Source organism: Homalodisca vitripennis, chromosome X (assembly GCF_021130785.1).
Source record: "Homalodisca vitripennis isolate AUS2020 chromosome X, UT_GWSS_2.1, whole genome shotgun sequence".
In the NCBI taxonomy this organism is placed as follows: Eukaryota; Metazoa; Arthropoda; class Insecta; order Hemiptera; family Cicadellidae; genus Homalodisca; species Homalodisca vitripennis.
The window spans coordinates 13,751,661-13,823,749 of record NC_060215.1 but is presented as its reverse complement, the minus strand read 5'-3'; the positions used below and the strand labels follow the sequence as shown (position 1 = coordinate 13,823,749).

The 72,089-nt window shown below is 35.3% G+C and overlaps 1 protein-coding gene across 1 annotated transcript; it reads left to right on the top strand.

Annotated features, from left to right (window-relative positions):
* Positions 1 to 18,449: 18,449 nt before the first annotated feature.
* Positions 18,450 to 60,914, top strand: LOC124368703 (1,4-alpha-glucan-branching enzyme). Its single transcript, XM_046826005.1, has 14 exons — positions 18,450 to 18,809; positions 20,805 to 20,974; positions 24,355 to 24,470; positions 28,421 to 28,549; positions 29,695 to 29,839; positions 30,267 to 30,357; positions 32,164 to 32,373; positions 38,541 to 38,612; positions 39,887 to 40,058; positions 42,304 to 42,513; positions 43,351 to 43,522; positions 45,950 to 46,134; positions 58,814 to 59,062; positions 60,092 to 60,914. The coding sequence occupies exons 1-14, from the start codon at positions 18,697 to 18,699 to the stop codon at positions 60,134 to 60,136; spliced, it is 2,079 nt and encodes a 692-aa protein (XP_046681961.1). The 5' UTR covers positions 18,450 to 18,696; the 3' UTR covers positions 60,137 to 60,914.
* Positions 60,915 to 72,089: the final 11,175 nt, after the last annotated feature.

Genomic DNA, 72,089 nt, shown 5'->3' with positions numbered 1-72,089 from the left:
TGGGCCTGAACTTAAGTGAATTTCTTTTTAAAGAAAAATATCATTATCCTAAATTTTGCTCAAATATTGTTGGCATGCTAAACTCCAACTCCAACCTGCCAACAACTCTTCATATAAGTGATCGTCATTAGTATGTCACAATAAGCAGAATAAAGTTAAAAATATGTTTTTGTTTATGGCCGGGATATAAACAAGCGTAAAAATAAACAAGGTAGGAGTATGTCACACCATGTGTCCGCGTAACTGACCACTGCGGTTGCATGCAACATTTCTAGTCTGTAACTTGTTTAACCTTTCTAGATGTTCTGTGGACAGACAATCTACAAAAAAGAAATTGTCATAAAAATTACGTTCAGCCATTCACCATTGTAGAAACAATCTCGTCTATGTACAAATAAAGTTTCATGCAAAATGTAAAGTATACAGGTGAAATCGTAATCGAGATATATCGACGAGAACAAAACACTTTAACCTAAACAAAATTTCTGTTCGTTAAGTTAAATGGTCATAGCAATGTTCAAATAATAAAAAATACCAGTGAACTAGAAAGGGTGCTACAACACAAGAGTGCACTGAAATAAAATCTTGTCACCAACTTTTAACATTGATTTTTCACTCTATTATTTTTTCATTTTACTTTATGAATGAAACTGTTACATGCTTTAATCATATATTTGAGGGTCATTTGAATAACTCATTAAATTGTAAACAGTTTTGGGTTAGTAAAGTTAAAATCAAAAAGCTCATCAGTGTATTTTGTTACATTAACCTAAGTTGCAAACTCTTAGCCATCTTTGAACAGCTGTCATTTTTGACTCGGTTGTCCGTTTGAGGTCGGGTTTGCGGCTCTGTACTCTACTAATATAGACCTTTAATTTGATATGCATATCAACCTATGCTTACATTTAAGATTTTCTTCTGACTCCTAGCGGGCCGCCCCCCTGAGGAAGTAGCGAATGACTGAATATGTGATAAAATAGATTTTGATGTCCAGTAACTTTGTGTAAGGTTTTGTAGCTCTATTTTAAATATTTTGAAAAATATTTAACCGACCCGGGACTTTTTGGACACCCTGTAAATTGTGAACAGTTTCTTTACAAATTTATTTATTCTGCTATTTTCTTGTTACCACCATGATTACCCATAGGCCCATTGTAAAAATATTTGCTAGCGCTCAGTCAAATCCCATGTAGTGACATGCACCATCATCGAAATCAGTGTTGTTTATATAGAAATGGAAATTCATGCAAAATTTTAAATCTGTATGTTATTTCTTTTTTAAGATATCGTGTGGACAGAGAAATAGGCTGAAATTACATTTTTCAGCCTCTTAATTGGTAGGCTTCGCTAAAACTCAGCCATTGAGGCTGGACAACGTCATTTTTGTAAATCTATATCAAATTCGAATATACAAAACTAAACTTAATTTACTAAAGTGTTCTTTTACCACAATAGTAATTGTCTTAGTGTCAGCTTTGCTAATTTTTGAACTTTTTTAATATAGACAATTTGTTAAGAAATCAATTAGGCCTATATAAACTTTTGTCTTTTTTTCCTTAGCTCAACTTTCTGGTCAACTGGGTAATCTTCAGGTATTGTACTATTTTTAAGGTGTGTAATGAAAAACAAAAGGAATCCTAATACATTTATTGACAAATTATATAAACATGTAGAATATATTATACTTTAAGAAGAAAAAATCATTACTGCTTAGGGGCATTAAAACAATAACTAGAGTAAAAAAATCATAGATTTAAAGAACAGAAACTCTATTAAGAATTAAAAAACATAGAAATTAGTTAATATTTATTTTATTTCAAAAACACCCTAACTTTGTTTGTTGTCCTTTTTAATAAAAGAAGCACATTTTCCTTGTACCTGGAGGGAATTGGCCTGTCTTTTTGCAAGTGCCAGCAACATCTTCTCTTCTTAGGCGAATCTCTAGGATTGATGTTAGTCAACAAAGATCTGAGTTGAAGTTACACTCAATGTCCTTTCAAATGTCCCCTTTTATTTGTATTTGTAGTTTGCAATGTAAATTTGTTGCTAGTTAAAGCTTGCCACAACCAACAAAGAGTACTGTATAACCATTAGCCACAACCTGTGTCCCTAACCACTTTCATATGATGCACACATTTATACAAAAAGTTATTTCTGGCTTCATAGCATCACCAATATTTTTATAGAAAGATGCATACTTGAAGCAAAGAGTACACTTAAGTTCCGTTTCATAGCAATGTTCAAATAATAAAATTCCGGTGAGTCAATCTTTTGAGGCTATAACACAGGCGTAACTTCATTTTGAAAACCAAACATGTTTGATTCAAGACAAGACGTCATACTGTTGGACGTAGATTTGTGTTGCTAATGCAGGATGAAATTTTCGTTTGTTTTAACTTCCAGTCCCCGCCACTTTGAGCTGGTGGTTTTGTTTCAATTTTGGCCCAAATCACGGTAACAAGCGCCGTTGAGTCTGTCGTTCCAAAATTATAAATAGGCACTGAAAAACTAAGCGATGACACTTCGACCTTGACTGGGACATAACAATAGACAGCTAGACAAAGGGGTAGGTTTCAAGCGCACTTCTACCCACTGTGACAACAAAAATACCCTGCTTGTTCATACTCCAGAGCGTCTGCAGAAGAGTGAAACAAACATGAGATGTTAACTCCAGCTGGAATATTTTCCTTGGCAGATTAGATGTTGCTTTCCGTTTTGAATATTTCAACCTGAATATTCAATGTGCAATAAAACAATTTATTAACCGCAATTTCAACTGCAGTTCTAGTAAATTGTCTTTTATGAATTACTTGTATTTAAAATCCAGTACTTTTCTGCCAATGGCGCAGTGTAGCGGGTACAACGGTTACCGCAAGATAACCGAATCAAGCAACGTCGAGCGTGGCTGCTGCTTGGATGGGTGACCGTTGAGCGACTCTGTCCTTGCAAGCAGCCCGCCTGCCCGGCCGTTGGTGGTGGTTCGGAAATCACCTTTAAGCCGTTGGTCCTCAGGTTAAAGGTGGATTTACACATAGCCTGCCATCTCCCTGCCGTGCCGTTTTAGTTGAAATAGTTTTTTTGGATTTGCCATTTAGTTTACATGAGACGGCAGATTTACGATTTACACATAGCCTGCCATGCCCCTGCGCGCCTCTTCCGTTTTCATTCGATCGCTCGCGAGGGCGATCCGCGGCAGGTGACCGGTTGGCGGCAGTGGCACGACAGGGGCAGGGAGCGTGTTACAAAAATGATCTGTTGGGCGCCCAGCCGTCGCTTACCGGTTATTTTGTCACCCGACAGGGTGTTTTATATATAATGTAAAAAGTATTAGTATATATTATTATTATATTAATGATAAAGAACTTACAGTTACCTAAGGGTCAAGGCAAGTCTTTCTTCGTTAGAAATAAACTTCCTCCATTTAATGTTTTTCTTCGACCTGGGAAGTAGGTCGAGCAAATATTTGAACTTTTGAAATCCCATCCGAAAGTATCTCATAAAATAAAGCGGGTCATCCTTCAACCTTCGAAAAGAGTGTGGAACTCTCCCTCCTCGTCTCGCGCCCGAAATACTTTGTGTACCCAATACGTCTTTTTCGTTTAATTTTACTTTTTCGTTAACGTAACGCGACATAAGGAACTGTTTGCGATCACAACGTCCACCTCGTACGTGTCCAATTAAACAACTGAATCCTTCAGAGCCTCGGCACGTAAAGTGTGGCACGGCAGCGATCGGTCACCGGTTGTCAAAATCGCACGGCAGAGACATGGTACGGTCACGGCAGGAGCACGGCGGGCTATGTGTAAACCCACCTTAAGTGTTAGAGAGGAATTCTTAGCCCTAACTTTGCCTGGTAAAATGAGACATCTTTACTTTACTTTTCTGTTGTTTATCTGTGCATACTATTTTTAAACTGTTCTGGCTATTTGTATGGTTCATATCATTTCATTTCAAGAAAGAATGACGACTAAAAATAGTGAATACAAATGTTAACTATATCTGGGCTGCCCGAAGCGAACAGCGTGTCCGTCCAACGTTTCTGTGACATTCTCGATATGAAACAACCAAAATGATCGACTGATAGCAAATCTACATGGTGGCAGGCGCGGCCTCCAGGGGGGGGGGCCACGGGGCTTTTGCCCCCCCCCCCCGAGAATCAGGCTCGGATGGCAAAAATTAGGCATTTTACGCGAGGACTTAGGACCTAGAACAGAGAGCGCCAAAGCGCGTGGCGGTCGGGCGGTCGCGCGGTGTGCGGCCAGCGCGGCGCGCGCGCTTGGGGGCTAGCTGGCTTGGCTTGACACGAGACACCTCTCTGTTGGTGCCGCGGCCGTCGCGTCGCGCCCGCCTCCAAGAAGACGCCGGTTTTGTCTTCGCGCCGTGAGAATAATGTTGAGCACTTCAAAGGCATCTGGAAGAAAATCGAAGACATGACCAAAATTCTTGATGTCGTCATTCGAATTCCAAGAAGATGTATCCGTCAAGGATTCCGAGATAACTATTCAACGGACTCACCGCAAGAGTACTTCCGTCTAGCCGTCTTCAATCCTCTCCTTGACTTCATTGTGATGGACCTTAAAGACCGATTTCCACCCGAAGTAATACAAGTATTCAATTTACCTTGGCTTTTACCAGAGAATATGCTAAGTTCTGCGGCTGACTTGGACCTAAAACAAAAAGCCACACAGTTTGTAGACTCATTTTTTTCATTGTTGCCTTGCAGTAGTCCTGAAATGGCAAAACTTGCAGCTCAGCGCCGAATTGGAATTATGGTACAGTAAGTGGTCGAGAGGGGATCCAAACAACTTACCAAAGTCCAAAGTCATCTGCAGATGTTCTTCAATCTTGCGATAAGGAGGCATACCAGTTAATTAACCACCTCTTAGTTATTTTGACTACCCTCCCTGTGAGCAACGCAACCCCAGAAAGGTCATTTTCAGGATTGAGGCGTCTTAAGACGTGGCTAAGAAGCACAATGCGCCAAGACCGCTTAACTGGATTGGCCCTCATGCTTACGCACAGAGATGTTAATGTAGATATTGAAAAAGTAATAGATAGATTTGCTAAGACGAGAGGTGGTAAGCATCGGCTAGAATTTGCTTTGGATTAATTAAGCTTGACAGTGTAGTAGTAGAAATTGGAAATTCGATATGTTATGTTTTTAGAATTGTTCATGAATAAAAATACTCTTATTGCACTGTACCATTAATGTGCCCTCATTTTTTCTTCGTGTAAACACTTCCCCATTTCCCTGTTTTCTCATTTCACGATTTTTATTGGGTTTTATTGCCCCTGTAAAGTAGGCAACCTGCACGGTTTGCCCCCCCCCCCCCCCCCCCCGAGAAGTCATACTGGAGCCGCCGCGCCTGCATGGTGGTCCACTACTCCATTCCCGGTGCTGTGGTATTATGACATGCTCAATACCTCTTCATGAATTGGCCCCGCTCTGTTGTGCTGCGTGTGAGACCTAGGTGGCAGGAGGGAACACGAGATCAGGGTAACAACAGGGGTTGTGATCTCGGAGATACGACACCGAGCCGAGATACCTCCGGTCCAAATGACTGAACACGCGGACTTCATCCATCGCTTCCACAATTACTTTCTCCTTTTGACAAAGCCTAGCATTTTATTTCTCGAGGGTAAATCGGTCGATTTCAATTCTATTCGATTCTGTTCTGATCGATTTAAAAAAGGTACTGTTATTTAGGCGTGTTAATTTTCTTAGAACAGTGCTAGACAGCGGTTGTTGTCTTAGATGTATATTTATTTTAGCATGGTGTTTAATACTTATTTCCATTGCATTTCGTACATGCTTTATTTGTAATTTTCTAGAGAAACAAAGAGGTGTCAAGTACTTTCTTAAAACTAACATGATTATTAAAAGGAAATTGAGTTACATCAATAATAGTTAGACCAGTCAAAGGTAAGAAGGAAAGTGTAAATCTCTGTTGAAGAATTCTGAAAGAGTGTAGAGAAGGTTTGATCAGCTACTTGCTCAGCTCCCTATTCAGGCCTTTCCCCTTCCGTCTTATTTTCGCGGGAAGGTGATTGATATGCAGTCTGCAGCCGATGTAGCTTGGTTTTCATATGGAGCGAGCTTGTGCTGGCAAGACAACACGGGATGCGTACAGTAACTGGTTTTGTAGTTGTGCAAGTCGTTGCGAAAATGGTCTTACTTATCAGCGTACAGTAGGCCAATCAAAGCCAAGGTCTTTAATTCTCTGAAAGCTTCTCGGCACGTTTGCATAGGCTGTAGGATAGCAAGTATCCTTGTAGCTCGCTTTTACAGAATGAACACTCTTTTCATATTATAAATTGAGTAGCCTTATCTTATATGAGACTCGCCCAATACAAAGTAGGTGTTGTTCAGCTACTAAGGCTGGTACATGCGGTATTTGTCCAGTAACGTTTAACTGGATGTAAAGCACCACATTTTTCTTTCCCAATTTATCATGGTCCAAAACTGCTTTTGGCAATTATTTAAAATCTCTTCAGAGGCTTGTTTTTTCTCAACATTTTCAGTTTTAAATCATAACGTTTTTTGCATAATGGTGTTAATTAATGCCTATTTAATTAATTATTTAATTAATTTACCCGCTATTCTCTGAGATTGAAATTGGTAAAACGGATTTATGAACATTTTAATGCACTGTTTTATTTTGATAACATTTATGTGTAGGCTATGTTACGATTAACAAAATTTTATAAAATATGAAATAAAATAACAAATACACAGTAAAAGGTTGGGGATGTTTTGGTATTTTTGTAACCAACATATTGTACTACCACTATATTCTTGAAATAATATCAGGATTTCGGATATTTAATATCTTTAATATGTTACCAAAAATTTTAACAAACGTTTCGAGAGCTTGTATCATTCCCCTTCTGCAGTTGTATAAACCCAAGACATGATACTACCAATGTACAAATTATGACGATTGGCAAAAAAGCCACATTTAAAAACATTTTTGATATCAACAATAAACATTACTATACTCTACACATAGGCGTATATAAGGGGGGGAGGCTCAGGGGGCCCAAGCCTCCTCCCCGAAATATTGAAAGACATACATTAAAATTGCACTCAGTAGTTATCTTTAAGCTAGAACACATTTATGATGTCTTACATCTAAAAAATGTTCAGTCAGAAGATTTCTTGAGCCTCTATTTTGGAAGATATTTTGTACTTACTAAACCACCCGGTGAATCAGACCAACCCCCCGAAATAATTTTCTATATACGCCACTGACTCTACATGAGAATGCATAGAGCGTATAGCTTGTAATAGGGAGATAATGGTGGTTTCCTTCCTGTTGTAACGTAGACTAGGCCTATTCATTTCATACGCGGGCGTGGCTGCCGCTTCAGAATGTATAGGAGGACACCTCCAGAGCCGTCGCTAGCTATTATGTCGCCCCGTGTAAAACTATCCCCCCCAAACCATTTGTGGGATAAAGTTCAAAAGATAGAACATTTATAAAGTAACTCAAGCTATGAAAAAAAATACAAACAAACAAGATGCAAAATCAAGATGTAAAAAATGTCTCCCATAATTTTTGTCTTTTGTATCCCCTCATTCCTCATGTTTAGTTTTCGTTATTAACGACTGACGATTTGAAAGAATGACAAAATTACGGACACGTGCCATAGTTGTGTGTTGTGTAAAGTATAACATATGGTGATGGCACCAGTTTGACAATCATACGGAGTGAGATGAAGCCAACATAATATATCGTAAAGTGAATTCATGCAATGGACATTTTCTTCGAGCAAATAGATGTGGTGATGTGGAGGGACGGCTGGACTACTAAACCGTTTCAGATTACTAAACAATTAGACTGCTTTGGTTGCTAATTCTGAAAAATGAACTAACAAAGGAAACCTAAAAGTATCAAACAGATTATAGATTTGTAATAGACCAATCCAAAGTGACGGTATGATTTTAAGAAGTTAATCTAGCATGAACCATTAATAAAAAGGCCCATTCCCGTTTCATTATTTGTCGCCGTATTATTTCTGCCGTGAAAATCGCAATTTTTTTTATTTTATTGACCTTTGGTCAGTTTCTCTGTAATTGGTTGGTTAGTCCCATAGATTACAATAAGACCAAATAGATGGGCTATGCCTATCTTGCCAACATTGGGGCAGGTGAAGCCAGGTCCGCCATGTTTTCGTGGGATAGAAACTCAAAACTACGCTCCGATTAGTGTAAAAATTCAGTTCTCCCGTTTCAATCAACTCGTGATCTACCCTACTTAGAATAAAGAAAATACTTTTAAACTTTGTATGAGTGAAGTCAATAAGCTATGGATACCTGTGGTATCATTCAAATGTTCAAAAAATTTAGTTTTGCAATTTAAATAATTAAATAAAGTTGAGAATTATGTTTACATTTTAAAACTTGACATAAAAAAGTTAGTCGGCTGCTACTTTTGCCGTTTTTTTTGGTCAGGCAAGTTTAAAAACGGTGAAAAATGTTGGTGAATAGTTGAAGTTTTCAGAACATATATTTTTTTTTAATTAGCTCTTATGGTTTGGCCAGAAAGTTATTGTTTGTGAGACGTTAGTTTACGAGTGCCGCGACCGCTTGGAGCTCAACGCTCCGTGCGGTCCGTGCTGGGCCATCTGTTTCCTCTTATCGTAGGCTACATTATAGTATATTATAAAAAGTGAGTAGAACACGCTTTATTTTGTACTTGTTTACAGTAATTACTTCAAATAAGATCACATAAGTTATGTAATTAATGAAGGAATTCAATCTGAGTCAATACTCTAAACAAGTACAACTAAGAGTTTATTTGCTATTTATTTTTTGCATATATACTATAATATGAGCAAATTTTGTATATGCGGGTAAATTATTAGATGAGGGAAACATAAATAACTTTAAACCTTATAATCCTTCAGCTCAAAATATCCCAAAACACAATATCTAAAGTTTATGTTTACATATTATAACAAAGTGTATAAAGGTTTAATAAAATATTTTGTTAAGTCTGTAAATATTTATTATACAATTAGTAAGGCAATAAGTAAGATTTATAGATTAATTATAATAAAGTATGGAAAATTACTTAAATGTACAATAAAATATATAGTTTCAACTTTACAACTCAGTTAATTGTAACTAATCTGTAATACTCAGTTGAGAAGAGGAGGAAGTTTTAAGTCATATATTATAAATGTTAGTTTATTGACCTTTTTCAATTAAAATTGCGCTAAAAAGAAAGAAAATATAGAAATAGATTTGTTTTTAGGTGACCATTTCCAACCATGATGAGAAACAAAACAAAAGACAAAAACTAAAATACAATTGAAAAACTTGAACAGTTTAAAATTCAATGAACCAACTATTGCCCCATAAACGTTACTGTTTTCAAGAGATAATTTCTAAGTTTGGATTTGTGTATTGATTCATTAAATTTCTTTGAAAAATGGTATAGTCTCAACTTAAAATATTTCTTAGCTATTGCCTTTATAAGAAGTACAAAATGGTCAGTAAGAGGAGTGTATACCAGGTCACTACAGTGAGCTCGACAATGGCGAAGTGAAGAGCGGGGTGCAAGGCGACGCTCCTCAGTAGGGTGACTCACGCCCGCGCCGCCATATTGTTGAGTATTAGCCGCTCCGCAGTGGCTTCACCTGCGAGCACCCGATGTCCTATCTATTGGTCTTATTGTAATCTATGGTTAGTCCAGACCTATTGTAACCTGTATTCAAGGTAGTTGTGATTCCTGACTTACAAGTGTCACAATGCTCTGTTATGATTTTTTTAATTTATCCTAGACTGTAGCTATGTGTCACCTGAGGAAGGGATTAGATTTCCAGACCTCGAAGCGAAGTTTTATTGATTTTTTTGTATTACTGAACGATGCAAAATGTCTCAAAAATCCTGTTTCCTTCATATCACAAAATTATTATAACATTAGGCATTACCGACACGTTATGGATGAAATGGTATATCTTGAGCGTAGGAAAACATTTTACATTCCAAAATACATTTTTCTAAAGGTTAGAATTACAACATATTTGTATTAGCTTATCATTATTCTCTCGTTTTAATGTATTATGTTCCCTCTCACCTGGGCACTTGCCCCCCCTCCGGGGTCACTGTCGCCCTGTGCACAATACGCATCACCCGGTCGCCCTACACCCGGTCACCCTACACCCGGTCACCCTACACCCGTCTGTCTCAACACAATTTTGTCGGATCAATGTGAATTATGTGTAAGAATAGAATGAAGCAAACAAATGTAACATTTCAATACTTCTAGAAGCACAAAAAACGCAAGAACATTTGCTTTATCAAATAAGTATCTATAATCTAAAACTATACTGTTAGATACGTTGGTTTTATAAATCACCCTATGGAAACCTTATAATTAGTTGGTAAGTTTAAAAAACTATAAGAGTCGGATAACACAAGAGTGACTACAAAATTTATTTACCAACTAACAATTACTAGCAAACTGTCAGGAAGTACGAGACGCGATAGATGTTAATACTAGAGAACGTATATCAATAAATGAATATATATATATATATATATATATATATATATATATATATATATATACACACACACACACACACACACATACATACACGCATCTCATTGGTGTATATAGAACATTATTTCAGAGGGATGGGGGTGATGACACATTGGCTTATTTAAGAAGTATAAAATAACCTTTAGAAATTAGCGCTCAAGAATCTTCTCTAGGGAAATTGTTGAGCTTTAAGACCTCATAATTGTGTTCTAGCTTATAACAAACTACTTGGTGCAATTAAATGTTTGTCTTTCAGAAATGTCGGTACGGCTTGAATTGAAGAGGCATGCTCCCCAAAGTGTACACCCATGATTATCTTTCTCTGTCTATGTATAAAACTCAGTGTTCACGTTCACTAATTATCTATGTGAGTGAGTCTATTTAATGTTTTCTGAAACTAAATGTATATTGCTTAGCAATAGAGTAGAATTAATTAATTACTTTAGTTACTTTAATTAGTTAGTCTATGCCCTGAGAATTATACCAGAAAATTAGGAAGGGACGTAAATAACGTTATATTACAATTTTATGCGTTATATTTCACTAAATTAATTATTCTACAAATGTATAATCAAAAAGGCGAACAAAACTCTTAAAAAATTAAAGGCATTTGAGACGAGTTTTTAATTGATTTTGATTGATGGAATTTTTTTAGACTCATCAACAAGCTCCCTGAGAGTATAAAAAATTCCATCAATCAAAATCAATTAAAAACTCGTCTCAAATGCCTTTTGGTGTCAAAAGCGTTTTATTCTGTCGATGAATTCATGACGAGCCGCTGGGAGGTCTAAATTTGCACAGTATTTAAATAATCAGTTTGTATGTGTTTGCTCTGGATCTGGAGTCGGTATGTGTATGGTTGCTTTGGATCTGGAGTCAGTTTGAATGTGCCTGAGCGAATGTATGAATTGTAAGTGTGAATGTGTATGAAGGTATAGTTGGGACTATTTATTTTTGTTTATGACGATTGCGATACAATATTAAATTGTTTTAAAATGCAATAAAGAGATTATTATTATTATTATTAACTTTTAAGTTCAACAAAATTATAAATTATAATGCGCGCGCCGAACGCGCGCGCGCACACACACACACACACACACACACACACACACACACACACACACACACACACACACACACACACACACACACACACACACACACACACACACACACACACTTTAAACAATTAATGAATTAAATTTCTCACAAATAATGAAAAAGAATTAATTAAAGCGGAGTTCTAGTGACGGAAGTTTAGGAAACGTCTCTAAATCCCGCTTTACACCTGTTCTGGCGCGAAATCTGATATTTTGTTTAGACATCCGGTGATGCTCGGTGCTGCAACTCGAAGTCAGTCTCCATGACCGGATCGAATCCGACACCAACCAGCCCCAAGTCCCGTGTACATCGTGAGTTACACACACTCACTTGTTCGTGTCTACAGTGCTACCAACCTGCGGTATCATCTTAGTCTCAGAACAGGTACAGTGGTGATCCTATGCATGTGCCTTATTATTTTTAAAACTGAATTTTTTTACACGAGAACTTTTAGCATTCCTCAAGGATCAGTTCTCAACCCTCTTCTTTTCCTAACATAATTGAATGATAATTACCTAAACAGAGAGTGTTTGTATTCGCATTCATAATACTTAAAAATACAACCAACTTAAACTATTTGAAAGTAATAAGAAATTTTCCGACGACGACAGACATTTTTATACCCTTTTTAGTTCAAAATTGAACGAAAAGTTATTGAGAGACTGTAATTAAGTGTTCAAATAAGCTTGAAAGAATTTACATGTGTCTTCAGTTTCAGAGTAGTTTTTCTTATCATAAAAATAAAGCATAAGAGTCTTATCTGTTTGGGATGGAGTTTAACGACTGTTTTGCCTTTTTTATATGACGGGGTTTGCAAAGTTTAATATAACAATTTTTAGCTGATCGCCATTTTGCAAACAAATAATAATAGCGTAATAGAGTAAAAAAAAATAAATTTAAAAAATGGGAGAACTGAAGACATTTATGATATAATGATATAATGAATTAATGAAGTTTGTTATTTACTAAGTATCGAAAAATAACTTAAAGGGGCATTAAAATATAAAAATAACTTAAATATATTTGTTTGCAAAAGAAAAAAAAAACATGGCGAAAGACGACCAAATTAAAAAGAAATATAAAAAGTGACTGGACATATTACAATTAATGTTATAATTAGGATTTGATTCTGTACAGCGCGATACTGTTTTTTGTGAGAACCAGCAGTATGGTCAATGTAGCCAATTAGGTTGGGTGTTTTGACGTTACCTGTCTTTAAAGCTCACAAGGGATGCCTTTTATCATGCTCTGGTAAGTTTTTCTGGTAAGTAGCCGAGACAAAGGGGCAGGAGGGAAAATCATCTGGGAACACGGCAGAGGCGTGGTAATACATTTTAGTGTGGGAGGATGGTAGGTTCAGAGGGGGTTAGGAAGTATGAATTACCTTTCAACTAAGAGAGGAAAAAGACCTCCCCCCAATTGAACACATTTTGGAAAAAGAATTTTAAATTGGACAATTCAAGTTGCACATTCATTGGTAATGATTTTTAAATTCATTAACCTATAAATTGTATATGCAAATCTTGGGAGTTTCAAAAATCAAATTAAATATAATACTTTTATAATTGGCATCACACAAATGTATCTCCTTTGGGAACTGTCTTCAAGGATGTGCTCATGAACGTCATCACTTCAACGTACTTCAGGAGTTACTACTCTTTTATATGCCTTATATAAACAAAAATATGCCAGCATTCATTAGCTTAGGCTATTAAAAATGTCATTAACAATAATAAACTACAGTGTATACATGAATAAAACGCACTATTTATTAAATTGGTTTGTTTTGTAGATAAAAAATATAATAAAAAACTTAGGATATGCATTAGTTGAATGAAAATTATGCACGCGCTTGGTAGTAATATTTTTCAGTATGCAAAAGTATAATTCATATGTTATATATATACAATACATAAATATAAAGCTGTAATTATATCATCTCAAATATATCTACATATGGCAAGGCTGTAATACTACTATTTTCAGTGTCACCTGTAGGAGTATTATATTTACCTGAAGAAGAGATCAAATTGCAGATATCGAAGTGTAGTGTTACTGATTTTTTTTTTATTTCACTGAACGATCGGAAATGTCCGGAAAAAATTCTGTTTCATTCACAATCCTTCCATCGTCAAAAAATAAACTTCAAACAAATGAAAACGTAAAATGTAGAACTTTATTGACTGCCATATCACCAGCATAAACAGTGTCACAAAAAGTTGCTAATTTCAGATTGTAACCAGTAGCTTTGGAAGAAAAATATATCCATTGATCTAAATCGCCTGTACGTTACCTTAAGATTCATTTCACATTTGGTATTTATTCTTTTAACGATTTTACATAAATAATATGCGATTGTAGTTAACATCATAATTTCATAATGTTTTTGTGGTTTGTTGTTTGATTCAGATATTGATTCAAACTATCTGAAAATCAACTACCACGTGCATTATGTTGTGTTGTAATGTTTTTGTGTCTGTATCTGTGCTATTTCTATGTATCATGATAGACATTAAAAATCCGGGTTTTCGTCACATTCAGGCATAAATTTGGTTCTTTTATAGAGCTTGATTGAAATATATACATACATTTGAAAAATGTTCTTACAGTCTCCTAGCTTTTGCGTGTCCTGTTCTTACTAATTAGGGGGGTTTATGTGATCATACAATTAAAAACCTATCTCTTTAAATTGAATCCACGGAAACCTCACGTAGAATATGTCTCCCCATCACCACGTGAAGGGTTTAATTGTAACTTTATGTGCTTCTTTCATTTTCTCAATATGGATCACACTTAGCAACAGTAACATCAAAAGAACTTTCTGCTATTTTTCTGTGAAACGAGATGTAACATGAGCATAATAAGCGTGCGCAGAGTTCATGCTTTGGAGGTGCCTGACATACCAGGGGGGGGGGGTATTAACTACTATTGAAGATTGTACTTCAAATTATGAATTTTGAAGCTTTTTGACCATTGTTTTAAACACAAAATTCTTGCAAACCATAGCACTATTTTGCAATGGGCTATAGGTAAGTGTGTCATGACAAATATACATCTTTGATTGTAAGCAACCATTTTTATTAAGGAAAAATAAATTTAAGACAATACATGAGAATTAAATAGAATAATTGATTTGAAATACAGAAAAACACTTGTTGAAAAATTACAATTACATTCGCCTTTCTCCAGGAATCGATACTTTAAATAGTGAGTAATATAACATTCACGGCAAGTTCTTATTCAATGACCGGCAGCATAAAAACAACAACCCCTCTTGTGTCATTGTTGTTATAAGCTTTGTTTTAATAGTGTTTCGCTATGAAAAGCTCTCTTATGAAGCATGTGTCACTGATATTACCGTAACAGTTTCAATGCGGAGCGGCGAAAAGCTCGGAGGTTGGTGCGATGTTTAACACTAAGCCACGCTAACCATTTCTTCAAGGCTGTCCTTGAGATACCTGTAGCTAAAAATACAATTACATTACATGGTACTATGCTGTTAGAATTATTATGTGACAGACTCATCAACAAGTCATATCCATTGACAAGCCTGAACACATAACTTTATTTAAGTTATTACTAAATTAAAGTTATATTTTATATTAACATTTCACAACAAAATCATCTTCTAATTATAAAAACTTGACAGTTTTTACATTATTACAATTGCCTTATTACCGCACCTTATATCTGATGAGGGCTTCGGTAAGAGGCTGAAATATAATAACTCATATCTTTTAACATTTTGTTTCAAAAGAATTCAGAATTTTAATTATTACTAGGCCTACCTTTGGGAGAGTTTCACTGTCAAACGTTTTGCAGCTCTGTAGTAGTTGTTCTGCTTGGATGCTGTGCAGGCAGATATTGGTTTTTAACTATTTTCAAGTCGCCCTCATCTTGAAAAGTTTCCCAACTGCTACTATCAAGTCACACGTTTCTGGGTTAAATCGTTCGTCTATATCCATATATATTTAGTCGATGAATGGGTAAAATGTAAAATATCTGTCCTGGTCTTCTTTAGTTTCAAAATAGTGAAAATTTTGGACAGTTTCGTCAATATGTAAAGCGACACTTTTCTTCTCTATTCTAAAAAAAGAAGCTTTTCACAAACTTCTTCTGCAGTATTAAAGACTTAAGTTTAATTTATCTGGGGATCCTCACTCTGAAGTGTTTTGTTTACTTTAAAATCAGGAAGGTTACTGGGTGAGCGATTTCCAAAGTCAATATGAAATCGAATGTTTTCAGTTCATGAAATATTTACAACTAATGTAGGGTTTCGACAAGAACAAAACATTATTTTCATAAGCTTAACATATTTTGCCCTACAAGATCACGTAGTTGTAGAAAGGGACTTCAGAGTTGTTAACTCAGAATCACATTCTTTTAATTTTGTGTACACCCTTATATACAGTAATATAAAGTCTGTACAGTTCCAAAGAAGTTGAAAGCATGCGATTTATTTACTTGAAGTGCACGCATCAACGAAGACTAGATTCAAGAAATGGCCATAGCAGTGTACAGACATGATCTCTTTACACATCTCTTTACACTTACCTTGAACTCCGTGATTGGATCCAGACATTGTTGACACACTATAAAACACAAAGAATTAAAGAATACCAATAAGTTTTAAATAATTTACAAGTGCCTCGCTTAGTTTTTGGAAAATCGACTCTACATTTTGTTTGGTTAATTTCTCAAAATAATCCTGTGCAAGACTTTTATCAGGTTGTTTTGTATGTTGTTACTGGTGTATGAGGCGCTTCGGGGTCTTAATGCTGTCTCATAACAGGACCATACTTCTTCAGGATTTAACTAAACTTAAAAACAATCCTTTATTAATTAATATTTTCCTCAATTTCTCTATACTCTCTAATAGATTATACGGATTGGCTAAATACATTAAAATATCAACCAATTATACTACGTTTGTTATTTTGCAACCTGCATTTTGGATAAGACCTCTTCTTTTTCTTTGATGCGAAAAATACTGATTGAAGAATTTTTTTCTTAAGAAGCAAAACTAGCAAACGATTTTGAAATTTGAGTGTGGCATATTGTAACCAGATGTGTTTTGAAACACTCATTAATTGTTTTCCAACTTTTAAGTCCCGTTGTAACAAAATCTTGATATGTGTTACAGTTTTTTCCTGAATCGTTGGTATAATAAAACGGCAATGAAAACAAAATAACTGAACCTGCTGTCGGACTGTACTTAATCTAGTTGTAATTTGCATGCCGACTTGGTTAAAAACTCCTAATTTTTGTCAAAATTTACTAGAAAGGTTCATTTTGAGTTAAGGTTGACAAGGGCCGCGAGATAACCTATCAAGCTTCTCGGTTCTATTCGAAGCAATTCCACGAATAGGATCGTCAGAGTGAGGAAATATTTCAGTCCAGGGCTAGATGTCAATGATGATGGTTCATCCAGAATTGCACAACGGTGTTATTATCAGCATTAAAACTTTTCGATTTTGAACTAGCAGAACTATTACCACTATAAAAGGATTTGTCGGTTACTAGCACTTTTCTCACAACAAATCTGCCCATAAAACTATTTCCTTCATTTTGGCACCTTGCAATAAGTTATTTGTAATGAGTAATATTACACTACCAATGTCACTTGTATTGCATAATATAAGTACTGCCGAGGCAAGTACACCAATCACACCGCGCACAATAACAAATGCACACACAGTTGCAAACAAGCAAAGAAGTAAGAACAGCACTCCTAACCTAGAGTGAGACTGAGAGGAACTGCAGGCAGGAAGGGAACGTGAACAACGTATTACAAACACAACAATATAACTCATACGTAAAACTCAGTACCGGCCAGACCAAGGAAACAACTCTTTTACTTTAGTAGTAGTATAAAAGTTCTATAGCAAAAAATAAATAAAAAAGTTTATTTATTAGCAAGTGCCTATGCACCTGTGGCACCATCCCCCGTGTGCACGCCAGTAAACACAAGCAATTCGTTTTAATACACCAATTTCATTTTTATAGGTGCAAAATATTAGCGTTTTCACGTGATTTTTCAAAACTACTCCATCCACAGTCCAGGGTAGGATAATATAATTCGATTCTATCTTGTGCGTGACACATTATAAATATCTTTATTAAAGTATGATATTCATTTAATTCAATTAATTACTGTGTTTTGTGGTAATTATGTAGCAAGAACCGGTTAATAATAATGGAATATCCAGTTCGACACCACGTCAGAAATATATATATATATTTTATAATAAAGATCGTAATTGTAATTTGTTAACTGAGTTGTTTTCGATTATATAGCGGTTCTTTAATCATAATAATATAAACAATATATGTTAAATTACGATAAAAAATAACTATTAAAAAAAACATCTCAGTTAAATCTTTTAACTTTTAAACCATACACGATTTTTGTTCGTTTAAAGCTTAAAACCTAGAAGCATTTTCATATACGTAATTATATGATCAGTTGAATATGAATTTAACGTACTTTAGTTGAACTTAATATCTGAGTTTATTACCAGCTATTGTGTGGTTTTGTTACATTAGGAGTCGCGTAGCGGGTGAGAATGTTTGAAGCTCGGGTTTCGAGTGCGTTCAGTTGTCGGATTGACTTAAAAAACGTCTTTAAACTCTCTCTAAAACTATGGTATGGTTTTTACTTGGTGGTCTAGGAGCTACTTTCAAAAAAGTTAGCGCAGCCGGCCGGCCTGGTATTGTCATGTCATTTAGTTCGCTTTGAAGGTCAAGTTCTTCATTATCTTATTTTTTTACCCTTTGACGTTTGTAGCCAGCCTGTGTCGTATCATATTAAACTTCACGCTTTGGCCGGCTATGAACCAATGAGTGACCTTGTGTGAACTTTTTTAATTAGTTTTTAAGATTATGGATATTGATAAAAAAATCTGACCTCGGATCTCACCCAGGTCATCCTCTTTTGTTAGTTATAGTGCATTTATGTTCAAAAAGTTAGAATAACTAAAGTTTCTTTAAAGTTTGAAGTCTTTTGTTTGGAACAGGAGGAAGCAGAAGGTTGTAAGAAATGGGAGGTAAATTTTCATCACTTGATCCAAAAGAAATTGAAGTTCCTAAGCTTCATGTTATGTTGGAAAGAGATGGTTATTTAAAACCATATGAGACTGAATACAGACGCAGGTAAGACGTTATTTGTTTTAAGTTATGGGCATTTATAATTCTGTGTTTTTATGGTCTAGTTAGGATACAGCTTTTCATAATTTTCTATGAACTAAACATATATTCCATTCAAATGTCTGTTTTACTTACAGGCCTAGTTGATTTTCTATTAGGCTACTTTAGGTTATCAAGCCACAGTTTTGTTACTATTAAATTACATTATAAAGTTAACATTTTTAATAAAATAGAAAAGGGTTACAGATGTTCGAAAGACGAAATAAACTTTTAGTAGGCCTACTAATTTTATAATGAATGAAACGAAGTAATCATCTGTCCATATACTGTTGCATAACGTGTACAGGTATTATTAGATTAGATTAAAGTGTAAATATAACCTTACCTTAATTACTCTGTGTCCCATCGTAGGCCATAAGTTGTTTGTTCTTAAATATAGGTATTGCGCTATTAGAGAAATTTTGAGCAGGTTGTGTCAATTTTCTTCACTTAGGCCAAATCCTAGGCTAATTCTCAATTTTTTTCTCTATGTGTAAAGTTAATTTTTTCTTTCAAAATGTTTTGAAAGTTCCATTATATTGGAAGAATTTCTCAATCAAATAAAACTGATTAACAGTATTTGCCAATGTATGACACATTAATTTATCAAATTCATCTACTTAAGTCACTGGCTTATTTAATTTTTCATTTTATTGGGGTTTGAAAAGATTTAAAGACAACCACCGTCATCTTCTGTTATGGTTAATGTTTGAAATTCCTTAATAATACTAGATAAGGTCTTGAAGAATATCTTGTTGCAAGTCTTTCTCTTACGTGTATTTTCAAGGAGTATATAAACACATTTATTATCAGTCTCATAAATTTATAAATGTACTCTTTATACCGACTATTGAAAGGCGTAGAATGTTCGTTGGCAACACAATGACTGCCACACGATTTTTATTTGCTTGATGGGTGTTAGCCGAGTGAGGATACATAAACAGCTTTAGATTTTATTAATCAGTAGCCTGCCTGCTTCTGTAACTCCCTCAAAGCAATGAAAAAAAATAGTTTTTTACATTGTTAAGTACATTAATGGAAGCCTATGGAAGAAAGATAATTATAGGAGGGTGCTAGTTCACATACCACATTATTCGTATCACTCAACAGAGACACTTCATTTACTATATTAGGAGTGTTGATGACAGATCGTGACAGGCTCACGCCATACTTGATAAATTTGGAACAACTGCTCCTGCGATCAGTGCAACCAATGTCAAATAAATCCATATCCACAGTGTCTTAGTGTTTGTGATTGTGACAGGTTGGTTAGCAACTTTGTGACATGAGCAGCACTCTCCACATAGCACATTTTGATGTGTGTATTCTTATTGGGATTTGTTTTGAATGTGAACAAACAGTATAGGCCTAATTCTAATGTGGGATTTCAAAGGAAGTGAGAGTTGACTTGTGCAGCTTAGGCAGTGCCATTCGGACTTTCCACGAGTTCAAATCAATTAATTTAACTGTGAAATGCTACACCTCACTTCTCTCCAATAGGTACCTTTATAAATAATTGTAGCTACCATCACAAGTAAGTTCACAACGCATTTTGAGGCCCGATTCACTCCGAATGGGTCATTCTTGTAATGACTGCAAGGACGTAGCCAGCAAACCCCCAGACCTGGGGGTTCAGGTCTGGAAATTTTCAATTTTTTCAATTATTATTTTTGAAAACTATTATTATTTAAATAATTCAGTATTATTGACATGTACTGTTGAAAGATCGTTCTCAATTAAGAAACGGGTCAAGAACTTTTTAAGGAACGAAAAATGATAAACAATTTTTGTACTACTTTGCCTTTTAACAGACTCATTTTTATCAGTGTCACTGTATCGATGCATATTTACAAAGAAAAATTCTGTATTAGCCTATAAAAAACACAGGAATACAATTTTGTGTGCATAAACAATGTTCATTTTAAACTTATGTTACAAGTAAATGTTTCATTTGTGTTCTAGGTATGCCTGCTTCTTGGATTATGTTGATAAGGTGTCAGAAGGTGAAGGAGGACTGGAAAATTTTACTCAGGGATATAAATGGTTTGGGATCCACATCAATTCCGACAACTCTGTCACAGCGAGGGAGTGGGCTCCTGGAGCTACTGAACTGTTCTTGTTTGGAGATTTCAGTAAGTTAACACTACTGTATTTGTCAATATATTTTAAGTAGCACATTGTTATTGATTCATTGATTGTGTACATTAATGAAAATCTGGAAATCTTGGAATCCAACCCTCAATACTGCGAGTTGGTGGGGGACATTGACAAAAGTAATTATTGCTTCAATATTACTTCTCACCCCTGTGTCACTGGCAGTGACAGTGTTTTATGCAAATTGAATCACTCATTCAAAATATACTTTATTACATGCTCATCAAGAACAGAAATTGTAAAAATGTTATAATAAGTAATTGTCTGTACACAGAGTTATTGGTAATGTACCAAATAATAGTTTAATTGTTATGTAGTCTGTTCATGTTGAAAGAATTTGTTTATTGAATAGGAAGGCTGTTCAATTAGCCAGGTGTGAAGTCTTGTCTTTAGTTTGTTCCTATTTCTTGTTCTTAGGTCTCTTGGCAGGTAATTTAAGAGTTTAATACCTTTATATGTTGGGTTTTTTCTCATATTGTGTTAGGTGGTGTGTTGGAACACTGAAGAGTTGGGCATTACATGTGTTGTGTTTGTAGATCACAGTCTCTCACCATGTTTTGTCCATCAGCATGCATCACAACTTCTTGTATATAGAGACTGATGATAGTTAAGATTCCAGGTGATGTAAAATCCTCTATGCAGGTGTCTAGTCTCTGGAGTCCAGCTAAAATTCTGATTACCTTCTTTCTTATAAATAAGGTTATTTGGATATTTGCTGAGAAGTCTGTTCCTCATACAGCTAGGCCATATTTCATATTGGTTTCAAAAAGTGCAAAATACGCTATTTTTGTTGTTAGGTAACTTAGGGCTTTGGCTTGTTTGAGTGTGTAAGCACTAAAGTTCAGCCTTGTACAAAGGTTGTCTTTTTGTAAGTCCAGGTTAACATGCTATCAAGCGTCATGCCTAGGAATTTTACTTCATTTTCCAGTGTAATACCTGGAATCTGCGGTATCTCTTGATTGCAATGTCCAAAACCTACTTGGCTTGTTTTAGTGAGGATTAACAACTTAGATCACTGTTGTGGCAGTATTCGTAGGATGAGTTGAGATTATATTTGTAAAGAGTGTTAAAGAAGTCCCACATATCAACTTAAAGGTCTTTATTAGTAAAGAGAGTACAATGCTGCAAATTCGATCTCAAAAGATTCACTCTTTAAAAAATAACGCTGGTTTAAAGTTTGAGACATTTATATTGTAGGTCCTGTTCTAGATGGTTTAATATTCTTGCCTTGGCTCAAGTTTTGGAAGTAAATGAATACTAAAGACACAGTGTTGTGTACTTAAGAAATGGTTTTTAAGGTAGTTAGTGACTCTTCATACTCAATGAAGGGTGGTCTACAAGGATTTCGGTAAACAAATTTAATGTAAACATAGCTCAAGATATACGTTTTTAAAGGGGTTGTTTGGTAAAGCAGAAATGAATGGTAAAGGGAAAAGCCAGGTTCAGTTATTATAATAGAAAGTTCTTATTTTTAAGTTGAGATTTGGACTGTACTAGATATACATCTTACATTACACTTTAAAACAATGTACATCTTTCTATCGGTGCAGTAGTGATGTACTAAGTTTCATTGCTTTACCTGTTATCGTTTGGGAATTATCAAGCCTGTTCAGGACTTTTTTAACATCCTGTATATTGTATAATATATGTGTATATATGAGTTGACAGCTAGGTTGGACATTTTTTCACTTAACAGTAGAGTGGTGTTGTTTGCATACGTGAAGATGTTGGCATATGCCATCGGTGAACAAGATTAAGAGCACCAGTACTAGTTCAGTGCCCTGTGGTACACCACAGGTTACTGGCAGTGTACTAAATTGTATGTTTGTCATAATATTTTTTTTGGTAGTTCTGTTTTGGTAGTAGCATTTGAACAATTCTTAAGCCTTACCAGATTTGCCTAAAGCGTCAAGCTTTTTGATGATAAGATTGTGACTCAAGCAGTCAAAAGCCTTGTAGTAATCCAGGAAAAGCGGAGTTGTAATTATTTTGTCCTCAAGGTTATCTACTACGGTTTCTATTAGTTTAATCATTGCAGTTGTTGTTGATTTGCCATTGGTAAAACCAAAATGTGTGTTTGTTAGTAGACTGTGTTCATTGCAGTACATCATTAATCTCTTAAGAACTATTTTTTACAAAGCTTAAAGTAGGTTGAGATTGGTTGGTAGCTGCTAGTTGTGGCTGTGCATCCATTTTTATATTTTGAATTTACCTTTGATATTTAATACCTGGTGGGAATTGGCCTCGTTCAAATGATTATCACTAATGGAGTGCGTAGTACATCAAAAAACTAAAAATTAGTGTTTTTTTTTCAGTTAAATAACAAAGTTTTTTAGGAATCCAGGTGATATTTCATCATTACCGGATGAGTTCTTTGATTTAAAGTTTCTCACTACATCTATTACTTCCGCTTCATTTGTATGATATAGAGTGGAAAGTCTAATATGTTGTTCTCGGTTTACGTTTTGTTGTTACCTCAGTTGTTTTTAACATTCTTTAAAGTTTTGTATACCAGTATTAGTGTAGTTGTTATTAGAAGTTGCTAAGTTGTAGTGTAATTACTACTACATTATGGACTATTTTTCCATCTACCTTAAGCAAATTATAGACTGTTGCTTTTTCTTTATTCTTGCATTGTTTATAATGTCCCATGCCTTTACTTATCTGAATCGTTGATGTAATTTTTGGATGCTTCATTCTTTAAAAACCTAAGCCTTAAGTCATATTTTTTTAAATCTCAGCTGCTTATTTCCTGATGAAATCTTCATTTCCTGTTCCATTATTTTCTCATTATAATTTTTACACATAGCAGCACTACAGTGTTTATCATTGTTTTAAAATACAACAGCAGATAAAAATAAGGTGGTACTTCTCTGTTATTGCTAACGTATTCAATGCAATTCTGTAAAAGATTGTTATTTCTACAACATTTTTGATGTTTTTATATTTATACCAAGAGTGACCTGACGGGTCTAGATTTTAATATAGTAAATCTGAGCATTAGACTGAACACATGTTGCTTGTTTGGTCCTTAACTCAAGTGTCGTTATATCCTGAGGCATTTCTAGAAGTGCGGGCTCATATTTTACAAACCACAAAACTATGCAGATATGTAAAAATATGTCTGGTCAGGCATACAACAGCATAAGATCTTATGTACCTGATGGAATAGCTAGATATAATTTTCTTCTGGAGTCTATTTTATTATTGAGCATAGCCATATTGAACATGAGAATATTTAAACATTAATATTGTACATGTAATGCATACTTTAGAATGAAAATAATTGAATGTTTTAATTTAAGTTTTTCAAAGTCTTTATTTAGTGTTTGATGTATAAATTCCAAATTATTTTCAGATCAATGGAATAAGTTTGCCCATCCTTACAAGAAACTTGAGTATGGGAAGTGGGAACTGCACATTCCTCCAAATGAAGATGGATCTTGTGTCATGAAACATTTGTCAGAAGTCAAGGTAACATTTAGAGTCTTATTTAGATTTCTTTTTTTATACTTATGGTTTACAGTACATCAGTATTCTTGAATGTTGACTTTAATTAGTTTGATTGCCATAAATTAATACATCTATGGTGTATTGTAATTAATATGTCTTTCCTAACGTTTCACTGGACAGAGACATCTCTTTAATGTTTAACACTTTGAGTGCTGATCTTGAATTAGATCTTGTGTTATAGAATGCTGGGAGTTTTTAGTCATTAAACAAAATCATATATAACATATTCTTTTACATACATAAAAAATGCTTACATGCCTGTTTTCCCCTTGTTTTCTTCTTTTCTTTTATTTGTTCAGAGACAATCATATTTTAATACTAATATATACTCAGAATTTGTTTAACATGCCAAATTAAAGCCTGTTAGAGTAGGCAGTTGCAATATATGTCCCTTCGTTAACATGAATCCACAACTTTAAAGGAATCAAGCTGATCAGAATTGAGGTAAAATTGATAAATTTCAATTTTAATCTTTAACCATTAGTAGTTTTAAATTAAAATTTAAGGTTAATGCTTTTTATGAATTACAGAGTATAACTATGATCAAAAAAGAAATTGAAATAAAATCCTTATAAAAGTTTGGGTTAACCAGCAATAAGTTAATGTTTAATTGCATGAATAGTTCATTTTTCAAAAGTAATTTATTGTAATCCAAGTATGGCTATTTTTAAAGTAACTTTATTAACATGTGTTGTGGTAAATAAATGTAGGACATCCAGTAAAATAAATAAAGCTTGCTTTGTTTTATTTACCGCACTATGGAAGAAAATGAACATTGAAATTAAATTGATTTACAATGTGTTAAAATTTAATTTTAATATTAGGTGGATTGATTAAAATTTAAGAATTAGAGGTTGTCTTTTAACTTTTAAATTAAGGAGGGTGTTCAAAAGAGTTTTGATGTAAAAATTAGTGTATTACTAAATACGTATAGATGCTTTAAAAGAATTTAAATGTTTAAGAATTTTTAAATTGGATCCTAGAGATGGTATATTTTGTAGGCTATGTAGAGTCAACGTGTAGTGCAGTCCAGAGTGACACAAAATTTATACCAAACTTCATCGGCATTAAACTGGTGTTAGTGGTGTACCATTACTAGTTACTAGTACATCTTATTGGCCACTACTAGCACAATCAGTTTATTGAGGCTGGAGCAAAGAAAATGAGTCGCACTCCGTCTATAACATGTCAAAGTGTTAATAGACCCAACTAAGAAAATTAGCCCATCATTCAAGAACCTCGGGGAAAGGTCCAATATACTTAAAGCTCCCTGTATCCAAAAGCTCCTTGTAAAACCACCCACCACTACTTTCTAACAACCAAAAATCTGACAAACACTGATCTATCCCAAGCTATGCACCAAAAAAAATCCATTAAAAATCCCATGGGTCCCATTTCTGCGACATCTTTCAAAATTTGCTAAATCCTCAACCAGCTTCTTCTTTTTCTCATTCCATTACCTCCCTCGGATGCAAAATACCTAGATGTCATACCTGTGACTCCAACAGTGTGATTTATCAGTGACATGTAAACTCTGTCCTTACTGTACATCGGCCTAACTTCTGTAACTGTCCATTACGCATGTACAACACACACTGTTGTCGCTCCTCCAAACAGCCAAACTTTGGCAACTGTTTTACTACCAAAGTAATCTTTACAACTCTCAAATCACAAGAATGGAACTTGCCTTTCTTATTTTTGTCATTATAACGTAAATACGTACAGTTTGTCAATTTTTACTCTGTGGAAATGAATTTGTAAAAATATTGTAATTAACAAGTCAGCTCGCCCTTGTTCTTAATTTACTTGGAAACGAATCAGTTAACTTTATTACCAAAGGTGAACAATTATTCACCATAGGAAGTCAGATAAAATTTGTAAAGTAACCGATGAGAATAAATTATGTCTAATTGTTAGCTACATTCGGATTTTCTCACCACATAATTATGTAACAAATTACAAACAAACAAACCATTGCACCGTTTTTAATTGATAATAACTGTACCACAATTATATAAGACTAATTAAAATGTTGAAATAAATTATGAAACTTTATATTAATTATTAATTATAAAAAAGAGGAAGACCTAGGTTAATGTGGAAAGATGGAATAGAGGAAGCCATGCAAAGAAGAAACATTGAAGAGGATGCATGGCTATGCAAGAGACAATGGCGTATTGACTGCGACAAACGGCCAGAATAGCTGTAAAAGTTGCCAAATAAATAAAAATATTTAATTATTATTATCTAAAGGAGATTTGAAAAATTCCTAGGATAACAATTTAAGGACAGGCACTTGGTATATGGTAAATAGTTTTATATATAATACAATTGGTTTTGTAAAATGTAACTCAAAGTTAAAACCATACCGAATTGTCTAAATATACTAAAAGGTACAACTCTCACTTCTGTTTTTAGCTTTTTGAGAAAGTGTAACTGTGGATATAAGGTGAATTTAGGGTATTTTTAGAAAATCAGTGGGAAGTATTATTTGTAAACTGTAACCTAAAAATTTCAATAGTGTCATCTGTGAATTGTATGTAAAACAGTATATGTAGTTAAACATTTTTAATAAATATTCTTTTGCAAGTAACTTACATGTGTGAGGGATATTTTTAACATTAAAGCCTCTCATTCATGTAATTCTTTAGTGAGGTTTTTCTAGTTGTGATTATAAATTGGTTACTATTTACAGATTTCAGTTAAAAAAAAGAATAAAAAATAGGTAAATTAATCTATCAAAATTTTTTCCTTAGATGTTCGATGTATTCCTGAATAAATATTCTGTATAATAACTTACTACTCAATAATCTATAATAAAATACTTGTGAGATGTATAACATTTTGCACGTGATAATTGTTTGTGGGCATACCTATGGTTTGTTTCATAAGTTACTTCAAGTTTTTGTATTAATGGCTCATGCAATTGTTATATATATAACCTAATATGTTTTATAATTTAGTTAAGATAGTAAATAGTCTGTTATTGTAATTGATCTTTAGGCATTTATCTCCACTCATGGTAATACTCATATGGTAGGCTACTCTTAGGCTCTTTGAAATTATAGTTAAAAGTTGTATAAAATAGATTTTGAAAATTGTATAAAGTACTCAAATTGCTGCCAATAGGACTGAACAGTTTATTTATTTACTTTCAAGCATCAAAATATATCGTAGTTTTGTGAGTGGTGATTTGTCATAGAACTTACAGTACTAGATTAGATTAAAATATTGATAATATGTATTAATAACTAACAATATGTATTATAAATAATGTAACATTTTATATAAATGATATGTCATACAAATCAGAGAACATTATATTAGAGAACCATAAATTATAGAGAAGGCTATAATTTAAAAATGGCTTTTTTAAACATAAATACTAGATTAAATTAAGATACATTGAATAAAAAAAGAGTGAATATGGTAAATTAAAATAACAAGTTACACACACTGTACAAAACTATGAATTATATACGGATTATTAAGTTGCTTATAATAAATCAAATTCGTAAATTGCACAATAACAAATTTTCGATGTCTTCTGTTAAAGTTTTATCTCAAATTGTAGAAGTCTATCTCAAATTTGCATAGATAACCTATTAAATAACGGCTATTTTTATTGAACTGTTTTATACTAGATTGTGCTTTAGTTATTGTGATAACTAAAATAAATATTTGATTGAGCAACAGATAATGCATTGTGTGTTAATCACATGTTACCAAGTCCGATGACTTATATTTGTCATAAAATGTAACTAAATTCATACCTTTCAAAGCCTTATATTGAAATCTCGCTGCTTCATCTGATATTTCATTACCACATGCCAATCCTCTGTAACACGCCTTACTAATTCCATCTCTCCAAGCATTCTTCGGCTGGATTCAAATGATGAATATGATTACAGCTTGTTATTCGCACGCAAAGCGGAGATTTGGTTGAGCGGCTGTCACCATGGGCCACGTACGTCGTGCAGCCTCCACGTGAGGAAGGTTTTGTGTTCAAACAACGTATCTACCACCCACCTCCCACCCAGGTGAGACTTAGGTGGCATTGTGTACAGCTTAGCAAACTATACTGTGTTACTTAGTTATACTATACTTAGTTAGTACTGTGTCCATTAGCAGTGAAACTTAGAGGTAGATATCTCTAATTTAAACGTTCTCAACATTTTTTTTTAATTGAGATTCTTTTCCCACACAAAAGCTGAACGTGATTTGACAGCTTGTTTTATGCTTATTTAATCTCTTAAGAGCCACAGTTATACAAGGTGGCAATTAAGTACCATAATGGTTTAATATAATTTTAACAATAAAAAGTTGAGCTACAGAACTTTTATGTTTTGTTAGTGGACATGAAAACTATTTTAATACGTATTTGTTAGACTGTTACACCCTGCCTCCGTGTGGACATCAACAAGAAGTTTTAATGGGAGCATGCATTTATTAAGTTGCATGTAAGATATAAAAAATCTTTATTACTAGAATACAATGCCACAAACTTGACCTCAAAAGGTCAATTCTAATCAATATGGTGGCTGATTTAAGTTTAAAAACATTGTTATCAGCCTTTGTATGATCTTTGAAGAGCAACATGCACAGTATTAAAATTTAGTAAATGATTTTAGAAAATTTGTCCATATTTTTAGTGGCTTTTATGACTTTTTAATCAATAAGTTGGCTTGCTTACAAAATGTTTTATAAAAGCTATTGAGTGGTGTATATTATTTTAAAGGCGAATTTTTCTAAACCATAGGCTGTACATTTTGTCTCCAAAGAATGTACTCATAAAGATTGGTGACAAAGTTTCAAACACATATTAAAGCTTCAAAATGACAAACATTTTGAACATTCCAGATATCCAAATTACTCTACTAGTTTAAAACTTGAAGATATTTCTATTGTAGTAGAATTATCTACTGTAGACATAATTTTGAAGGGGTTACCAGTAATCAAACTTGACCACTCATTAATGCAACTCAACTCAAATTTAAGCAGACAGAAAATCACTAATAAGGACACATTCCCTATGATTAGTGCACAAATCAGGTTCCTTACATCTTGAATAAAAAATTCTTGTGATTTAGAAGTTTATTTCTTCTTTGAACTCCTGAATTAAACTTGAATTTGAAATATGCAGTTGATGTTTGATTCCTCTACGAACCCAATGTTTTGTTTTCAGAAGTACATATTCAAACATCCAAAACCCAAGAGACCAGAAAGTCTGCGTATCTACGAGTGTCATGTGGGGATAGCATGTCCTGAAGGCAGAGTGGGGCAGTACAAAGAATTTACTCAAAATGTCATTCCACGTATAAAAAAACAAGGTAAAATATCAAATGTTCACTATAAAGCAAATTTGACAACAGTAGTTTTGGTGTAGGCAGCTTTTGATTTATATTTATTGAAGTTAATTAGTTTGATATATCTAAATTTTAGTTTGAATATGGTTGAGAAAGTCACGACCTGTAGATTTTTGTATTATGGTCAGGTTACAAATAGACAGTTTGCATAATGGAATACTCATTTTTGTTGTTATTTTAATTTTGGAAGGTGTTAAAAAACCAAATTTTGTCTTAATTTTCGTGTTTTGAAAGAGGGTTCATGGAAAATATGGCAGATTTGCATAAAAACTACGAGGAGGATGTAAAAATTGTTAAAGATGCCTAGAAAGTTATGTTCTACTATAGTGTTTAGTCTTATTTTAGTAATTAAGAATAATGCTGTGTGACACTCACAGAGCTCTTGTTCTAGGTTACAACACCATTCAGCTGATGGCAATAATGGAACACGCTTACTATGCGAGCTTTGGCTATCAAATTACAAGCTTTTACGCAGCATCCAGGTAATGAGAATGAATTTAGACTAATTGCAATCAGTGAGTTACAAATTTACCCACTGGCTATTATTTTAATATAGCAAGGTTTCAGTGTATTATATAGGATGTATTTAATAAGCACTGTCTGAGGCAATGAATTGTTTATTGGAGGGAGGCTAGTGGATAGCGTAGAACGATGGGATTAAACATTCTGAGAAATAATTCTCTGACATATATATTTACTGATAACTTCATTATGAACTCAAATTACACATTTCAGTTGTAACCTTCCAACGGGCATGCATTTTAACAGTAACTGAAAACCGTTTTGACCTATTGCACAAACTTTTAGTATTTTGCCTATGTAAATCTTGTTGGAAGTTGTCCGTAATATAATTTTATAATTTAGTCTTTTATCTGAAAAATAAATATTGTTGATTTAAATTGTTATTTTTATATGTCATATTTATATTTTATGTATTTAAATTTTCTGCATTATTTTTATTTTGATAAGAAATCACCTGTAATAAAATTGTAATTTCTTGTTATACTTAAAAATAAATAAGAAATAAATTGTACTAAATCTTATTCTGTTAGATTAGTAATTAAAATCTCCAGTTGTTCATATGTAATAATTATTGGTCTAGTCTAGTTGAAATAGGAAATATATCATGGACTTCAATGCTCCGATGCTTTTACAATGATTAATGATTGTAGTTTACGAAATATAAATATACTTTTTATTTAAGCTGAAAGACAGAAATAATTTGTTTACGCCTACAGGTGTTATAGTGGTTTTATGTAATAGATGATTACTTGTCAAGTACAGTTATCAGTATATTATAATCCAAACTGATAACACGCTTACAGTCTGCAATTAATGTTTAAATATAAATTCCATTATATTATGCTCATAAATAACATAATAATTCAAGAAAATGGGTATAGAGGTCGTTGTTACATTGATGGAGTTTTAAACACCTGATCACACTCATCATCAGCTTCTGCCCCTTTTACTTACGCAAACAGTTTATCAAAGGCCACCACACTTCTGCCACTGAAAATCTGAACAACCAACTGGATTGCAAACACTGCCCTGCTCATTACATAAGCCTCACATCCGATAGCATGTGCACCCTTGTGAATGATCACTGACAAGACGTAAAAAATAAATATTAAGACAAACCTGTCACCCAACGCTCTGCCACCTACAGTATCATTTCCTTCAGTAACTGTTTCATAACCAGAGTAATAAAAGCTCTTCCTAATGAGACAAATCTATCCCAAATGAGGAGATGGAAGTTGGCCTACCACAGGGTACCCAAATTCAGAACCAAAATCAATCCCAAATGAGGAGATGGGAGTTGGCCTACCACAGGGTACCCAAATTCAGAACCAAAATCAATCCCAAATGAGGAGATGGGAGTTGGCCTACCACAGGGTACCCAAATTCAGAACCACAACCTAACCATAAGTTGATTTCCATGTTTAACCCTCCCTCTTTCCCTTACAGGCTTGCTAAAAAAACTGGTAACACAAACTGTATATACTGTGTAGATATGGTATTGTGTGCTATTCTATAGTATTAGTGTATATTATATATTAAAATGTAGCAGTTTTTTTACAGTATAAGAATAAAAATAAAAGAATATCTCAATCCTGCATCAAAATATACAGAACCTTTTCTCACATTAAGAACAAGTATAAGAATCTTTCCAATCAAACCTTGAACATTCAAAAATCATACACCTACAGTTTCTTCAGCTTATAAATTATATTATAGCATCTGGTTTGAATGTAAAATGTGTTGATTGAATGTATCATGTGTTGTAGCCGCTACGGTCCACCTGATGACCTAAAGGAGTTGGTGGATGTGGCACACGCAAATGGTCTGTACGTACTGTTGGACATGGTTCACTCCCATGCCTCCAAGAACGTACTGGATGGCCTCAATCAGTTTGACGGCACCAACAGTTGCTTCTTCCATGACGGTCCTCGTGGGGAACACTCGCTGTGGGACAGTCGGTTGTTCAACTATTCTGAGTAAGTATATCATATTTTCAGAGTAGATATTGTGAAATTATATAAAGGAAAACAAAGGATTTAAGCCGGGTCCGAAGAATGAGATTAAAAACTGTATCCAGTCCCCATGGTAAATCCATTTTTCCGGTAACATGGACTAGATCATTTTGTTAAATTATGGGAATTAAGAGACCTCGTCACACCTGTTATGTCAGAAGGAGGAGTTTAATACAAGCAATTACAGATTAAGAATTTAGCGCAGAAAAAAAAACAGAGAGGAAGAAAGAAACAAGCAGAAGTTTACTTTAAGGCCAGCTAACGGTTAGTGTGTGGAAGAGGTTTAATCTAGAAAAAAATTGTTAAGTTTAGAGCCAGTCGCCAACCTGGAGCATTAAAGACAATCAAGAGATTTTCAAGTCCAACCAACCGGGAACATGGAAGAGACAGTACAAATTTTAGTTTAGTTTAGATTGAAATATCAATCAGAAATACATAAGATAGAAGCCAAGATAGAAGTCTACTAGTCATTGGTCTTAGTTCAGTAATCAGACATGTACAGTCTTGTATTTATTGAGAAATACAGTTCATTGTTTATTGTCGACTATTGTCTATTGACATATCATAAATGTAATGGAATAAATGTTCTTATATATTTTAGTAATATTCTATATGGTAATAACCAAATATTATTAATTCTGTAAAGTTGCCCAAAATAATGCAGCAATTTAAAAAAGTGTTTAATTTAAATAATGAATGTATAAATTATATTTCAATATATTTATAACTCATTGTTGTTCATATTCTATTTTGTGTGGTTTGAAGTAATTGCTTTAAATGCTTATATAGTTAGAATTATAAATAAAATTTATTTGTAAATCCCATTGTCACAATTTGAATTTATATACATTACTGCAATACAATATATTTTGTATTCATATTTAATTAAGAACAGTAAAGGCATCAAATAGTAAATCATTATAAGTTTATAAAATCATTTTGTAAAAGAATCCAATCATTTGTTAATTCTCCAAGATCACCAGTTTAAAAATTCATCGATGGAGTAAAAGAGAAGTTTGAAGAAGCAATCTTTTTCATCATCTTGAAGTTTACTTGTGTCTTGTGACTGTAGGTAGAGTGTTGAACAGCTTTACTCCCATTTAGGTTGGCTTCTCTTCATGTTGATCAAACGTGATAGTAGTTAAATGTTCTTAAAAGTATTTAAGGAAGGACATTTGTAAAAAGCACAAACAAGACAAGGCCTAAGACTGAACCTTGTGGCATACGTCTAAAAAACCAATAAAGAGCTGGATCTCACTAAACAGGATGTACCTGAATGGCCTGTTGGTTACTAGCTTAGAACCAACCAGGGTGCTAGTCAGAGTAACGTAAGTTAATTCTAAGAAGGAATTATTTAAATTTAAATATATGATGACAGATGTTAAGGACTTGAAGGATTGATGTAATATTATAAATGGCACATCGAACCTCAAGTCAATTAGTTTAAATTATTAAGATAACTGAAAGATGATTAACATTGTTTTAAATTAAGTGTTAAATGTTTCAAAAACATAAAAAATTCCATTTGTGAGATCATCAGAATACACCTAGTGTCTCAATAGTTCAGAACGGCTCAATTATTGTGTAATCGTTAGACTTGGTTTTATATGGTATGGACAACACCCTCATGATCTTGTCATTCAGATAACATGCACTGTAATGCAATAACTTAAATATTAGTGATAAACAGAGCATATTGGTTTTTTACAGTGATATATTTGTCGGTATTTCATTGTAGTAGAGTTAGTAAATAGTTTGTCAGTACATTTTTTGCATTTATAGCAAGTGCTTTAAAATTATTATTAGCTGCAAAATTGGCAAATTGAGATGGTGAAATTGGCCACAGGATGGACACAATTCTTTGTTATTCAATGACAGTGATAATAACTATGTTCTGTTATACATGTTAAAATGTTATCATAGATTTATTGTGAATTTCATACTGATTTAAAATAAAATAGCCTTAAAGTCCTAATCTAATTAGCTAATACAATGAGATATAAATAAAATGCAATATTGTACCAGATTGTTTCGTCTTTTGTTACTAAAAACTCCACAGTAAGAGTGAGTATTCTCATTACTAGAATATCAAAGGTTAAAGGTTCAATTTTGGAAAATAAAACTACAGATCAACACGGGAATAAAAGCTACTATTATATATAAAAATAATTTTTGTGGATTCAGTTAACCCTTTGTCTAGAAACTTTCCATCAGAAGGAAAGAAAAAACTTAAAATGCAAGTGTATGTAGGTCTGATTATACAAAATTGTATGATGATAGGTAATAGTAGACAATAAATGATAAATCTTTATTTCTCAATAAATACAAATGTGTACATATGTAATTAGTTGATTTGTTTTTGCCTTCTTTAATAACCCCAAAGGATAAAACTAAATTTCAGTTATCCAAAACAAAATGATGGGATAGTGAGGTAGAGGGGTGGGGTTTTTTAAAAGATTTTTCAGTACTCATTTACATGTAAAACACACGAATTTTTAAGGTTTTTTAATAACAGTTCATTTAAAATTGATGATTCATAATTGGAATAGCTATAATGCATTGTTAAAGCTTAATAATTCAGATTTAGTAAAAATAAATTAAAAATATGTTAGACATCATTTATCCAAAAATATATCAAAAACATATTGACAGCCCGAGTGTTCGTCTACTAGGTATCTTGTTATTATTGTTCATTGTGTGGTATTATTCTGATTAGTTTGAAATATTTATTTTGTTTTATTGTAAAATGTAATGAAATTTTTCAGTTTAATTATTAATAACATTTGACAATGAAATTAAAATTTATTTAAAACAAACAGTTTTGTAAATAGTTTATTTTTGATTTTTATCAATAAATACGCTAATTATAAGTAAAATGCCCTGTTATATACTTTACCTTTTATAATTTAGTTATAATAAAAATTAGCTTTGAACTTAGTGAAAGAACATTTTTTACTTGTCTTGGCGTTATAGGAAAGTTAATGGATTTATTAGTGGCATGCAAAGGGTTAATTAAAAGATATTTGACCAAACATATATTTTATTTAATATCGCACGCCAGTAATGACTTTCCTTTAATGTTAAGGCAACTAAAAAATATTTTTTTCTTTAAGTCCAAAGCTAATTTTTAATATAACTATGCTATAAGAGTTAAATGGAAAAAAAATAAAACAGGGTATTTTAGTTTAATTAGCGTATTTATTGATAGAAATCTATAAATAACTATTTATAAAACTGTTAATTGTGCTCACAACATAAAATACACTTTGTTGCAGTATAAAACAAAATAAAAAATTTAATGTAAACATAACAATATCACACGAAGAAGAACAGTAATGGGATACGTAGTAGAAGAATTGGTGACAACCAACAAATCTGTAATATACGCCACCGGCAGGCAACGGATATGTTTTGTTATGACTCTGGACGCGTAGAGTAGACAATCAGATGGAAGGAGTGAGACAAAGGGCACTCCCCTCCCCCTGCTACAGACTGTAGGTCATCAAAAATACTTCCAAGCCAACTGCGATAGGTACAGAGCATGAACTTGCCATTTCAAAGGTTTTTTTCTAAGCTAAAAAAGTTTCCAACAGACACAGTGAATAATATCAAATATAATCGTGTTTAAGTCAAAGTCACCATTAGAATATATTCATCTACGGCATGGGAAGGGTTACTATTTTCTAAAATAGTATCTCGGATTTTTGTTGTTATTATTTCTCTTCATATATTAGTAAATTTTTGATACATTTCTTACAATTTCCTAACAACTAAACCATAATAAATATATATATGTGTGTTCAAACTGTTACTATTTTCTAATTTGTGCAAAACAAAAAAGTTTTCTACACATATCGTAGCAATGGTGTGAAGGGTAGATTCAATGTGAATGTTGAGTTTAGCTCCAGTTCACCTTCCTCTTAGTGCAGCGTCTGGAATCTAACTCTGTCACAGACTTGACTCCTGGAATCTGGAGTCATATTTGTCTGAAGAGATCCAAAACAATGTTGGTGACGAAGAGGCTCAAAACTAATCTTTTTGTAGTCTAGGTGTCTTTGATGTCAAAATGATGTAGAGCTCGTTTTGAGCCTCTTTGTCGCCGACTTTTTTTTAATCTCTTCAGATGAATTGATTCCAGGAGTTAAGTCTGGGACAGAGTCAGATTACAGAAGCTGTACTAAAAGTAAGGGGAACTGGAGTTGAACTCACAAAAGTTTTGTTAGTAAACAATATTGTTTGTAGGTTTTTTTGTCCTCTTAGGACAAGAAGCTTGAATTGCACCTAGTCCTATAAGGACCTTGCGCTGCTACCATAGTGATAGGATATTTTGGATGGGTAAGGTTGGGAGTAGGGGCCGCCTCCTCTTGAGATTCAGGAGAAAAAGTTTAGGGCATTAATCTCGTCATGTCAAAAAGGAGAAGCCAGCTTTAACCAGCCTCTCAGTCAAAGCAGGCAGGGGGGTAGCACAGCCTTTTGTCAAGGCTAGCAAGAACCTTTGACTCTTAGGGAACAAACCCCACCAATTCCAACAATCATCTCCCGCAGTAAACTAGATCTATCAAATTACCTTTGCACCCCAAAAAACCGACATTTGCGGTTAATGATGTGCCGCTCCTGGACATCCATAAGGTTGCCCAGATTGAAGTGACACATTGGTTTTTTGTTGTACCCACTGTGGGTAGAACTGGAAGGTATAAACCAGCTAGAAGTGAACCTTCGTTGGGTTGTTTCTAGGTTAGTAAATTAATGGTCGTTCTACAAAAAGCACAGTATTTCTTTATTTAATTTCATAGTTTAACCCTTATAAGGCCGACGGCTACCTATTGTAGCCGTCGTCAAAATAGCGTCGAAGGCCGGCGGCTACAATAGGTAGCCGTGATCATAATGGCGTTCGCGGCCGACGGCTACAATAGGTAGCCGTCCATTATTTCCGGTTTTCTGGCCAGTAAACTTTCCAAATGCCACCAAATATGATATTTTCTTGTTTGGGGTTAGATGGGCTTCATGAGTAAACGCAAACACTGCCGTTTCTTGCATCATTTCTATTATTATATATCTATGCATTTCGATGAAATCGTCTGTCTTACTACAACGGCGTTGTGGTGTATAGGTTAAAGTTGTTGTGGTTATAATTTTTTGATGCAATTCAGTAATTGTGTACGATGTTATAGGTATTTCTGAGTATTTGCAGTGAACTATTAAGTGTAAATATGAGCAAAAGAACGAGAGGCAAATCACCTACAAGTGAAAACACTTTAGTAAACAATTTACTTGCTAGTGGTACCGGTGTTCAGTTTTGTTACTAAAGAAACTTTTTATTTACCAAACAATGTAAATATGCCTAATAATAATAATTTTAAAACTTTTTAATTACTAACAGTGTTTTGTGTTTATTTTGTATGGATTCTTGTGAGTTGTATGAAGAAAAAAAGATATTTTTTGTATAAAACTGAAGACAAGACTAGCTTTTCTACAATTTTCACAAATAAGCTGCAGTTGCAGATTTTGAATAATTCGTGCCTACTTCACTTTTATTATTGATAAGCACTTGAAAATTGGCATGTTTATTGTAAATAATATGTAGTTTTAGAAAATAAGTGTTAGTTGGGTGCAAAACAATCTTTTGTATTTTTTATGAGGTGTTAAAACCAAAAAAAGTAAATTACTCTTACAAATGTTACATACAAACATGTATGTAAAAAATATATTTTATTTTTTATCACCAACCTTATAGTTTCCTGTCTAAGCCTATAATTTTTACAAACAAAATAAAAAAAGAATTATCAGTTTTTACTAAGCAATATGGAAGTTACAGCTTATTTACTAAAACTATGCAAAAAGGAACAAAAATAGCCTGGCCTTCAAGGTACCTGAGCAATATCAGGAGCTGGCCTTTGAGACTAGTGCAACTCAATTGGTCATTGGCCTTAAAAGGGCTAAGCAAATAAAAATATTTGAAAAATCATTTGAATATCTCTATTAGTGTAGAAGCTAATATTTTTCTATTTGTCTCGTAAATCATTACAATTCTAGTAAAAACTGCACAGTTTTTTAGCATCAGTGGTTTTAAAAGAGTTTTTAAACATTTTTAATTTACATCTTTTGGTGATGAACATTTGTCGTGCTTCCAGGTATGAGGTGCTGCGGTTTCTTCTATCCAATTTACGGTGGTACGTGGAAGAGTACGGATTTGACGGTTTCCGGTGAGTGTGTAGTTGGTAGTTTTAACTGAGCGACAACCACACATTACTCCTAATTAATCACATGGACTTAAATCATTTTGTGGTCATTACATCATCTCGTTCATAATGTATATTGTAACATTATTTAAATTAGCAAAAATGAAAACTAAAAGAAATAAAAAGGAATGTGTCAGTTCTAATTCTTGATTCTGAAGTAGTCTGATTCTTACTATCATAGACAATTATCGATAACTCAGTTTTTTTGTCAATACCAATACTTCTAATTGTAGAAGTTATGGATCGGTTTTCTGTTCCGCTGATTTGATTCTTATCATTATGTACCAAGATCAAGTAATGATTCTTCACATTAATCAGAAGATCAGATCTTCACAGTATTGAAGGATAAAAATTGTTTGTTGTTGTTGTTTGCAATAATAATTGAAACAGGCACTATTATAAATTATTGTTAAATTAAAAACTACAAACGGAGGAAATTACAAAAATTGAAGAGAATTAAGCCTAACATCAGTGTAATACTTCAGTCTTAAGGAGTAGATTGATAGTTCAGGAATTCAATCACCCAGTGATTTGGTACTCATGAACTTGGTTGGAATCCTGGACACCTCAGTCAAACAGTTTTTACATTTCTTCTGTAAATATTGATATGTTAAAATGGGTGTAGGACTGAAGTACAAAGTACTAAACCAATGTTTCAGAATGAGAAGCCTCATTCATTAAATGATGACATTAATCTGCCAGGAGGCGCATGGATCCTGTAACATGAAATAGCACACCAAGTGTTCCTCCAGGAACTGTAAAAACAAAATTTTATTATATAAGCATATGTTTTAAGTTTGATATAAGAAAAAATATATTTTTATTTGGTTATACAATAATTTTGCAATAATTATTTTATAATAATGTGGTATATTATGTAAAGTATAAGAAACTAGGCCCTAGTCTGCTTAATTGCAGATGGCTGTCTATTCATCTAGATATAACATCATTATTCAATGATTGTACTCAAATGGAAAGTTAATATATGTAGAAACATTGAACAACATGTAACTTACATTTGTATTAATGATTCTTAGCTGCTTTATCCGTAGTGTTCACTCATCATCATTATGGTCAGTGTAAAGCAGCTTAAAATTATTCCAGTGGTATAAATTTTTTCTGTCAAATCACAATTGTTTCTCGAAACATTTGACGGTGTTGAGTGTCTGAAGGAAATTTGAATAAGACTAATCACTTAATCAGACAGAAAATGTGGGAGAATAAACTAATTTGTTTAGGTTTGACGGTGTCACATCTATGTTGTACCACTCGAGAGGTATAGGCCAAGGATTCAGCGGCCACTACGATGAGTATTTTGGCCTTAATGTGGACACCGAGGCGATAGTGTACCTCATGCTGGCCAACCATATCCTGCACAAACTGTACCCAGAACTCACAACCATTGCCGAGGTAGGCTGTTGGCAAAATATTATAAACTACAAAAATGAATAAATATTCCATTCCACTGCCTTGTCTAAACTACATTCTTTAGCAAATAAATTTAAGGTGTTGTTTATGATAAAAGTAAAGGAATATGCAGACTTTGATTAAAGATGAGAGCATAAATTGTGATGCAGGTAGTTCATTACCCACACACCACACTGCTTTTTATCTCATCCAACCTGAAGAGGGGTTGAGGCGTTCATGTGATTTGAAAATGATTTTGAGATTCTATCTCAAAGGATGTTTTTAATTTTTGCTAGAAGTGCAGAGGGGCTCTGACCGAAGCCTGTACTTTATGACTAGGGCCATTTATGAACATACTTTCCTATACTTAGTTCATGTTGAATGATTTATCATGATAAAGTACCGCTCAAAAATGCCTCTGTTTATCAGTATGGGCTTCGAGACACTTCACACTTCTGGCAGAGTAGGTAAAACATCCCTCGAGATAGTGCCTAAATTAAAGTTCAGAACATGTTAGCACCCTCCTATTCCAATGGGTATTGTATCAACCAATTAAATAAGGTATGGTTAAATTTACACTGTAATCTATCTATAATATGTATCTACTTTATTGCATAAGCATTCAACATCTTCAGCCCCAGATGTCTGTTACTCTACAGTATGTATAGTCATTATTAACACGAATCTTTATGTGGGGCTGAGAGTGTTAATGTAGCGTAATAATATATACGAGGGTAATTCGGAAAGTAAGGTCTGTTTTTTTATTTAAAAAAAAAACCACAACAGTTTTTTTCAAAAAACTTGTTTTATTTGATTCCTGACATCAATCACTATTTTTCTACATAATTTCCACTTTTGTTTAAACACTTGTCATAACGATCTACAAGTTTTTGAATGCCGGTGTCATAGAAGTCGGCCGCCTGCGACGATAACCAGTCTTGTACTGCTTGTTTCACCTCGTCATCAGTGTCGAAGTGCTTCCCGCCTAGGAACTCTTTTAGGTAGCGAAACAATGGAAGTCGCTCGGCGCCAAGTCTGGGCTGTATGGCGGGTGTTCTAGCTGTTTCCAACCAAACGATTTGATGAGATTTTGGGTTTGGTTGCAGAGTGGGGTCTGGCATTGTCATGCAGCAATGAAACTCCAGCTGTCAATAGGCCACGTTGCTTGTTCTGTATTGCTCGTCTAAGGTTAGTCAGAGTGTTGCAATAAGTGGCCGCATTTATTGTTGTTCCTTGCTCCATGAACTCGACTAGCAATATCCCACGTCTATCTCAAAACACTGTCGCCATAACCTTGCGTGTGGACAATGTTTGTTTTGCTTTCACTTTAACCGGTGACGTCGGGTGATGCCACTCTATCGACTGGTGCTTTGTTTCTGGGGTTATGTGGGAAACCCATGTCTCGTCACCCGTCACAATGTGGTCTAAAAGGTTATCACCTTCCTGATGATATTGGATCAAAAATTCAAGAGCAATACCCATTCTTCTTTTTTTGTGTTCCTCAGTAAGCAGCCTGGGAACCCAACGTGAGCACAATTTGCGAAAATCCAAAATTTCAGAAACAATTTTAAACAATGTGGTTCTACTCTCGTTTGGAAATTCTGTTGCTAATGAAGAAACAGTGAATCGCCAATCTTTACAAACTTTTTCATCGACGACTTTCACCAAAACTTCGGTGATCACTGACGGCCGACCAGATCGTGGTTTGTCTAAGTAACTATAGATGGTATCGTTCATAAACTTTTAATTTCAAATTGAAGTTTTCGCTCAGTTATTTTCATAATTTGAATAAACACGCTGAGTGAAAATTATAACAAGCATTGTTTGTTTGGGTATAATAAAAAAATTTGTAACATGACAAATGGCAGTTTCTTTAAGAGAATTGTGTTAGTCAGTGAGATATAGTGACTTCTTTTGACCCTCAATTCGACAGAATATCACTCTCAATAGAAACCAGAAGTAGGACAAAAAATGTATGAACGACAAACCCCTTTGTTGGAAACAACATTGATCATTAAATGCTAATAATCATAATTCTTGTTTACTCAGAAATTCCTGTTTGATTGGATCTTTAGACTCTACTTTAAAGAGGTATACTTCAATGCCTATGCACTTATGAAACTTTCTAGGGATCTCTTTGTTGCTCTGTTTTTAGTTTTTGGGAAATATATTCCAAAGCTATGGAAATGTATTAGTATTTTCTTGTTTTTCATATTTGGTGTAAGGTGATTGACTCTGTTTTATGCAGGACGTCTCAGGAATGCCTGGGTCATGTCGTCCAGTGGAAGAAGGGGGGATAGGTTTCGACTACCGTCTGGCCATGGCTATCCCGGACAAGTGGATCAAGTTACTGAAGGAGACATCTGACGAAGACTGGAACATGGGCAACATCGTTCACACCCTGACCAATCGTCGCTGGATGGAGAAGGCTGTGGCGTACGCCGAATCTCATGATCAGGTCAGTCTCTCATGAGAAGAAAAGTGAAAATAAGATGGGGTAGTAAACATGGAAATTATCTTTTGTTTAGTTTACGTGTCTCTCTGGATTTGGTTTACCCATTGGTAGGCTGACTCCAATCTCCTCAGTTAGGATTGATTTGGCTGATTGGGAAGGGCATTTATTACTTGGTTATTACGGTTGTTGAATGAAGTGATCACTAATTGATTCTGTCACTAATGAAGAGTAGGTGCTGTGTACAATAATGGATATACAATATTCAGTAAACAATATAATAGTTCAGATGGGGATCTAAAAAGCAAAAAAAGTCTATTGTAAGATATTATGTTTTTAAAATCACTCAGTTCTTTTTTAATGTGGTTAAACTTTGTGATAATGTGATTACAATTATGTTAGCCTGAAAGAACTTTGTCTTTGTTTAGTTTTTAATTAATATTATTCAGAATAATCCACCATCTAAAACTTTGGCTTAAACCATTTAACTAATACAGTTTTCAACAAATATAAATCATCCACTAGGTTCATTCCGTAAATAGATATCATAAACAACCTTCATTCTGTAAATGTGAATTGTTCACAAGTTTATCAAGTGCTTCCACACTTATGTTAAACTTTACGGAACTAGGTTCATTCCATAAATAGATATCATAAACAACCTTCATTCTGTAAATGCGAATTGTTCACAAGTTTATCAAGTGATTCCACACTTATGTTAGAACATGAGGAGAAAAGGCCTCATAGATGTTTTAATAGTTTTGTAGTAAGTTAACAAAACAGACTTTGAAAAAAATTGTTTGTGATAAAAAAAATGGATGATAATGGGAGGTTTGCTTGCAGGCTCTAGTTGGTGATAAAACCATCGCATTTTGGCTGATGGACAAGGAAATGTACACGCACATGTCAGTTATGTCTGACCCATCTCCCATCATAGACCGTGGTATCGCTCTACACAAGATGATACGACTCATCACCCATGGGTTGGGAGGAGAAGCATGGCTTAATTTTATTGGTAAGTCCGAGTTACATGTGTTATAAGAATTAATCTCCTTTATTATTATTATTGTTCAAGGAGTGTTCAGAAAGTGAGTTGCCGAGGCATCCCAATGATACTTTGTGGCCACATTCATTCTTATCTAGCAGTGTTATAGTGAAGGTCACTGTGCCATTCTAAGTGCTCTAAACTAGTGTTGTGCTCTACACCACAGTTAACTCAACCCCCCAACTGTGAAGTGCTTAGTGTCATTAGTTTCCTTTTCTTAAATAAGATGCAATCGTTGGAAATTCATTGTGAATCTGTTCCGAGTCTGGAGAAGATATGAGTTATACTGTGGTTCCACTTGTTTCGTTAAGTATGGAAAATTTGCCTTCATCCTTCATGAGAAAAGTTGAAGTGATCAACTGTATGAGGTTACAGATGAACTTGTTGAACAAATCAATCCTAAGTTTAAGGAAATACAAAGTGCCACAATCACAGATCTTTCAGAGCATTTTTTGCAGTCATTAAGAACTCTAGTGTGAGAGAGAATTGTGAATGAGAAACGTGGATATTGATGAAGAGTTTAAAGCTGGTGTAGCTGATTGGTTTAAATGCACAAGTGGCAGAATTGTGTTCAATGGGTACAGAATGGCTTGTACCTAGATACAATTGTTTAATTAATATAAATGGTAAATTATATTGATTAATAGTTTGAGTTTTTCTTTCAAAGGTATACAATATGTAAATTTACATATATTTTTTTCAAGTAAACAACTTACTTTCCAAACGACCCTCGTATTATGAGTTATATCACTAACCTAAATGATGACTAGGTGGAAATTTCCTCCACTTCTCAATCTTCTTTTGAATACTTTCTTAAATTTCAAAATCCATAATGTTGCGTGAGCAAAATTCAGCAATTTCACAGTAAAAAAGTGTAGTAGGGGAATGTATGAAAGGTGACCAACCCATCACTTTTTGAAAACATTACTAGATAGGTGTGGTAGATGGCAACTGGTAGACAATTGGCGTACCCCAGGTGATCAACTTTCTGCAAGGGATTCTGCTTCCTGTAAAGTAGAGGAATGACAAAAATAGCATGGATTTTTTAACCCTCTGACTGATTACCGACAGCACAGAAATTCATCAATACCACTTGTGAACTGATAAAGACGGCACAGCCGTCGTTAACTTTCTGCTATTATTACGCGAAAACCGTTTAACATATAAAGACATAACTTACACCAGTCAAATCCTCTACTTATAAATACCAGTTAATTTTATGTAGTTTATATTCATAATATTACTTGTCAGCTGATATTGATCCAAATGCTGTATAGCATACAGCTGACAGACTATGCAGCGGGTGACGCGCTGCACGGCCTTGACGTTCTTTGTTGTTACTGCTGCTACGTTATTATCTAGGCTAGTTGTTTCTAATTGATTGTTATGTTGTGAAAGGGTGGATCTTCGTTGTTCAAATGATATACATAAACTATTGGATGATGAAAATATTAGTTCTGATGATGAAAGTGACATATCGGCAAATAAAATGCATGAAAAAAATTCATCATTATCTGATATTCTTCTTGCCCAAAGAATTCATCAAACACATTATGAATACACATACTGCCAAAAAAAGAAGTACATACTTAAAAAAAAACTGTTTTTGTGTATATATATCATAATTTTTTTGTTTACTACAAAACAGTGTATATTTTGTACATTTACAGTATCTTACTATCTCAAGCCATGTGAAAGTTACATGGAGCAAAACTTATAAAACAAAAACATTTAAATTACACATTTTTCAGTTTATGTACAAATAAAAAAATGATACTCTAATAATTGCATATTTTTATTATTTTACATTTTTCTCTGGTTTCTAACAAAAGAATTTATGTTTAACACTTATTACTTAGCATTTAGCACATATTTTAAAAAATATCTGAAAAATATGCTGCGCAATGACAAAAACCAATGTATCACTCTGGGAGTTTCTTATTATCAGTCGGAGGGTTAAGAAACATTATAAGTGAAATAATAAGAAATATTATTAGTGGGATTGAGAAACAACTGATATGGTGAGCATATACGATAGGTGTTTTATTTATACTCTGGTCTTTTAATTGATAAAACTCATATTTTAAATTTTTCGTACTGTCATAACACACCGTCTGGATGTCAAGTAATGGGCAATAAAACATGTGAATTATGAGTTGGGACATCTGTCTAGTAAGGGTGACTGATTTTTAGAGCCACCACATTGTTTTTAGCCTCATAAGAACAATCTTAAACACATTTGCTTTCTTATTTTTGATCTTAGAACCCAAATTTTGAAGATAAATATACATCTAAACAGTTTCTGGATTTTTCAATATTTTTATCGTTTGAATGAATATCTTAAACTTTTTTATTTCGGTTATTGAAAAAGTATAACTTTTTTAATGTTATATACAGGTAACGAGTTCGGACATCCGGAGTGGTTAGATTTCCCTCGAGCGGGCAACAATGACTCTTACCACTACGCGAGGCGGCAGTGGAACTTGGTGGACGATGACTTGCTCAAATACAAGTTCCTCAACAACTTTGATGCTGCCATGAACCATCTAGAGGAAAAATACGGATGGCTTCACAAGGACCCCGTAAGTAACATTGTGACGACCCCAGCATATAGTTCTAAGACCAGACCGGTAACATCGTATGCGGTCTTAATCAGCCAATTTAAAATATTAAATCATCAGTAATATATTTTATTTTTATTCAGCATAACATTTAATTGTAGTAACGAGTAATGAATATATGCAGCCAGACTTATTAGGTTAAGCAGTGCAGGTGGAGAAGATATATATTTAAATTCAGCACATGAATTGTAAGTCCAAGTCTGTCAGCAGTAAGCCTGGTAATTTTCCATACCCAGAGCAGCTGCGCAGTTACTGGGTGGTAAACAGGCAGGAATTTGCTGAGGTAGCGTCTGGAACAACGCTGCTCCCTGGAGTTCGTTGTTCTGAGTCGCAGTCGTGCCAGGGTTTTGAACGCGTCAAGCTCGCGTGAAATCGCTCTCCCTCGCTCTCTCTCCCGTTCTAAATTTGTAATTGTTCAACTGATTCTAAATTATGCAATAAAATTCAAATTGTTTTCGCAATAAACTAAATTGTTTTATTTGGCCAACCGAGGAGAGAATTTTTATTACAGCAACCTGGGCTAGTTTCCATCACCGTGTCCGAATTAGAACCCGAGAACTTTTTAAATTAAATTACGTGTGGTCGTCACGCCACATATTTGGTGTCAGGTGTGGGGTTGGTAAAATTCTGTGGGGTTGTGTCAGTTGGTTCTGTCGGTCGGTTCGTCTTTCTAAAAATAAATTAGTGTTTCTTTGTTTCGTCGAAGAAATCGAAAAGTTGGTGCAAGAAGCCGGGACAAGGATGATGGGTAAGTAATTTTTATTCTGCCCGTAGAATAATGCTAGCCTAGAAACTGTATATAAAACGTAATATTTGAAATTGTTGAAATCACGAGGTGACTAAGTCAAAGGTAATTTAATGCTTTAAATTTAAAACTAATTGAAAACTTTTTTTGATTAATTTTTATAATTTTTATTGAATTTTAAAGTAATACTTGTAATAGAGACGCCATATTGGCTGAGAACAATAGACGCTAATAGTCCGCCATACTTGTTGTAAGCTCCCACAATTCCATTCGACATTACTAACTAGTTATATTCTTTGTTAGGCATTCGGTTGTCGATTACTTGAATCTCGACAATCGTTATTTCGGTAGTTGTGAATAATTGAGTAGTTATTCGGTAGTACTTTGTTTTGATTGGACTAGTCCCTCAGTAATTCAATTCTTATACGTAATATTGATCAAAAATAAACGTACACTCTAAGGTTTTAATGTACTGATTTAACTGGTAGTTAAAACCTGATTAACCTAAATTAACTGCTTCTAAAACTAACTTAATTATACAAATTAGTTGATAACCTAACCTTTCTGACTTGGTTAGGCTAACTCAAAGGTACCGGTACAGGGCAGGAGGCTAACCACGTTGTGAGAGAAGGAAGATAAGGGGTAGTAGTCATTAAAGGGAAGTGAAATAAATTATAAATTTAAATATTTTTGAAAAATTAAAGTTGGACTTGGTTATATTTTGTTGAAACTTTGGGAACTTGTTCATCTGATGATAGTTAAATTGTAATTAAACTTTAAACTTTTGATTAACTTTAAAGTTTTGACTTTTGATTTTTTATTATGGTTTAAATTCTTCCTCTCGTCCGTGGTGGAACCAGCAAACCCTGATTGAGTTAGTTTGCTAAGTTTATTTACAGGCACGAAGAAAGAAGATTAAATTTTGTGGAATAGGTTTCGACATTCGTGATGAATTGTATGATGAATTGAGTGATAGGTAAAAAGGTATTTTAAATATTTTTTTGGGTAATTTGAAGGAAAAGTAAATATTGAAATATTGGAATTATTCTTTGCTCAGACATAGTAGGTTGTCTTGACTTAGAATAAATCGTGGTGTAACTTCATATTTGATTAGTGTTCAGGACTTAGACAAAAAGTGGATTGATTAGAGCTGAATTGAAAGTTGATTGATTGATTGCAAGTCGATAAATTAAAATTATTTCTTGATTTTAATTACTTTTCACAAACGGGAGAGAGCACATAATTATTTAATTGAAAATTTAATTGAGAAAAATCTTTTAAAATTATTTTTGGAAAACTAAGTTGGGACTTGTCCACTTTTTTGGAAGTAAGTGTGCCTGAACTGATTGACAATGGCTGGTCGCGTTAGTATTGGAGGGCAAGAAATGGACCTCCAGGAAGCCATTGATGCGGTAACTGAACGGTTGGAGACTCTTGGTCATGCTAGGTTGGATCGAAGTGACCACCTGAACACCATGTTGGAGGAAACTTTGCGAGGTCATACAGAACGACCTACGTTCGACATGGTAGGCTCGATCACTCCCTTTGATGGAGGAAAGCCGGAGGCTGTTCTCCACTTCTTTGAGAGTATCGACAATGTCGGTGAATTAAGTCATTGGGGAAACGACGAAAAATTAAGGGTTGCTAAATTGAGATTGGCTGGAACCGCCTTGAGTTTTATTCGATCGGAGGATCAAGGCCGGTTGAGTACTTATGCGGGATTTAAAGAAGTTTTGACACAACGGTTTAGTGACAAAGCTCCGAAAGATTGTTACTTCCAGCAGTTGTCTGTAATACAGCAACGGAGGGGTGAAACGATTGAAGCTTTTGCTGATCGAGTGCGGACATTAAATGAAAAGACAGTGCGAGTCACTGCAAATCCAGAAGTTAATGCTGCACTAAGGGAAGAAGCCGATCGTAGAGCTTTGGATGCTTTTACCCGAGGTCTTATTGGACACGTTGGTGATCAGACGAGACTAAAATTCCCTACTAACATCCGAGAAGCCGTCACTACAGCGGTAGCAATTGATCACATTTTGAAGCAATCGAAAGATCCGTCTCGCGCTACAGATGAACGGAAGGTTTTTCAAACTGACCTTGTTTGTTATCGGTGCCATAATCCGGGGCACACGTCTCGTGAGTGTCGGGACAATAGGGGATTTAGTAGACCCAGTAATGACTTGAGGTGCTGGCGATGTAATAAGCCAGGGCACAGACAAAAGGATTGTCGCGTAAAACTTCCAAACAGCACTCCTAGTGCTAGTCAGTCGGGAAACGGGGCAGGGGCCAGTGGAGTCGCCGCCACCCGTCCCCGACAGTAACTGAGCCACAACCGCAGGCCAAGGCGACGAAAAGAAATGTAACGACTGGAAAGAACACTTGTGAACCTAGAGTAGGAGCCTTAGTTAAGAGTCGTGAAACCGCCCGAGTAGATAAAGAAATACGAATAGTTCCGGTTGTGAAAGATTTAGCCGAGGAACTAGTTGCCATGGGGCGTGTGGATAATGCCGAGGGAAAGATATTAATTGATACCGGTGCTCAGGTGTCGCTCATCAAACGTGGAGCCGCTGTAGCTCCGATGACAAAGCCTGACTTGATTATCCGGGGAATTTCAGGACGAACTCTGAAGATTTACGGCAGACAAAAAGTGACTTTGATGTTAAAGCCGGGTGTGCCGGTGAAAGGGAACTTTGTTGTGAGTAACCTACCCCGTGGGTATTTAGCCGTGTTAGGTTGTGATATTCTGAAAGAGGGAAGTGCATCGATAGACATCACGGAAGGTGTTCTCCGTATGTCTGGAAATGACATTTGGTTAAATCGGTTGCACAGGGGTGAGAGTGTCCCCGATTCAGGTAGGCAAGTAGTTGCGCCGCGCCACAAAAAGGCACAGGCCCCTACTACGACACCTGAGGTTGTCCGAGTGGCTAAACGCCAGGACAGTTGTATAGAGAATTACGTGTATAACGCAAAAGATGTCACAATACCCGCGCGGAGTGAGAAACTGGTTCAGTTGAAGTTAAGCAAATTTGGATCTACGACTAATGATAATCTGGAGGGTTCGGATGTAGTGGTCGAACCAGTGGGTCTTACCATACAGGGCGTGTATTTGGCACGAGTATTAACTAAAATAGTGAACAATAAATGTTGGGCGAAGGCTGTGAATGTAAGTGGAGAAGAAGTATCCCTTACGGTAAATTCTAAATTTGGAATAGTGGAATCAGTTAGTAACGATACGATAGATAAGGTCAAACGTAAGATAGTCTTGATAGCGGATAGTCACGGTCGCGGAATTCAGCAGTTATTGGAAGAGAGGTTGCCAGGGAACTTTGAGCTCAGTTCGTGGTTTGTACCTAATGGTAAGCTTAAAGATGCGATGGGTAATCTTAAAAGAGAGATTGCACAGCTGACTCAGGGTGATACGGTACTGGTGATGGCAGGAACTAATGACGTGGATAGAGGTGCTCCTTACTCGCGCACCCTACAACAAGCCTTTCAAGCAATACCTAATAAGTGGGATGCTCGCATTGTAGTTATGGGAATTCCTGATAGGTTCGACAAGAATGTGATAGGAGATCTGAAGAGAGCGAATGATCTACTTAGGTCCTTCGTAAAAAGAACCAATTCGGAGGGACGGGGAAGGATGTCCTTCTGTGAGATGCGAGGAAGGTTTGCTAGGCGCTTGTATACCAAGCATGGGCTACACCTCAATGAAGAGGGAAAGCTGAAACTCGCAGAGTTGATGCGGAAGACCATCTTGGATGATGTAGATGTGACAACGAAGCGAGTAGGACTAGCTATCAAAGAATACGAATTGTTTGATAAATGTGTAGATGAAAAACTTAGCCATTTGAGACTACCCGAGCGACAAGAGGTTAAAAGAGTACTAGAGGAATACAGGGACGTGTTTGCGCATAGTGAGGCCCAGCCTCTGCAATGCACATCGGCCGTAAAACACGTTATCCATACGGGAAATGCTGCGCCGATTTATAAGAAAGCTTATCGGGTTCCATTTCATCAGAAACCCATAGTGGATGAGTTGATTAAAGACCAACTGGACAAGGGGATAATAACTCCTAGTCATAGCCCGTGGGCGTCGCCTGTAGTCATCGTCCCGAAGAAATCTGTGGATGGCAGTAAGAAATATCGTTTCTGCGTAGACTTTAGAGCAGTCAACGCTTTGACTGTACCTGATGTATATCCTCTACCCAACATCGCTGAGACACTTGACTCGCTGGGAGGTTGTACCATGTATACTACACTTGACTTGAGAAGTGGTTATCATCAGATTATGGTAGATGAGGAAAGTCGACCGAAAACTGCCTTTAATGTGCCAGGAGGTCACTATGAGTATCTACGTATGCCCTTTGGACTGTCTACGGCGCCTGCAACATTTCAGCGCCTGATGGATTCAGTTCTTATGGGATTAAAAGGGGAAAAGTGTTTAGTGTATCTGGACGATATTATCTTGTTCTCGAAAGATTTGGCTTCGCATTTGTCGCATTTGAGTGAAGTGTTGAGTAAGCTACGTGATGTGAATTTGAGCGTGCAACTCAGTAAATGTAAATTTGCAGTAGGCGAGGTTAACTACCTGGGTCATGTAATAACTGGCCATGGTGTAGAACCCGACCCAGGAAAGGTTAAGGCTGTAGAGGGATTCCCTGTACCTAAGACTGTAAAAGATGTACGGTCCTTTTTAGGTTTGGCCGGATATTACCGCCGGTTCATAGAAGGCTTTGCTGCCATTGGGAAACCTCTTTTTGACTTGACCAAGCAAGGGAAGGAGTTCGATTGGGATCAAGCGTGCCAAACTGCGTTTGAGACACTTAAGCAGAAGCTAGTCTCATCACCAGTGTTGGTCTTCCCCGATTTCAGTAAGCCGTTCACCTTGGCTACTGATGCCAGTATTGACGCTCTAGGGGCTGTATTGTCCCAAGAAGTAGATGGAGAAGAACATCCAGTCGCGTACGCTTCTCGCACTCTTTTTCCTGCTGAAAGGAATTATTCTACGACCGAAAGAGAACTGCTAGGTTTAGTATGGGCTACAAAGTATTTTAGATGTTATTTGTTAGGCCGTGAATTTAAGGCTGTGACAGATCACGCAGCACTAAAGTGGATGTTATCTTTGAAAGATCCAAGTAGTAGACTAATGAGGTGGGCGCTGAGGCTTGCTGAGTTCACTTACACCGTGGAACACAAGCCGGGAAAGAGACATGCCAACGCTGATGCTCTCAGTAGAGCTATGTGCGCAGCTACTCGCAGGGACGAGCTCCCTGTGGTTGACCTTGCCACACTGCGTGAGCATCAAAAGAATGATCCTCATTGTCAAGAGTTAAGGAAGGCCAAGTGTTTTAAGTTGAGCCCAGAAAAGATCCTGTACAGAGTGAGCGGAGGTGACAAGAAGATTGTGGTCCCCTCATCTCTTACTCGTGAGGTAATCAGGTTGAACCATGACCTGCCAACGACGGGACATGCAGCGGTGGCTAAGACGTTAGACCGTATTAAGGCAAAATTCTGGTGGAAGGGCATGGATAAGGACGTATTAGACTATGTGCGTTCGTGCCACAGTTGTAGTCAACGAACCAACTATGGAAAGGCAAAGGCCCCCCTTGGAACGTTGTTTAACGAGCCCAAGGTTCCTTTCGAAGTAGTGGCAGCCGACATAGTAGGGCCCTTGCCCATCAGTGAGTCGAGAAACGTGTACATCTTGAGTGTGATGGATCATTTCACACGGTATTGTGAATTTATACCATTGCCTGACCAAACAGCAGACCAGGTGGCTCGAGCTCTAGTGCAGAGAGTGATTACTAAGTTTGGTGTTCCCAAGGCTTTGATTACAGATCAAGGGGCAAACTTTACCTCTGACCTGATCAAACAGTTGTGCAAATTCTTGCACATCAGGAAAATCCAGACTACAGGGTTTCACCCACAGAGTAATGGTCGGCTAGAGAGAGTACACGCGACTATTGCCAAAATGCTTAGTCACTTTGTGAACCGTCATCAGACTGATTGGGATGAATATCTCCCATATATAACTATGGCTTATAACAGTCAAAGCCATGAGGCTACGGGATTTTCGCCGTACGAAATGTTGTTTGGGCGAAAAATGGAAGCTCCTATGGAGGGTGACTTGACTATCACGGAAGATAACGAGGTATTTGGTGATCATGTAGAGACTCTGCGCGCGAAGTTAAAGGAAACCCATGAAGTTGCTGCGCGACGTAAGGCATTGGCCAGGGCCAAGTATGAAAGGCAGTACAACATGAAAGTGAAGGATTCGTTGTACGAGGAAGGCCAGTACGTTCTGTTGCACGTGCCGAGTATCGGACGTCACAGAGTGAAGAAACTGTCAAAACTATGGAAGGGTCCCTACAGGATAGTCAAGATGTTATCGTCGTTGAATTTAGTTTTGAAAGTGAGAAATAGAGAAATCGTGGTTCACGTAAATCGAGTAAAACCGTACGTGAGTAGAACCAAGGTGAACCAGGTGCCGGAAGTGCACGTTGACGACGATGTTGGCGATATCGAGATTCCAGACTCGAATATCTGTATTGGTGAGGGAACACCATCAGCAGATGATGGTATCCCTGTACCAAGTGTTGGCACACCTCGTACGGGAAATAGGTTGCCACGTGTAAAAAGGAGGCCAGCACGCCTCGAAGACTATGTGCCATAGTTGGGAATTATATCGGTGGTGCTTTGACAAGTGGGAAGTGCTTGACATGCTTATGGGACTGGTATTTCGTGTTGTAAAGGTAAAACTCGATATAAATTTGAAGTTCTGTTTTAGGATTGATTTTTCTAATCCTGGGAGTAGTAAGCTGCTTCCAGCAAGGGGTCATATTTGAAGGAGGCAGAGATGTGCTGCTGACGGACAGCCATTGGAGAGTCACGTTGCAGTACAACTTGACGCAGATTGAAGAGGAATCCTGAAATCTAAGTATCTTGGTAACGGAGGTAAAGAATCATTTTAATACATTTTTCGAAGATCTACTTAATGAAAATATGAGTTCACACTCTCCATTAATTCAATTGGAAGCCGGATTTCGTTACGAATTTGTGCTATTACAGCAGTCAGTTAGTGAATACCTAAATGAAATTGATGATCTAATAAAACTGTTACCACAAAGACGTGGAAAACGAGGTTTAGTAGATGCAGGAGGTCATGTGTTAAAGTTTCTGTTTGGTACACTTGAAAATAGCGATTTAGAAATTATTGATGGAAAAATGGATTATTTGTACAACACCAACGAGAAAATAGTGCATCAAGCTAAGGAGCAGGTGACTGTTCTAGCAAATATGCAGGCGGAAATAGTATCACATGCAAAAACAATAAATAACGTAATTTCTATATTGAAAGAATATCATTCTAATATGCATGAACAAATGGTTAAAATTTTCACACAAGCAAATGCTGCTCATTATCAGTTAAAAACTCTTTTTGAATATTTGAAGTTAAGTTCTGCGCTTTCGGATACTAAAGAAACAGTAAGTAGTGCAAGACAAAAGATAACTAAATTCCATCAAGCAATTGAGAGCTTAGCAGCTGGGAAGGTTGACAGTAACTTGCTAACACCTCATGAGTATCTAAGAATTTTGAAGGAAATTGAAAAGGTTATACCTCCAACGACTAAATTGTATTCACCTGTTAAATTAGAAAATATTCATCAATTTTATTCTGCTGTAGTTGTTCATAGTTATACAACGATTCACACCTTAAGGGTAGTGATGAGGTTGCCTCTTTCAAACGATAATAAGATGTTCCAATTATATGATATTATTATCTATCCGGTGTATGATGCCTCTCTCAAAGTATGGACCCAGTGGGAAGTTGGTACCCAAAAATTATTGATCAGTAAGGATCGGTTGATGTACTCGATGTACAATCAATTGGAATTCGACCGAGAGTGTCGAGGGGAACAACTGATTGTTTGCCCGTTATCGAATGTCCTGTTAAGCGTAAGCAAGAGACCAAATTGTGCGGTTGAGATGTTTCATTACGAGCAAGTGAGGCTCTGCGGTAGAAAATTAATATCGGGATTAAGGTCCCCGGTACTTGTCAAAACTCCAAGCCGATGGATATACAGTGCCTCAGAGGAGCACAGATTGACTTTGAACTGTCTAACTAGTGACGGGACCCTGAATATAACTTCCGCGGTAGTGAAGGGGGTCGGTGAATTTAGAGGAATTGATATGTGTGATGTTGTCTCTGAAGAATTCAAGGTGCCTGCCCGTATTCACGGCAGCTCTGTGTTCTCAGAACAGATAAGTGAAATTGTGTTTCCAAATGTGGAAGAAATTTACACAAGCGAGGAGAAGGAGCTGTTTAGCTCTGAGCAGGAGACGGCTGTGAAAGTCCTGCAGGGACTGAACGAACGGCTGGGCACATTAGGTGTTAAGGAGTACCGTCCGGAGGACGTAGTCCGCCATCTGAAGTCCCACATTCTGTTTGGTCGAAGGTTTTATGCTGCAAAAGTGGCAGCTGCTGGTAGTTTTGGGTTAGTGTCAATCCTGATGCTTGTGTACATGTGTTACAGATTTGTTATGCCTGTGATGGCATGGTGGTCGAGTCGCCGGAACCGTCGCCGACAGCGTCGCTCCGCCACTCTGACCGAGGTCTTCGCAAAAGTGAGAGGCCTGACGTCACTAGACAGTCCTGAAGGAGACCAAGAGGGTGTGAACCCTGGAGAGATAAACGATGTTGAACAGAACGTGGAGGCAGTCGAAGTTGTTAATCTCGAGCGACTGCGGGACGTGATACAAGCTTTGTAACTGTGAGTAATGACACTCTGAATAAGTGTGAGTCCCTCAACTCACTGTGGTATGGTGAGGAAGTTTTGCTTGGCAAACTCCATACCGATTGCTCCAGACATTCGTGTTAATGCTGTGACAGAATAATCTTTCAAAGAACTTGAGTAAGGAAAGATCAATTTGTGTTAATTGTGGTTGACTAGTCAAGTTGTGTTGAGAGATGTGTGCACACGGGACAGTTGTTAAAGGAGACACTGGAAGATGTATTAAGGAATATACTCGTAGTTATGTTAGATTGGTGATTGTTGATGTAACCATGTTTTTAGATGTAACATTTTAATTTGTTAAATTGTAGTGTTGTGGAATGTGTAACTGATCTTATGTTTTGATCAGGCAGACTTGGAGATATAATTTTCCAAATTATTCGATAATTGGCTAATATTTTAAGCGATTGACAAAACGTAAGTAAAATAAACATGTGAGACAACCACATGGGGCACAGGAAGGACCTGCCGGCCATCCAAACATACCCTTAACCCTGATCCTACCTTTACCCCAAAGTTCTGGACTGTGTAACCCATTGTTGGCTTGATACCCATGCATTCAACAGTAATTGTTAGACTAACTTGTCGCAACTGCCTAGTTGGCTTGCGCAACCAACTAAGCGGTGTAACGTCTCCAGTCTGGCCGAAGTAGTAAAGTTGTAATTCGTTTGTTAGTTTTCTTTTAAGTGAATTGTGAGTTTTATATGAACATTTTTGGCTTATGTTAATTTTAAGCTCTAAGGCATCAGTAGAATGTAATGAAATGTAGGAGGAAGGTCTCGGTGAGCTACCCTGTTTCCAGGGGTAAGCGAGGTGAAAACCTTGGGGAGCCCCCAGGTCCACAATGCCCTTAAAAACCAAGCGTGGGGGGCGGAACTTTTAGTTTTAGTTTTTTTTTGTTGTTGTTTCTGTCATGAAACTGAAGAAGGTCGAGAAGTGTGAGGAATGTGTCCTCCAGTTGTTGGATGTTCAGAAGAACGTCAACGCAAACTTTTTAAAAGATGAAAGGTTTTTGAACCGCTTTTCCAGAGACCCCCCTCGCATTTACAGTGTAACGGCCACCCACTAAACTGGGTCGAGCCACTAGTTTTAAGTCTTTTTGTCAGGGCCCTTATGGAATGTAGTACTGTAATGGTTTGGTCGATGCCTTAGTAGCTTAATAAAAACAATTAAGATGTTAACAATTTTTGTACTGTTCTTGAGGATGTTTCTTAACGATTTATTTTGTTAGTTAAGTTTGATGTCATTCATGACATGCTACTTGTTGGCTGTGTATATTATAATGGTTTTGTGTTATAGTCGATGTACAAGTGAACTAACTCAGGATAACTCCATTATAATCCATAGTAGGGGTGACTGAGGAAACCGGCCCCGAGTGAAAACCCACGAGGCTTAACCAGGAATGGGGGAGTAGCGTTCAAAATTCACAAAGAAGACTACCACTTTATAATTATTTTAAATTTAATTAGGCTCTACAAAATGTGGTATGTTATCAACTAATATTTTTAATCATTAAAATTAAACCCATCAAACCATAGTTATCCTGGAGTGCTCAACCAGATTAATAGAATGTAGTTGTGTTGTAGTTCAACTTGAAATGTTTAAGTATTTTAGATTAAGTTTAGAAGCACTGGTTAGTTCCCTTGTACTACGTATTGCTTTAAATGTGTTACTGGTTAGGTAGTCGTATTTGGGTCATTAGAGATAATGGTTATCTGATGTTAATGACTGGTCTTGAATTAGTATCGTAGTATACCATGATATATGTGTTGTAAGCCTGAAATCTTTTGTGTTCAATCATTGAGAAGAGAGCGAGCGATCGGATCGAATTAAAGAATTACGTATCGCGTTTGCATACTTTTTTTTATTAAAAGAAATTTCTGCCTTTTTAGGGAACTCAATTGTTTATTTAAATTTCATTTAGTTGAGGCTACTGAGTGACAGCTGGCATGGTAATCAATGAACATATACTAAGATTTTCTTGCTAAAGGATAGGACAGAGATCCTCCCCTGCAGATTAGAGACTTTTCTTCTGGCTGCTGGCTGATGGTTCCTCATACTTGGGGACAAGTATGGTTTTAAGGTGGGGGGAGTGTGACGACCCCAGCATATAGTTCTAAGACCAGACCGGTAACATCGTATGCGGTCTTAATCAGCCAATTTAAAATATTAAATCATCAGTAATATATTTTATTTTTATTCAGCATAACATTTAATTGTAGTAACGAGTAATGAATATATGCAGCCAGACTTATTAGGTTAAGCAGTGCAGGTGGAGAAGATATATATTTAAATTCAGCACATGAATTGTAAGTCCAAGTCTGTCAGCAGTAAGCCTGGTAATTTTCCATACCCAGAGCAGCTGCGCAGTTACTGGGTGGTAAACAGGCAGGAATTTGCTGAGGTAGCGTCTGGAACAACGCTGCTCCCTGGAGTTCGTTGTTCTGAGTCGCAGTCGTGCCAGGGTTTTGAACGCGTCAAGCTCGCGTGAAATCGCTCTCTCGCTCTCTCTCCCGTTCTAAATTTGTAATTGTTCAACTGATTCTAAATTATGCAATAAAATTCAAATTGTTTTCGCAATAAACTAAATTGTTTTATTTGGCCAACCGAGGAGAGAATTTTTATTACAGCAACCTGGGCTAGTTTCCATCACCGTGTCCGAATTAGAACCCGAGAACTTTTTAAATTAAATTACGTGTGGTCGTCACGCCACAACATGTCAGTATGGAATAGGGTAAGGCACAAGTTCTTGTGCCAGCACACAAACAGGTATCTTGCATATGAAGAAAATAATCATGTTTGCATGTTCCAGTATTATTTTCAGAGATTTATTTGGGGAAACAATTAATTGTAAAAAGTTCAACCATGACCATTTCAATTTTGGTGTTTTGAAGATTATATGATGTACACATTCATATGAATAGATGAATGAGAAAATATAAATTTTCAGAATTTTTTAGTTCTAAATAATATTTATAACGGATATCAACTGTTAAGAAAATATCTTAGTAATGTTAATATTTATTCTCTCACGAGCTAGTGTATAAGAAGTTTTAATGAGTGCTCATGCTTGGATTTGTCCTGAGACGCTGTTATTCTACAGGGATATGTAAGCTGGAAGCATGAAAGTGACAAGGTGATAGTGTTTGAGAGAGCCGAACTGCTGTTTGTGTTCAACTTCCACCCGACTCAGAGCTTCCCCGACTACAAACTCGGGGTGGAGCTGGCCGGTGACTACAGGGTAGTCCTCAACTCCGACGACCCCAGTTTCGGCGGTCACAACAGGGTGGACAACAGTGTCGTACACGTTTCCAGTCCTGAGGGTTTCGCTTGGAGAAGAAACTGCATCCAGGTAACGGTTATTCTAAAATGTAACTTAATGCAGTTCAATAATTTTGGACACAGATAAACTCAGTTGATTGTAAGGACATATTTTGACTACAGCAGAAATAGTCTACTATATATATATTCATTCTTATTTTCAACATAATTGCTGCAAAGATTTAAGCATTTTGTCAAATATTCCTATATAAAATGTTGCTACCATAGTATTCTGCGCGAGATTTGGGAAGGGTCTTCACATTATCTCTAAGTTCAACCCCCCTCAGTCAGATCTTCCATTTAAATTATCTGGCGCTAAATTAGGGACTAATTATATGACAGATGAGCCTGGTCTTATTAATCTTTAAAATTTATGAACAACACCCGTAAAGTTCTTTTATAAGTTCAATTAGTGTAATCCATTTAAATTATTCAAAACAGAAAATGAATTGCTACAACTTCACTTAACGAATTTAACTTGTCTTAATTTATACTCAGAGGTTGGCTTCTCCAAAAAAATGTTGTTTTTGTCATCATTTTTGCTACTCCAAATTATACCAATTTTACATACAAAAAATACAGTATTCTTATAAAGTTAACTGAGAATACTGACGTGAAATTTGTCTAAACTATCTCCAGTTGATTTAATATAAAATAAGCTTAAGGTGAACAACTGTGCATGATGATGCATTTAAAAGCCTCTGGAGAGTTCGGCTACAGAAGTTTTCGAAGAATTTGTTTTGCTATTGTGATTTTGTGAAAAAATTTACCCAAAATTAAGGTAATTAAAATAATTTTAAGTTTCTAATATTTTGCCATTTTTAACTATTGTAGTGTATCAGCCTTGGATAAGAACACACCCTTTTTGGGCTAGGAAGCTTAACTGCTTATTTATACTTTTTGAAGTGACTACTTCTTTTAGCGGGCCATGGATGTATGTTTTGGATGGGGAAAAAACTTTCGTTTCATGTCGCGCATGTTTATGTTTTTCACATGCTTTCAAAATTGAATGACAGGTTTTCCGAAAATGTAAACAAATTGTTTTTTGCTTGTTTTGCAGGCTTATCTGCCATCCCGAGTGGCTCTGGTGTTTGCTAGGAACTAGGACTCGTCTGGCAGTTCAGCGATAGTGTTCACCTCTCTAGGGAATAATTTTGATATTTTGTATATCTAACAAAGGAACTGATGCACAAAGTTGCTCAATGCAACTTTCCATCACAAAAAGACTGGACAATGCACCCTAATGCCAATTGTTATACACATTGAACTTAAAAATTTCAATAATCTAAGTTTTTTAAAATTTATATAAGGAAGTTTACTGTGATAGCAAAATGTTAAGCATTTCCAGTATCAGTTGCCTGTGATTTAATTTCATTGATCATTACATTGTTCCTTCAGGACATTTTTTTGAGCAGCTGATTCTACAATCAAAATATTTTTTATAGATTTTTTTGGGAATTGTTATTGATCTAGTCTTTAAATACAAATGCTATATTTTATATATAAATGTATCGTTTAGTTGGTTGTTTAGAATAGTCAATATCGAGATTATCTTAGATTTAGTGGGGTACTTTCCACAAGCAAAGTAGTAGCTTTATTCAATTAGTACAAGTAAATTAGTACCCATTAAAGCCATTTCTATACAAATTAATCAGTGTATTTATAGGTTTACATTGTAACATTCTATTATTTAAAAAAAATGTCTTGCCCTCAGCCATGTTTAATGTTTTACGTTTGTTAAAAAACAGAGCCTATGAAGTTATTACTTAGCTTAGTTTTTAAGTCTGTTATCAGCTGAATTGTTGAATAAATGTATCATCCTGTTTTTTTTTATAGTTTTATACAACTATGTGCCTTAAAGTTATAAATAAATATAAATTATTGTTTGTTGTTGTTCAATCATATTTAGTCAATGTTTGTTATATAAAATTTGTTAATTCTTTGATCAATTATGAAATTAAACATTTATTTTTATAGAGATTTATTAAATTGAGTTGCTCACTTATCACTCCCCTCCAATTTTTAAAAGAATCCATAAAATATTGTTTGTCTCGTATGTGAAACGATCTCATCATCGTTTGTGAACTAATATCAACTTCATTTGGATTTTGACCTTAAATGACACTCTTCACTTGGCTAGATGGTTTAACTTATTTATTTTTACTCTAAAAGTCTTTCAAATTGGTTTTTTAAAGAAGTCGTATAATCAAGACAAGGATGGATTTTTAATTATGTTTAGACTTTATGCAATTTATTATTATTCATTTAATTTATGCATGAATGCCTAATCAGTTATTGTGTCATTCCTTTTTTTTCTTATATACGCTGTAATCTACTAGAAAATCTGTGAATCTTTTCAAGCATTATCTCTAGGAAGTATATATTCTCATGCATACTGAATTGAAAACGGTTTTATTCATAAAAGTACATAGTCTGTATATTGAATGTTGTCATATTGAAGTGTATATTTTATACCTATAATAACATAACACTAATTAACTGACATAAGCTACACCTAATTAACAGTTTTCTTTCTAAAACTTACATTTCCTATTACTCAATAAATTCTGAAACTCATCCAAAGGGTTAGCTACAAAAATTCTTTAAGGTATCTTTTAAATTTTTTAAAGTATTTTAAATTTTTAATCATACATGGTAATTAGTTTATCCTGAATAGGATGTATTCTTAAAGAATTATGGTTTGTGGGCCTCAATGGGTATGTTGTCTTTATAGCAAGTCTAATACCCATGGTTAGCACCCAATATAGGCAATTTATTTGAACTATGTAACTGTTTAATGGAAAGGATACTTTGGTAAATATACAGACTGTACACTGTCATTATTTCCAAGCGAGGAAACTTATCACTCACTGACTCACTCCAATTTAGACCTACAATTAATGTACAGTAGAGTTTTATAATAAAAGTATTCTATTTAGATTTAATTTTGAAGTAGCTCTGTAGATGCATAGTGCAAAAAGAATTACAACGTCTATATATGCAAAGTAAAGAATCTTAAGACTATGAGCTGAGCAGAGTTTACACATTAGACATTTTATAAATTACAATTAATCCAGATGAGATCTTTTTAACAACTTAGTCAACATGTAGATCCCAAGATAAATTAAGTGTTACTCATAAAAATGTTGTTGAATCTACCGGTTTTAAAATATTTTTCTTTAACTATTATATGAGGTTCTAATATTGACTTACAATAATTTGTTGAAAATACTAAAAGTTGGTTTTACTTCGATTTGCTAATAATTGATTATTCTTTAAGAAAAAATTAATTTTAATTTTCAGAAATTTTTAATTCTAAGTCTAATAGCTCAGATTCGTTCATCTTGACACTTGCATCATCTGCAAATATACAATTTTTTATTATGATGACTCAAATTCAGCAAACTAGGTAAATCCCCTTAGGTAGCATAAGAACAAAATAGGCTCCAAATACATTCCTGAGGAATGCAATGTGCGATCTCCACCAAAGTAGAGAAGCACTTTGTTAATTTGATGTTTGCCACGTATTTAATTTCAACAAACTGCTTCTTGTTGATCAAGTAGAACTTAAATCATGCCAAAGTATTTTTATTTATACCGAGAGTTTGTAATTTTTCCTAAAGCAAAGTATGTAATAAACTATCAAAGGTTCTACCTAGAACCAAAATCACACCGAAAGTCTTTTCTCCTTTATCAATTGGATTAATAATAGATTCAATCAAATCAATTCCGGCTGTAATTACTGAACATCCTGGCCTGAATCCATTCTGATCAGAATCATGTAAATTATTCTCTTCTACTTAATTAACCCGTTGGATATTCATAGCCTTTTCAAAAATTTTAGAAAATGACGACAATATTGATAATGGTTGATAATTTAGCAATTCGTTATGATCAGACTTTATGTTCAGTGGTATCACTTTAGCTATTTTTAGCTTGTCAAATGGCCACTTACAAAAGATGAATTTATCAGATGAGTCAATGGTTGAGCTATTATTGTAGAAACCATTTTAATGACTGTCATAAGTTTGCGTTCCTTGTGATGTAGAATCAAAACATTCTGACATAACCTCTGAAATTAATGATGAGGATAAATTTAGTGAAGTGATATCTCGTAGAAAAATTACATCTCAGTCCTCCCAACAGGGCATAGAAAATACTAGGTCCTATTCCTCAACAGTGAAACGTAGGCCTAGGCAGAATTTTGTAACAGGTAGTGCAAATGCTTTACATAACCTCAATATAGTTGACAAGAAAGCGTTCTTGTTTGTATCCCGTTTTGGTGCAAATACTAAACCTAGTGACATTGAGAATTACCTCAAAAGGAATAAACCTGGCAACTATGTGGTAGAACAGATTGCATCTAAACGACCAGATCTTTACTCCTCTTTTAAAATTGGAGTATCATCAAATATCTTTGGGGATATTTACTCACCAGAATTCTGGCCGAATAACGTATTTGTGTCTAAATTTAAGAACAAATATCCCAAAAACAGTGGAAATTTAAACTTGGAAACTCAGCCCAATCAAAAACGCCATGATTGACAATAAGTTTAATGATAAACAAATATTGACTATTCGTTTAGAAGACATGAACCATGGTGTAAATACAATAGAAGGTGGGTATAAAGCAGTTATAGCGCAATGGAATGTGCAGGGACTTCTACATAAAATTGATGAAGTTAATTATCTAAATAACATGTTTGAAGTAGACATTTTGTGTTTATGTGAACACTGGTTAGCTAAAAATGAGATTGCAGACATACGTATACCAGGTTACGACTTGGCCAGTGCCTATTGCAGATCATCGGGTACCTGATCAAAACCTGATGAACACTTAATTTCAAAAGAAGCAATTATTTTCAAGACTTCTTTTTTTGTGAGAGGTTTGCATTAGCGTCATCATTTTTGTGTTTTAATTTTGGTATTATATAGACTCATTTACATTTTTATTAAAAAAGTTAAAAATATGACATCTTTTTAGGATGTGAAAGTAACTTACCATCTGCAAGAATTTTGATATTAGTTCTAAGTTTTTTATTATTGTTTGTATCCTGTTTATAAGTTCAAAGTATCTTTGAGGTTTTAGTTACGTTGTCAAACTGTTGTCTTTTTGCTGTGATGATTTTATTTTTAAAGATTTGTTATTTAATTTAACTTGCGTTTCTGAATATTGATTCTTAGTAGATCTTACTAGTTTGCTTGGTTCCAAAATATGCTGCTTGTCTTCTTTTAATTAATTTGTGCAACAGCTTTTTTTACACTCAGTTTGGGTTAAACTCTTACTGCTGATTTGTCTGTCGGTCTCGCGGTTGGTTACAGTCAGATGTAAAACACTTCAATGATGAAACATGTGGTAATTCATCTGAAAGTATTAAGGTTTTCCATTTTGTGTTTTGTGGAGAACGTTTGTCTATCTTTCATTGAAATGCTTAACCCACTTTCGTGTGTTCCATTGCACTCTCCATAAAGTTCTGTAACAAGGCAGTGCTCTCGGCTACGCTACATTCCTTGATATAAGAATAATAAGTGGTAATGGTGTTAGTGTGGAACTCATGAACTAGTATGTATGTGAGAGCCGATAGAAGCGTTGTGACGGCATTACAGTGAACCTGAATTTCTGAAGTGCACCTCGTAGATTGTTGTAGACTTCAAATATTACTCTATATTGAGTGTAACAAAAAGGTTGGGCTGGCTGTACATTTTCAGATTTTATGTGTGATTCCAAGCTAAAAATGAAGAATAATTTATAAGTAATAATAATAATGAAGAATTGTAATAACATTATCTAAATAATTGGTACTTTAAACATTTTTTATAGCTGATTTAATACAGCTGATGCCTATCAAAAGACAAAATGTTTGCTGCTCACAGTTAGTGCAAGTGTACCTATATAGCAGTCATGCTCGTTTATGCGATGACTGATTTCGTTGAAACAATTACTATCGGAGTTTCAATAAAATTTTCCAAATAGTTGGTGCCTAGTACTGTACATCTTTTATAACTATACTGGTTTATTTGTTATTTCACTTTAACAATTTTCAATAGACACCATTCTGTTAATATTAAAGAAAATAACACAATTTCTTTTAGTTTTCTCTTCCCTATTCAAGCCTATGTGCCAAATTTGGTTTCTTTAGCTTTACTAGTTTTAGAGATAATAATTTGTTAATAAAAAATTAAAAATGGCAGCAAGTGGCTAAACAAAGCGGAAATTGGAAAAAAGTAATTCTTAATTTTTAGCTTAGTATCACACACAGAATTTGAAAATACATAGCCAGCCCAACCTTTTTGTTGCACCCTGTATATGTTTAACTTCTGCAAGGTTCTTAGTTTAAATTTTGTTTGATGTATGAGAACATTGTAACACAAGTTTACAAATAAAGATTTAAAAGCAGGCTGCTGTGAAATGATCGTGAATTTTAACTTATATGAACAATGTGAAACTAATCACCTTTACATCCTTATTTTTGGTTATAGAATTATGGAGATGTCTTATTTTAAAGATATGGTAATTATACATCTAAATGGTTTTTAGTTTCTCGTGTAAGGCGTATAATTTTTTAATATTCAAATGATCAAATACAAAAAAAAAAAAAGATAATTTACTGAATAATCAATAAATATTAAAAAATGTTTGGATATACGAGGTATGGCTATTAAATAACGGGACTGACGCTGCAGTCGAACGAGTGCGCATGCGCCAACCAACAATGACCAACAGCTGTGTAGTTTGAGACTTCCTCTTCAGAATGCAGTTAGTCTCGTTTCTGTAAACAACATCGTTGTGTCATAACCTTCATTTATGTAAGTGTTGTTATTTTGTTTTGCCGGAAAAATGGTTAGTGTAATAATAGAGCAAAGAATTGTTATTAAATTTCACGTTAAACTTGGAAAAACCGATACCGAAACCTATAATTTACTAAAAGAAGTGTATGTCAGTGAATGTTTATCGCAGACTCGTGTTTTTGAATGGTTTAAGCGTTTTCAAGATGGTCGACAAGACGTGGAAGATGATTCGCGGCCAGGTCGTCCTTCAATATCAAAAACGGAAGACAATGTCGAAAAAGTTGCTAATTTGATTCGGTCTGACCGACGATTAAGCATTCGTGCAGTTGCTGAATCTGTAGGCATTGATAAAGAATGTGTACGGCAAATTTTACATGACAATTTGAACATGCGAAAAGTGTGTGCAAAAATGTTACCAAAAATTCTTACGATTGATCAACAAGCAGCTCGTAAAAATGTTTGTACTGACACTTTGAATGCCATTGAAAATTACCCAAATTTATTGGAAAGAATAATAACATGTGATGAATCGTGGTTTTTTACTTATGATTCGGAAACGAAGCGCCAATCCATGCATTTGAAGACCTCAACTTCACCGAGAGCCAAAAAAGCAAGAATGAGCAAGTCAAAAATTTAAAGCAATGATGATTGTTTTTTTCGACATTCGTGGGATTGTGTACCTTCACTGGGTTCCTGAAGGTCAAACATTACTATCTTGAGGTACTTCATAAACTGCGTGAAAGAGTAAGAAAAAAACGACCCGAAATGTGGAAGGACAAATCATGGATTTTGCACCAAGACAATGCGCCAGCTCATTCCGCGTTATCTGTCAAGCGGTTTCCTGACCAAGTACAGCATCCCAGTGTTACCTTACTCGCCAGACCTAGCACCATGCGACTTTTATATTTTCCCTAAGGTGAAATCTGCATTGAAAGGTACGAGATTTGAATCCGTAGAAGCTGTTCAAGAAAAAGCGGCAAGACTCCTGAAAGAGTTGACAGAAGATGACTTTCAGCATGGTTTCCAACAATGGAAAATTCGCATGGAGCGTTGCAGGGATAGAGAAGGGGTGTATATTGAAGGTGATAATAAGTAATTATGTTTAAAATGAAAATAAATTTTTTTACAATATCAGTCCCGTTATTTAATAACCATACCTCGTATATTGGTGATATATTTTTAATAACATATCTCCCATAAATCTATTACTGAAAATAATGGCCACATGGGTTTTAAGTTTAACATTGTTTTTATAGGGCTAAAATCAATATGGTCACCAATACAGTAGTTAAGTAGTTAATTGAACCAGCAACTATAAGGAAGGAGAGGAAATATCAATAAAACTCAAATGTACCCTTTAAAAGGTAATATGTATTGTACACTCTCAAAAATTATCTACACTAGTCAATATTAATTACAACTTTTTTTTCTTATATGAACAAAATTAAAAAGCTAAAAGTTAAAAGAGCACCGTTTACACCTTATCCTTATGAAAAGCTATAAAACAAAAACAAATTTACACATCATATTGAAATTATTTGTTGGACTTAAAATAATGATCACGGCCTGATTTGAAAAGTAAAACTTTATAAATAAATAAATCACTGGCCAAGGGTTTGGTCCCTCAAACATAATACATATTTCTCAATGTTTGAAGAACAGAATGAAACAAACACATTAGAATCAGCTGAACAATACCTTCAAAACAGACTTTACCGAGGAATGACACTTTCAGGAGTGATTTGTTTCAATTAAAGCTATAGTATAAACTTATACATATTCCCCCAAATATACACACAGGAACTAAACAAAACGTTCAATGTTCTTAGTATCATTTAAGAATAGCACAATCTCTTGAGATAATGTCTTCACAACTGTAAAACAATATGAGAGAGTTATTATCCACATACTGTGTAACTACGAGGAAGAGTTGGGGGGGGGGGGGGGTGGGGGGGGGGGGGGGTGGGGGGGGGGGGGGGTGGGGGGGGGGGGGGGTGGGGGGGGGGGGGGGTGGGGGGGGGGGGGGGTGGACTTGAGGATCACCTCATGCCCTTCTGGCGGGAACATTATTAATGCCTTTTATAAGGACTGGCAATGATTTGCTGGCACTCAAAGGCATCGATTCAAAGGCGAAGTAACAGCAGCAGGCCAGCTTCCCCGGGCTTACAAACTCTCACTTAATTTGATTCCTGGACGGCCCCACCCCTTCCCTGCAAACCAGACCGGCGACGAATGTACGTGCCTGGGCTGACCCCCAAAACCCTAAAATAATTGCCTTGAAAGATTACGTCCACTGGAATTCACCCATCTTCGAATTATGTTTCAGCTTTTTTCCTTGTGTTGTTGGTTTGAACAAAATTTTAATCCTTTTAACTTATTTCTTTTTCTTTGTTATTTTCTTGTGAATCCCTTGAAGCCATTCTCTAGAATTAACTTCCTCTTTATCCACCAGAAATTTTACGCTTGTTTGTAAAAGTAAGCCAAGGACAGGCGGCGAGGGCATGGATAATTTTCGTTGAGGAGGATGAATCTTGGAAGATACTTGGGAGTAAGTAAATAATCCGGGAATCGATAGCCAATTTGCATTGTATAAGCACAGAACCTGATTTTTCTTGAAATCGATCCAGGAGATTTTCCTAAGAAAGAAGTTGACCGTCAGGCCCGCTAGTTTTGTGGAGGTCGAAATAAGAGGGTATCAAAAGGGTTAACATATGAAGTGATAATTTTTTCAGATCATATTTTGTTTAGTTGATACACTTAAAACCAACAATCAGACAAATGAAATAAATGTTAGATCGGCGTCAGCTAAATATATACGTACACCTAATAGTATCGGCATACAGTCTCTCTATCTAGTTGTCTGACCATGATATAACTATTATCTATGTCGTCTGACAGTCGGCTTTAAGTGTTTCAAACTAGGAAACATGTAATCTGAGAAAGAATTATCGTTTCATAATTTTAACTCATGCGATGCGCTCGCTCTCATTTACACTTTCAGCTAAATTAGTATGGCTAGCGATTAATTTCTTTGTAAGAAAAAAATTCTCTATCGATTTCTAAAAAAAAACAGGTTGTATGCTAATACACTGCAGCGTCACTCAGCTCCTTGACTATAAGTACTAAAGCCTTTTTCAAGGGCCCTAAATTATATTTATCATATTGTACGTTTCTACCTTGCGTATAATACATATATACATGCATTGCTTGGCAAGGTCGTTTCAACATTATCACCTCTTCTTACAAGTTATTAATTTTCAATTTTAGCCAAGTCCAGTTCGTTATGCAGTCTCCTCTGAATCGCGTAGAGGGTCTTTAATCAGATTTCGATCCTCCATTTGGGTATTCTGGTGTTAGACGACGGGTGGTGCTTGTGCTGAGATAACGTAGCTACGGCAGAAAGGGACCATTCAATTTTGAATCTCTGGATCTCTTCAGACGAACGTGACTCCAGATTCCAGGAGTCAAGTCTGAGACAGCGTCAGATACCAGAGGCCGCAATAAAAAAAGGAAGGTGAACTGGATCTAACCTAAAATTTTTAAATGGGCTGATACGTTTGCTAAGGATGGACGCAATGAATTTAGAGGTAATAATTCATTCGTATGTTGCACTAGCGCATGACGTTCCGTATTGCATGATCAAGAATGGCTTTCGATTTCGCTTGAAAGACGCAACGTTGTGCTCTTTAGGGTTATGTTTTCTTTAGAGAACTATCTGACGGACATGGTGTTACATCTGACATCGGGGTAATCATTTAACAAACGATCAGAGGTCGGAGAGACAAAACCCAACTTGGGACGTTCTGGGACATGTCGTGAAGCGCAGAAGGCGGTATCAGGGTATCATAAGACGTCATTTTAAAAGGTTAGTCAAGCAAAGAAGTATGCCGCAAAGCGCACTTTAGAAGCTTTATCCGTTAAAAAATAGTGGCGATTCACAGATATTTAAGGTAAACTGTAAGTTCAGCAGAAAATACAGGAAGTTGCTTTTATTTAGTTTAATTTCACATAAAAAATCTTTAGTACTTAGCAAACAATGGCAATACAAAGTCACCTATCTAGATTGTTTATAGGAGGTGTTGTACTTGCACATAAGATCAGTATTGAAAGTTTCGGGCGCCGCCATTTTGTTTGGGATTAACTTTTTGATGTCTAGTTTGCGGCATAATCTTAACTAACAAAGACCTTTAAAATTGAATGCACATTGACCTATGCTTAAGGTTAAGATAACCGAATCCTTATGGGCCATCTCTCTGAGGCGATGAAGACATTGGTTACATTAAAAAGTTCAATTGTATGCCCTATGTCCACTGTACAAAGGTTTTTACAAACTTCGTATGTTTGTACGATTACGAGTACAGAAGATATTAGACCGTTTCAGGACTTTTCAGCATCCATGTATAAGTTGACGAAACAAGCAATGGTTTAAAAACGAAATAACACGGGATAAATATTTGCGAGCAAAATAGTTTAAAATGATTTAAATTGAGTAATTTTAAACGTCCTTTTAAAAGTGTAAAATTGAGTCCAATTGAACACCGGTCGCGGGAATTGATCCAAGTGTCCAAGTGCCGCCCTGAACGATATCACTGAGCTGCCGATGTGTCTGAAGATTGCACTAGCTACTTGTACAACAGTTGCGGATAAATGGATTAGCAGGCGTAGGCAATCAGGTGCCTTATCTTTTTATTCTTGTCAGTTAGCTCGCGACTGAGGTTATACTGCACTATATTAAAGGTGTGATTAAAGACCCTCTAAGCGAGTCAGAGAGGAGGACTGTAGAACGAACTAGACTCGGCCAGAATAAAAATTAATAACTCGAAGGAAGAGGTTATATAGGCATTTGTTTACAAGCGCTTTTATTTTAATATGCCTTATAATTCAGATATAACCACTCCCTTTTCCAAACCTTGAGCAAACCGCCATCTAGAGACCTTTACAGATATCGAAAATCATATAACTATAAAAGCTGTTTAAAACTGGACATAGAGTCTAAAATCACATTTTGGCCTGTGTTATGAAAATAATAAAATGTACATTTTAATTAATTTTATTGTTAGGCAATTCAAATAGAAAATTGCGTAATTTAATGTCTGCCATCATTTGTTGAAATTGGCTAAACACTGTATCCAAACTATTTGTTTCACGTACATATGTGTGTACAACTATTTTCGTACCATGTTTTGTTGCAGCAGTCATCATTTTTACAAGCCCGCATTAAAGTCCGTACACAATATACAATGGATTTTTGAATTATGGTGGTTTTGCGTTCGGCAGGCTTTGTAAGCGAAAATGTAAATAATCTCCCCCATATTCCGTTACAAGAGTGAAGTCTACAATGGGCATGAAGTCCAACTGATGCTCTATTAATTTAGGGTGATTAAGAAAACTAATATATACCGTGAAATATTCTGATAATACAAAATTATACTGTTCTTTTTTTTGTGGGTTCGTTGAAATAGACTAGGTCACTTTAGATTATACTCATTATTCTCGTGAAGGGCTGAGCGTTACATCGTTTTCTTTTATTGTGCGCCGTGATTCCGTAACGAATCCCTTGAGGTCCACATAACATTTATAATGTGGGCCGTACTCTGCATTGGACTCGTTCTGCTGGCATGCTTTCCTATTAGAGGACACATTACACGCATACTAAACATTCCAGTTGGCCGAAATTTCGTTGACAGGATAGTGACATGGATGAAGATACAGGATAACCACAAATTAGAAACGCTAAATTTGATTTTTGTACTTAGATAAACAATTTTATATAGTTGCGATTTCTGTGTAGGTTGCTTACTATTGTTGTATATTTACTTTTAGGGTTTCTCGCTACATTAACTACTCCATAAAAACTGCTGATATTTTTATTAGCACTTCTCCTGCAACATTCAGAAGCAACAAATGCCTTCCATTTGTCGAGGCATATGGTTATGGTTTTCTCGCACTACTTCATCATTCCATACCTCCGTATGTGCACCAGTTTTTCAAGGTGTACATTCAGATTTTTCCATTCGCGTTTCTTCAACATTTAAAACCAATGGATGCCTTGAACTTTTATTACCAGGTATATATTTAGGTTTTTCGCAATTCTCCAAACATCCAAAATCGCAGCCTTCCACTTTTTAGATATATGCATTTATGATTATTCAATATTCTACAACATTCAAAATCTTTGGACGCCTGCCATTTTTAAACTTTCAAAAACACAAATAACAATTTATTCCTCCCAAAAACTGAACTTCTTCCTATATTTATGTTTTCTCACA

Excerpts from the sequence above, each read along its gene's own strand:
- LOC124368703 (XM_046826005.1), top strand. The coding sequence starts at position 18,697 with ATGGGAGGTAAATTTTCATCACTTGATCCAAAAGAAATTGAAGTTCCT. Across the intron at positions 42,514-43,350 it reads ACGCCGAATCTCATGATCAG|GCTCTAGTTGGTGATAAAAC; the intron begins GTCAGTCTCTCA and ends GTTTGCTTGCAG. Across the intron at positions 59,063-60,091 it reads GGAGAAGAAACTGCATCCAG|GCTTATCTGCCATCCCGAGT; the intron begins GTAACGGTTATT and ends CTTGTTTTGCAG.